The sequence below is a fragment of the Bos mutus genome, chromosome 12 (genome assembly GCF_027580195.1).
Source record: "Bos mutus isolate GX-2022 chromosome 12, NWIPB_WYAK_1.1, whole genome shotgun sequence".
Lineage (NCBI taxonomy): Eukaryota > Metazoa > Chordata > Mammalia > Artiodactyla > Bovidae > Bos > Bos mutus.
Genome location: NC_091628.1, coordinates 31,381,548 through 31,453,636, shown reverse-complemented (window position 1 = coordinate 31,453,636; position 72,089 = coordinate 31,381,548).

The following is a 72,089-nucleotide window of genomic DNA, read 5'->3' as shown; positions in this document are numbered from 1 at the left end:
ATAGAAAGTCCTCAAAGCACAAAACAGACATTCTCTATTTTAATCTTAACATCAATAAGGCATGATGATAAATTCAAAAACTGAGCAGTTCAAGGGATGAGTAGAGGTACCATAGAGGATTTTTAGGGCACTCAAGCTACTCTGAATGATACTATCGTGGTAGATACATGCCATTGTACATTCAACCAGACTTGTAAAATGTACAGCACCATGAGTGAACCTTAATGGAAACTCTGGACCTTAGTGTTGATGATCAACCATGTAAGCTCACTGATCATAACAAAGGTACCACGCTGGTGGGGTTGTTGTTACCAGGCGGGGGTGCGGAGGAGTCCCAGAAATCTTGTACATCTGCTCAGTTTTGCTGTGAAGCTAAAACTGATTTTAAAAATAGTCTATTTTAGAAAAGTGAGAGTTTAAATTTTGACGAGGAATAACATTTTCAAAAACCCCATCAAATGTTTGAAGAGTTTGTTGCAGAAGGTTAATGAGAGGCAGAGGTGTACCTCTCATGGGTTTGAAATGGAGTTTCCATTTCCTTCTCTACAGATGGTCATCAAAGGGAGGGTAGTGGAGAGCTGAATGGTAAGAGCACTACAGTTACTAAATGCGTGTTGCAGTACACAGTGTAATGTGTATAAAATAGCATGTAAATTACCTGTATGTGCAAATTATTTGTACATTCATAGTCAGCTGTTAGTATTCCCAGGCTACAAACAGTGGGACACGGTAGCAGGGGTAGCCAGTTAAATTCGGTTCAGTTCAGTCACTCAGTCATGTCTGACTCTTTGCCACCCCATGAATCGCAGAACGCCAGGCCTCCCTGTTCATCACCAACTCCCGGAGTCCACCCAAACTCATGTGCATCGAGTTGGTGATGCCATCCAGCCAACTCATCCTCTGTAATCCCCTTCTCCGCCTGCCCCTAATCCCTCCCAGCTTCAGGGTCTTTTCCAATGAGTCAACTCTTCGCATGAGGTGGCCAAAGTATTGGAGTTTCAGCCTCAGCATCAGTCCTTCCAATGAACGTCCAGGACTGGTCTCCTTTAGGATGGACTGGTTGGATCTCCTTGCAGTTCAAGGGACTCTCAAGAGTCTTCTCCAACACTGCAGTTCAAAAGCATCAATTCTTCGGTGCTCAGCTTTCTTCACAGTCCAATTCTCACATCCATACATGACCCCTGGAAAAACCAAGTGAGTCATGTCCGACTCTTTGCAGCCCCATGGACTGTAGCCTACCAGGCTCCTCTGTCCATGGGATTTTCCAGGCAATAGTACGGGAGTGGGTTGCCATTTCCTTCGCCAGCGGATCTTCCTGACCCAGGGATCGAACCCAAGTCTCCCGCATCATAGACAGACGCTTTACCGTCTGAGCCACCATGACCTTTGTTGGCAAAGTAATGCTTTTTAATATGCTATCTACGTTGGTCATAACTTTCCTTCCAAGGAGTAAGCGTCTTTTAATTTCATGGCTGCAGTCACCATCTGCAGTGATTTTGGAACCCAAAATAATAAAGTCTGACACTTTCCACTGTTTCCCCATCTATTTCCCATGAAGTGATGGGACCAGATGCCATGATCTTCGTCTTCTGAATGCTGAGCTTTAAGCCAACTTTTTCACTCTCCTCTTTCACTTTCATCAAGAGGCCTTTGAGTTCCTCTTCACTTTCTGCCATAAGGGTGGTGTCATCTGCATATCTGAGGTTATTGATTTCTTCCAGCAATCTTGATTCCAGCTTGTGCTTCTTAAAGCCTATCGTTTCTCATGATGTACTCTGCTTATAAGTTAAATAAGCTGGGTGACAATATACAGCCTTGACGTACTCCTTTTCCTATCAGTGGTGTCCAATTCTTATGCCACCACTTTTACTGTAGCCCACCAGGCTCCTCTGTCCATGGGATTCTCCAGGCAAGAATACTGGAGTGGGTTGCCATTTCTTACTCCAGGGGAGCTTCCCAACCCAGGGATCGAACCCATGTCTCTTACATCTCCTGCACAGGTTCTTTACCACTAGTGCCACCTGGGAAGCACAATTCAGTACAGAGGGAGAGGACTACCCCCAAATAGAAGTATTGAGTGGGTGAGGCATACTAGACTTTCTGTGGGCCTAACAACTGTTCAGATTTGTACATTTGGAGACCACCTGGCGACGCATCCCACTGCCCAGGCTTAGGAGCTTAGGGAGTCGGGGTACTCGGAAAACAAACCGAATTCTTCCAGGTGCCCCTTCCAGACAGAAGGGGAGCAGGAGGGCCAACAGCTGGCACTCGGGGTCCTGATAGCCCCAGCGGGAGGGTCACTGCTGAGACATCCAGCCCCATCTCATTGTTCCGCGCCGGAGTTTCCTCCTTGGGCAGAGGCCCGGAGCCGAGCCGGGAGCCGAGCGGGAAGGGGACGGACCGGGCGGGAGTGTGGGGTGTCTATTGCGGCCGCTCCTTCCCCTCTCCGGGAGCTCGGGTTTCCCGGGGTGTGTGCGGATTCTCAATAAAAAGGGAAAAGCACGATCCAAGTTAATTTTCCAGCGCCGAGAGGAAATGCTGTTTCCTGCATCGTACAAAACTGGTGCCAACAAGACTGACACAGGAGCCCATTGTCCCGCTAACAATGTAGTGATGGGGGGAGGACGCCTGAGAAAACAGACCTCGGGCCGCCGTGCGCGTTTGATCTTCCCCTGTAAGTGCGAGTGTGAGAGCGTGTGTGTGCGCGCGCGCAGTAGAAAGATACTTAGGTTGGTAGAGATGGGCCCTGCGCTTTTCCGTCCTATCTTCGTCTCCAACGATGCCAAGAGAGACCTAGCCCCCCAAAGCACCCAGGGCACAAAAAAAGAGAAAAAAACGATAGAAAGGAAAGGAGAAGGAAAAAGGCAAGATTCACCCCAAACTCACCCTACAGGCTCATCTCAAACCCTCCAAGGCCTGGGTCAAAGGCAGACCCGAAACTCCCAACTCAATTCCACCCCAGGCCAAGCGCGCTCCTCCCGCCAACTGAGCTTAGGATGATCCCACGCAGAGCGAAGCGGGGGCGGCCAGGCCGAGGGGCAGACTCTCACGTAAGATGTCCCTGGAGAGCCGAGCCCCTGGGCAGCGCTGACCCGCTGGCAGCGGGCTCCGGGCGCGCCCCAGGCGCTGCGCCTCTGGGTGGCCCCCGCTCGGCCCCCCCGGCTGGAGGGCGCGGCGGTGACTTGAAGACGCCCGCACTGTCTGGTTAGTTTCACCTGGGCGCCCCGGGGTCAGAGCCTCTGCCTGAGGACACGTTGCTACAGGCTCCAAAAGGACGCGGGTTCATCCCAGCGCCCAAATGTAACCTCCCCGCCCTTCGCCCGCTCACGTAGCCCGGGGTTTGGGGACGTGAAGTGCTGGCGAGGAGGCGGCTCCGGCCACCGCATGGGCTGGGCGATAAACAATCTCACAGGATACACAACACCCTGGACTGTCACAAGTCCCTCTCAGGAAAAGATAAATAACATCTGAGGAGCCGCGTCGCAGCTTCCCGGGGCCGAATAAAAACTCTGGGAGAAGTAAGTAAACAACAGAACGAAAAGAGTTTCCCCCAGCTTTGGCCACAGAGGAATCAGATGCACTGCCCTTCCCCCTGCACTCCCTGATGGGGGTTTCTTCTGGGGGTGGGGCGGGGGAAACAAAATAAACCCTACACGGTGCACTTTGTCCTTTAAACCGATTGGCAATTGTCACTTTCTGGGTAAGGAGCCTGTTTCCTGGGCACAGTAAGAAATCTTTCTAGAGCAGGGGTTGAGATGTCCTCGGTTTTCTAGAGGAGGAGGCCAAAGAAGAATTTCCTGAGGAAACGACTTTTTTTCCCCAAGGTTTGCTCCTCAGGATTGGAGCTGTCAGCTACAAAACCATCCTCGCATCTGTGGCTCCATCTTGATTTTTTGTAAACAGTTTGCCGAATCAGAGGTGAGGATATGACAGGGGGAAAATTGACATGGAGACAAAATCCAGGCCAGAGAATTATAAACGCTCAGTGGGTACAATTAAATGGCTGTTAAAAATGCACACCTATAGCAATCCCACTCCTGGATATGCCTGTATGCCTGAGTGCTCAGTGGTGTCCGACTCTTTACGACTCCGTGGACTGTAGCCCGCCAGCCTCCTCTGTCCTTGGGATTTTTCAGGCAAGAATACTGGAGTGGGTTGCCATTTCCTTCTCCAGGGGATCTTCCCAACCTGCATCTCCGCATTGGCAGGGGTATTCTTTACCACTGCACCACCTGCAAAGCACTTCTGGGCATATATCCAGAAAAAAACATGGTCTGGAAAGATACATGCAGCTCTATGTTTACAGCAGCACTATTGACAAATGCCAAGACAAGGAGGCAACCTAGATATCTATTAACACACGAGTGAATAAAGAACATGTGGTACATATATACAATGGAATACTTCTCAGCCATGAAAAGAATGAAACAACGCCATTTGCAGCAACATGGATAGGCCTAGAGATTAGAGTAACAGGCATATTTGGTCTTGGAGTATTAAAATGAAGCAGGTCAAAGGCTAACAGGGTTTTGCCAAGAGAATGTACTGCTCATAGCAAACACCCTCTTCCAACAACACAAGAGAAGACTCTACACCATCATCTGGACATCACCAGATGATCAATACTGAAATCAGACTGATTATACTCTTTGCAGCCAAAGATGGAGAAGCTCTACACAGTCAGCAAAAACAAGACCAGGAGCTGACTATGGTTCAGATCATGAACTCCTTATTGCCAAATTCAGACTTAAATTGAAGAAAGTAGGCAAAACCATTAGACCATTCAGTATGACCTAAATCAAATCCCTTACGATTATACAGTGGAAGTGACAAATAGATTCAAGGGATTAGATCTGATAGAGTGCCTGAAGAACTATGGATACAGGTTCGTAACATTGTACAAGAGGCAATGATCAAGACAATCCCCAAGAAAAAGAAATGGAAAAGGCAAAATAGTTGTCTGAGGAGGCCTTACAAATAGCTGAGAAAAGAAAAGACGTGAAAAGCACAGGAGAAAAGGAGAGATATACCCATTGAATGCAGAGTTTCAAAGAATAGCAAGGAGAGATAAGAAAGCCTTCCTCAGTGATCAGTGCACAGGAATAGAGGAAAACAATAGAATGGAAAAGACTAGAGATCTCTTCAAGAAAATTAGAGATACCAACGGAACATTTTATGCAAAGATGGGCACAATAAAGGACAGAAAGTGTATGGACCTAACAGAAGCAGAAGATTTTAAGAAGAGGTGACAAGAATACACAGAACTATACAGAAAAGATCTTCATGACCCAGATAACCACGACAGTGTGATTGCTCACCTAGAGCCAGACATCCTGGAATGTGAAGTCAAGTGGGCCTTAGAAAGCATCACTACGAACAAAGCTAGTGGAGGTGATGGAATTCCAGTTGAGCTATTTCAAATCCTAAAAGATGATGCTGTGAAAGTGCTGCACTCAATATGCCAGCAAGTTTGGAAAACTCAGCAGTGGCCACAGGACTGGAAAAGGTCAATTTTCATTCCAATTCCAAAGAAATGCAATGCCAAAGAATGCTCAAACTTCCACACAATCGCACTCATCTCACACACTAGCAAAGTAATGCTCAGAATTCTCCAAGCCAGGCTTCAACAGTATGTGAACTGTGAACTTCCAGATGTTCAAGCTGGATTTAGAAAAGGCAGAGGGACCAGAGATCAATTGCCAACATCCGTTGGATCATCGAAAAAGCAAGAGAGTTCCAGAAAAACATCTACTTCTGCTTTACTGACTAGGCCAAAGCCTTTAACCTTGTGGATCACAACAAACTGGAAAATTCTTCAAGAGATGGGAATACCAGACCACCTGATCTGCCTCCTGAGAAATCTGTATGTAGGTCAAGAAGCAACAGTTAGAACTGGACTTGGAACGACAGACTGGTTCCAAATAGGAAAAGGAGTACATCAGGGCTGTATATTGTCACCCTGCTTATTTAACTTATATGCAGAGTACATCATGAGAAATGCCTGACTGGATGAAGCACAAGCTGGAATCAAGATTGCTGCAAGAAATATCAATAACCTCAGATATGCAGATGACACCACCCTTAGGGCAGAAAGCAAAGAAGAACTAAAGAGCCTCCTGATGAAAGTGAAAGAGGAGAGTGAAAAAGTTGGGTTAAAATTCAACATTCAGAAAACTAAGATCATGGCATCTGGTCCCATCACTTCATGTTAACTAGATGGGGAAACAATGGAAACAGTAACAGACTTTATTTTTTTGGGCTCCAAAATCACTGCAAATGGTGACCTCAACCATGAAATTAAAAGACAGTTGCTCCTTGGAAGAAAAGTTATGACCAACCTAGACACCATATTAAAGAGCAGAGACATTACTTTGCCAACAAATGTCCATCTAGTCAAGGCTATAGTTTTTCCAGTAGTCATGTATGGATGTGAGCGTTGGACTATAAAGGAAGCTGAGCACCAAGGAATTGATGCCTTTGAACTGTGGTGTTGGAGAAGACTCTTGAGAGCCCCTTGGATTGCAGGGAGATCCAGCCAATCCATCCCAAAGGAAATCAGTCCTGAATATTCATTGGAAGGACTGATGCTGAAGCTGAAACTCCAATACTTTGGCCACCTGATGTGAAGGACTTACTCATTTGAAAAGACCCTGATGCTGGGCAAGATTGAAGGCAGCAGGAGAAGGGGACGACAGAGAATGAGATGGTTGGATGGCATCACTGACTGGATACACATGAGTCTGAGCAAGCTCCATGAGTTGGTGATGGACAGGGAGGCCTGGCGTTCTGCAGTCCATGGGCTCACAAAGAGTTGGACATGACTGAGCGACTGAACTGAACTGAACTGAACTGAGAGATTATCATACTAAGTGAAGTAAGTCAGAGAAAGACAAACATCATATAATATCACTTATATGTGTAATCTAAAAATATGAAAAAATGAACTTATTTACAAAAGAGAGACAGATTCACAGACGTGGAAAACAAACTTACAGTTACCAAAGGTGAAGGGATAAATTAGGAGCTTGGGATTAGCATATGCACACTACTATATGAAAACAGGTAACCAACAAGGGCCTACTGTACAGTACAGGGAACTCTCCTCAATACTCTGTAATAATCTATATGGGTCAAGAGTCTGAAAAAGAGTGAATATATATGCATTGTAACTGAATGTGTATGTAACTGAAGCCCTTTGCTGTACCCCTGAAACTAATACAACATTGTAAATCAACTCTACTCTGACAGAATAAAATAAATAATTCAATAAGTTTTTTTTTTTTTTTTAAACACACACCTAAAGGGTTTACCATTCTCCCACCTGGAATTTGAGTACCCAAAACAGTCTATTGTCCTCTGTGAGGGAGCCAGGTCCGGGCCTCTGAAAGTCAGTGCTAAGGCACTGGGCCTCTTCTGGGCTTCTTGCTGCAAAAACTCAGGTAGCACCTAGATAGCCAGTCTCCACAGCCCAAGCAGAACCTCTTAAGTCCAGCCCCAGACCCATATTTCCATCATTCTCTTTGTTGTTGTTCAGTCAAGTCGAACTCTTTGCAGCCCCACGGACTGCAGCATGCCAGGCCTCCCTGTCCTCCACTATCTCCTGGAGTTTGCTCAGATTCATGTCCAGAGTCAGTGATGCCATCCAACCATCTCATCCTCCATTGCCCCCTTCTCTTCCTGCCCTCAATCTTTCACAGTATGGGGATCTTTTCCAATGAGTTAGCTCTTCACATCAGGTGGCCAAAGTGTTGGAGGTTCAGATTCAGCATCAGTCCTTATATTGAAGACCCTATCGTTCTGCCTTTTCCAAATGTCAAGTAAATCACACAGTATGAGGCTTTTGTGTCTGGCTTCTTTCATTTAGCAAACGCTTTTGAAATTCATCCATATTGTTGCCCTTTTTAGCAATTCATTCCTTTTTATTACTGAGTAGTATTCCATTTCTGGAAGTATCACAGCTTATTTACCCATTCACTAGGTGATGGACATTTGGGTGGGTTCCAGCTTTCAGCATTATGAAAAAAAACTGCTACAAACATTTGCATATGGGTCTTCGTATGGGCATAAATTTTCATTTCTCTTGGATTAATACTTAGGAGTGGGATTGTCATTTGCTGCTGCTGCTGCTGCTGCTAAGTCGCTTCAGTCGAGTCCGACTCTGTGTGACCCCATAGACGGCAGCCCACCAGGCTCCCCCGTCCCTGGGATTCTCCAGGCAAGAACACTGGAGTGGGTTGTCATTTCCTTTGGAGACCAGCAATTAACAAGAAACTGCCCCACTGTTTTCTGAAATGCTGTACCTGTTTGCATTCCTACCAGCAATATACACAGGTTTGAGTTGTTCTGCGCCCCTGCTGGCCAGATAAAGCTTTTCACAGATAGCAACATCTTAATTACTTCAAACCTGTTACATTCACGATCATTATATCATTAGTAATGTGTGACTATATCTTAAACTTCTCACTCTATAAGCTGAAATTGGATTTTAGGTCTAGTCCTTATTCCAAAGTAGTAAATCTCATGTAATACAATTTGGGCAGTGCCTAGAGTTGACTCATTGGAAAAGACTCTGATGCTGGGAGGGATTGGGGGCAGGAGGAGAAGGGGACAACAGAGGATGAGATGGCTGGATGGCATCACCGACTCGATGGACGTGAGTCTGAGTGGACTCCGGGAGTTGGTGATGGACAGGGAGGCCTGGCGTGCTGCGATTCATGGGGTCGCAAAGAGTTGGACACGACTGAGCGACTGAACTGAACTGAACTGAACTAAGGGACTGGGAGTTGGATCATAAAGAAGGCTGAACATGGAAGAATTGATGCTTTTGAATTGTGGTGCTGGAGAAGACTCTCGAGAGTCCCTTGGACAGCAAGGAGATCAAACCAGTCAATCCTAAAGGAAATCAACCCTGACTATTCATTGGAAGGACTGATGCTGAAGCAGAAGCTCCAATACTTTGGCCACCTGATGTGAAGAGCCAACTGATTGGAAAAGAACCTGATGCTGGGAAAGATTGAGGACAGGAGGAGAAGGGGGCGACAGAGGATGAGATGGTTAAATGGCATCACCAACTCAATGAACATGAATTTGTGCAGGCTCCAGGAATTAGTGAAGGACAGGGAAGTCTGGTGCACCACAGTCTACTGGGTCACCAAGAATCAGACACAATTTAGCAAATGAACAACAACAAAATAGGGACAAAATTCAGATTAATGGTTGCCAGGTCCTGGTGGTGAGGGGAGGGTTTTTCTACAAAGGGGCACAAGACAACTCTTTGAGATGATAGAAATATCCTGGATCTTGATTGTGGTGATTATGCAATATACATTTGTCAACTCATAGAACTGTACGCCTGGAAAGGTAAATTTTATTGTATATAAATTATACCTCAATAAAATGGGCTCAGAAAAAGCTCTGTCCTCATTTTTAATACTTATTTTCAAGTGACTTGCAGGGAGATAAAAGAAAGTAAAAGTGTGAAAAGTGTTAGTGGCTCATTTGTATCCAACTCTTTGTGACTCCATGGATGGTAGCCCACCAGGCTCCTCTGTCCATGGGATTTTCCAGGCAAGAATACTGGAGTGGGTTGCCATTTCCTTCTCTAGCAGATCTTCCTAACCCAGGGAACGAACCCAGTTCTCCTGCATTGCAGGCAGATTCTTCACCATCTAAGCCATGAGCAGGGGCTAGTGCAGGGAGATGGCATTCAGTAGACATTTGTTGAATGAATGAATGAGTCTCTATGGAAGTTCTGCCTTTTGATGAAGTTATATTGTACAGTTCCCTTGTGGCTCAGCTGGTAAAGAATCTGCCCGCAATGCAGGAGACCTGGGTTCGATCCCTGGGTTGGGAAGATCCCCTGGAGAAGGGCATGGCTACCCACTCCAATATTCTGGCCTGGAGAATTCCATGGACTGTATAGTCCATGGGGTCATAAAGAATCGGACACGACTGAGTGACTTTCGTTTTACACTGTATATTGTACAGAAATGAAAGTAGAAAAGAGTAGGTGCTCTGGTTCCCTCTGGTGCCCTGCTCTCTGCCTGAGGAACCTGCCTGCTCTGCAACCCTCTGGAGGAAGCAGTGCCCGGAGGATGAAGTCAGCTTTCCGAGGAAGTCTTACTCGTCTGGAGTTGGAACATTCATCTGGCAAACACCCAGTACTGAAATAAGCAGATGTTGTTTGGAGGATCCGAGTGTACAAGGCTGCGCTGGGCATGCCCCACACAGGAGAACTTCCCATTGCAGGGCAGGAGAGGATTCTAAAAATGCGAGTGTCACCCCCAAGGATCGAGATTTCCTTCTACGTTTCTAATCTAGCAACTGTCTTTCAAAATTTATTACAGAATAGGTAATAAAACAACCCTTAATTTAAATATTAATAATATACTACTACTAAGTACTGTGCGGGTACAGCTGACTTTAGGAAAATAGGAGAATATGCCCATTTGTATTTCTAGACCAGTTACTTTGTAGCCCTTTTTTGGCTTAAAGCTCAACATTCAGAAGACGAAGATCATGGCATCTGGTCCCATCACTTCATGGGAAATAGAGGGGGAAACAGTGTCAGACTTTATTTTTTTGGGCTCCAAAATCACTGCAGACGGTCACTGCAGCCATGAAATTAAAAGATGCTCACTCCTTGGAAGGAAAGTTATGACCAACCTAGATAGCATATTCAAAAGCAGAGACATTACTTTGCCAACAAAGGTCCATCTAGTCAAGGCTATGGTTTTTCCTGTGGTCATGTATGGATGTGAGAGTTGGACTGTGAAGAAGGCTGAGCGCCGAAGAATTGATGCTTTTGAACTGTGGTGTTGGAGAAGACTTTTGAGAGTCCCTTGGACTGCAAGGAGATCCAACCAGTCCATTCTGAAGGAGATCAGCCCTGGGATTTCTTTGGAAGGAATGATGCTAAAGCTGAAACTCCAGCACTTTGGCCACCTCATGTGAAGAGTTGACTCATTGGAAAAGACTCTGATGCTGGGAGTGGGGGCAGGAGGAGAAGGGGACGACAGAGGATGAGATGGCTGGATGGCATCACTGACTCAATGGACGTGAGTCTGGGTGAACTCCGAGAGTTGATGATGGACAGGGAGGCCTGGAGTGCTGCGATTCATGGGGTTGCAAAGAGTCGGACACGACTGAGCAACTGAACTGAACTGAACTTTCTCTACAAATATCATCAGTTCAGTTCAGTCGCTCAGTGGTGTCCAAATCTTTGCAACCTCATGGACTGCAGCACACCAAGCTTCCCTGTCCATCCTTTTTCAGAAAAAATATTTATTTATTTATTTACTTGGCTATACTAGGTCCTAGCGGCACACAGAATCTTGAATCTTAGTTGTGAAGTCTTAAGCACCGGACCTGGAGAAGGAAATGGCAACCCACTCCAGTATTCTTGCCTGGAAAATCCCATGAACAGAGGTGGGCTACAGTCCATAGTGTTGCAAAAGAGCTGGACACAACTTAGCCACTAAAGAACAACCACTGGACCACCAGGTAAGTCCACTCTGCTCACTTTTAAATCAGGTTGTTTTTGTTGTTGAGTTTGTAGATGTTTTTTATATATTCTGGGTGGTGGTGTTCAGTCACTCAGTTGTGCCCGACTCTTTGCAACCCCATGGAGTGCAGCATGCCAGGCTTCTCTGTCCTTTGCTATCTCCCAGAGTTTGCTCATTGAGTAGGTGATGCCATCCAACCATCTCATCCTCTGTTGTCCCCTTCTCCTGCCCTCAATCTTCCTTAGATCAGGGTCTTTTCCAGTGAGTCAGTTCTTCACATCGGTTGGCCAAAGTATCGGAGCTTCAGCTTCAGCATTAGTCCTTCCGGTGAATATTCAGGGTTGATTTCCTTTAAGATTGACTGGTTTGATCTCCTTGCTGTCCAAAGGACTCTCAAGAGTCTTCTCTAGCACCACATTCTGGATATTAACCCCTTATTAGATATATGATTTTTAATGTTCTGTGTTTTATTCATCTCATTTTAAAAGGAGACTGGACCTACCCTGCTTCAAAGAGGACAATTCTGTGCTGGCATTCTAGTTTCAGAGCATTAGTGGGGTGAGGCTGAGGGGGACTTCAGCTGAAAGCACAGCTTTTCTTAGCCTCCCCTCTTCCCTCACCCCTAAACCTCCCCCTGCCCAGGGTCTTCCCCCAAGACAGCACTTATACCAGAATGCCCATCTCAGCTCTGCTTGCAGATAGCAGACCCACAACTTCAGGCTTAACTGATACTTGTGAAGGGGAGAAAGCTTGGAAAGACCGCCCACACACCAGCGAGACCCTGGCCCCTGAAAGAACGTGAGCTGTCTGCACAGAGAGTCTCTGCCAATGACCACTGTCCCCAGGGTGCTCAACCAAAGCCATTTCGCAAGAGATCAATGAAGAGACAGTATAGAAATGTTACTTTATCAACCAGACAGGAAATGCAAGATATTGCTTAACCTTTTTTTTTAAGATTTTTTTTTTTTTGGCATGGACCATTTTAAAAGTCTTTTTTGAATTAATTGCAATACTGTCTGTTTTATGTCTTGGTTTTTTGGCCGAGAGGCATATGGGGGTCTTAGCTCCTGGACTAAGGATCGAACCTGCACCCTCTGCATTGGAAGACGAAGTCTTAACCACTGGACTGCCAGGGAGGTCCCTGATTTACTTTTAAAGAGAGACGATTTGCTGACTGTTTGCCTGTCAACCCATGTTACTCTATTAGACCCTCTTCTTGCGGGGCTCTTTTAGGACGAGAGGTGTGTGTGTCAGGGATAAGCCCTGAAAGATGAGATGCAGTCAGCAGAAGATGGACAAGAACTTGTCCCTGGACAGAGGAGAGAGACTGTTCAAGGGCCCTGAGGCAAAACTAAACCCCCCCAAGCATCCAACACTAACCAGAAAAGCAGAGTGCCTCGGAGACCCAGGGAAGCCAGTGTGCTTGGTGCTTGTGGAGTCCCAGATAAAGGAGGATGGGGTAAAGCTGAGAGGAAAGTAAAGCCCAGATCACACAGGGCCTCGTTGGAAAGGCATATGGATCTTATCTGAGATGTAATGTGAAGGTTTTAGGGATCATGATAACACAATCTGTTTTCCATTTTTATAAGGTTATTTGATTCCGGGATTTCTTGTGTTAATAGGGAAGCTTCTGCAAGTTCAAAAGAAAAATGATTGACAACTGCAAGGGTAAGAGATGCACTTTTCCATGTATCTTTGACATTGTTAAACCTATTTAGGTACTTCCTTGGTGGGCTACAGTCCATGAGGTCACAAAGAGTCAAACAGGACTGAGTGATTCAGCGCGCGCGCACACACACACACACACACACACTGGTGGTCCAGTGGTTGAGAATCTGCCTTGCAATACAGGGGATGTGGATTCAGTCCCTGGCTGGGACTAACAACTAAGCCCATGCTGCAATGAAAAATCCTGTGTGACACAATTAAGATCTTGGGCCACATCTAAGACCCGATGCAGCCAAATAAATGAATATTAGATTTTTGTTTAAAAAACTATTTAAATTTCCAGGCTAGTACCGGAAGGGCTAAGGAGAGTAGCTGGTCTGATTTTAAAAGTAAACTGATCCAAGTCCATAGATATATGAAGCCATTCGAAGATTTCAATTTTCTCTTTGTACTCTAGGCGAAAGACGAACATTAGTTGAACAATGTTTATTTGATTAGAGAATTTCAGGCAGATCTTAACATTCAGGAGGCTTATTTTGATAGATAATATGCAAAAGGCTTCGGTGATCTTTGGCAAAAATACCATTAAGCTTTGAATTTGGAAATTCTGCTTGCATGTATTGCCGTTTTTAAAATGACAGCTACTATTTCAAAGCCTAAATGAATATAACAGAAATCATTCTTTAAATGAAAGATAAAAGGGTGACTATGCAAATTCTATCCATTTAAAAGATGAGTAATTTCCATCAAACTAATTTCCATCAAAGTTTTCTGTTATACTTTCCTTCTTGAAATCTTATTTAAACTCGTTCATTTCTCTGCAATTGAAAATGTTGTATGGGTAACTTATTTGCCATAATCTTTTTGCAACTGACAGTTTCAATAGTGAAATAATTGTTTTTCCATGTATCCCTAAAGCTGTTAAAAGGCATTTTAATCACCAGCATTTTCTTTCTTACAAGTCTTACTCTGGCTGTTCTGTGGAGAATATTTTAAGCACAGGTGGCAGTGGAAATGAGACCAGTAAGAAGGTCACTGGGCACATACAGGCGAGACTTGGGGGTGGCTCAGAACATGTTACGGAGAGAGGCAGGGGCTGAGATGAGGGAATCCTGGATGGTGGCCATGTTTCTGGCTTGAGCAGATAGCTAAACAGTACCACCAGGTACCAAGATGGGGAAACTGGGAGAGGCACTGGTTTGCCAGGGCAAAGGAATCCAGAGCTGCCCTACAACATGTCACCTTTAAAACAGAGCCTCCATCCAATCAGGGTCCTCAAGTAGGCAGGGCGATGGAGGAGTCAGGAAGCTGGAGAGGTTTGAAGGACAAACCTAGACAGTGTATTAAAAAAAGCAAAGATATCTATCATCTTGTCGACAAAGATCCATATAGTCAAGTCTATGGTCTTTCCAGTAGTCATGTACAGATGTGAGAGCTGGACCATAAAGAAGGCAGAGCACTGAAGAATTAATGCTTTCAAACCGTGTTGCTGAAGAAAACTCTTGAGAGTCCCTTGGACTGCAAGATCAAATCAGTCAGTCCTAAAGGAAATCAGCCCCGAACATTCATTGGAAGGACTGATGCTGAAGATATAATATTTTGGCCACTTGATGTGAAGAGCTGACTCCTTGGAAAAGACCCTGATGCTGGGAAAGATTGAGGGCAGGAGGAGAAGGGGACAACAGAGGATGAGACGGTTGGATGGCATCACCAATTTAATGGACAGGAACTTGGGCAAACTCCAGGAGATGGTGAGGGACAGGAAGGCCTGGTGTCCTGCAGTCCACGGGGTCGCAAAGAGTCGGACATGACTTTGCAGCTGAACAACAACAATAGAGTATGTAAGTCACAAGACAAGAGGAGGTCACATGGAGAGAAAGGACAGAGGAGAGGGCAGAGCCTAGGACAGCACTGGAAGCCAACCTTTAGAAGTCGTGTATGAGTCTAAGCGGGGAGGGAGAAGCCTGTAATAGATTCTGCAAAAGAACTGCCAGAGAAGCAGGAGAAAAACGGGAAAGTGCAGCCTCAGAGGAACTGGGAGAAGAGCCTGCTTGAAGATGAGGATGTGGGTCGGGAAGATGGATGCACAGACAAAGTGAGACGAGAACAGAGAGAGTGTCAGCTGGATTGGGAGTCAAGAGGAGTCCGGCAACTCTGACAAGGACAGAAGTGAGGTTGGAGTGGGTGTGAGGAGTGAGTGAGTGAGAGGTACTTCTTGAGAAGTTTTGCTCAAAGGAGAGCAGAAGCCGGAGGAGAACAGAGAATCTCATGTCACTGGTGGTAGGAGGGTGCTGGGGAAGCCAGTGATGAGCTGGGAAGTGCTTAACAACCCCCACCTTTGGAAACCAAAATCTTCACTCGGTATAAATACCCTATCTGGGCTTCCCAGGTGGTGCTAGTGGTAAAGAACCTGCCTGCCAGTGCAGGAGATGCCTGAGACAAGGGTTTGATCCCCGAATCGGGAAGATCCCCTGGAGGAGGGCATGGTAACCCAGTCCAGCATTCTTGCCTGGAGAATCCCACGGACAGAGGAGCCTGGCGGGCTGCAGTCCATGGCATTGCGAAAGAGCTGGTGACGACTGAGTGACTGAGCACACAGACACAATACTCTGTGTGTGACCAATTCCAAGCCACCAACACGATGTCAAAGATGCAATCGTGATGTCAACACGATTGAAAATACCTGAAAATTTAATAACTGGCTCTGAGGAGCCAGGGCAACCCATCTCCTAAGGAGAGAGACAGAGTGTTGTTTCAGGACAAAGGAAGCATAACCGAGGGAGGTGAAATGGGGGTGGGAGAATAGGGGGTGGGGGAGTGGGGACAAGGTTCCCATCAGGATGGAGTCCTTGCCAAGTAAGCGCACGCCGGGGATGCTGGTGCTGGCAGAACAGAAGTGGTGTTGGAACAGCTGCAGCAGGGAGGGCTAGTGGGAGACAGGGGTGTGGGGTTACAGTCCGGGGTGGACAGGGTGATCCGGTCCAGGAGTGAGCGGCTGCCCCCCAGAATGTTGAGGAATCAGAGTCTGAGAGGCCAGCGAGGCAAATGTGTCATCTCCACTGACATTGAAAGAGGCCAAAAATGGTACACGAGTTGAGTGACCAAGCATGTCAGCAGTGGGCAGCTAAAGCCTTCAGGATGTGAGGCAAATGTGTGAGTGTATGTGGTGGGTGGTGGGGTGGTTCTCTGGAAGTCTGTACATGACCGCCATCAGCCGGGGAGGAGGAGGAGGAGGAGGAGGAGAAGGAGGAGGAGGAGGAGGAGGAGGGGGTTTGTGCAATAGAGAGGGAGAGATGTGGTCTGCGCGTGGCCATGGTGACCCAGGAAAACCCAGCTTTGGCTTGTTGTCCTGAGCTCCCAGAGGTGAGACAGCAAAACAGCCCCCATTTCCAGGACAGCCATGGAACATTCTTGGGGTGAGCTGGGTGCTCCTGAAGGAATGGGATAGGACTGCGGGGTTTGCCGATGGCAAAGTGGAGTGTCCTTGGAGTGGGGAAGGGGTAGAAGGATGGAGGGGAGGTGGGGCTGGGATTGGGTCTGACTAGGGTGGCACAGAGCAGTCAGGGGTGTGCTTCTGGGTGAGCAGAGCCTTGGGTTTCTGGCAGTGGCTGTGTTAAGAATGAATTTGAGACATGTGCCCTCATTTGAGTACAACAAATTCCACACCAGTATGCCTCCAACATCATCAACAAGATGCCAGACTTGAGATCCCCTGAGACGTTGCCTGATTTAACCTCTAAGCAGGCTGACAGGCTCTCAAGCATCATTCAGCATCCCCCACTCATGGAGCGCTTAATTCCTTCACTTTGGACCTCCGGGGCTCTTGCCCAGGTTTCTGGCATACAGTTTAGATTTCTTGGCCCAGCACTCCTGCCTTAGAGAGTTTTTCCTTCTGAAATTTAACTTCAAATATCTTTTGTGTTCCTCTTTAGTGTTCTTCTGCTAACCCTATCCATTTGTGATGTGTTAAAACTGTTTCTCTGATGGGATTCCTTTTCTCTCAGTTGACAGATTAACTCAAATCATACTTCTTCCAAGGGGATTTTGTTTGATTCCTCAAACTGTTCTTTTGAACAAAAGGGAGGTTTAAAAACAATAACCAGATGGAACCTTCCTACACTGTTGGTGAGAATGTAAATGTGTACAATCACTAGGGAGAACAGTAATGGAGTTTCCTTTAAAAAAAACGAAAATAGAACTACCATATGATCTAACAGTCCTGCTCCTGGGCATATATCTAAAGGAAGACATAATTTGAAAAGATACATGAACCCTAATGTTCATGGCAACACTATTTACAATAGCTGAGACATGGAGACAACCTAAATGTCCATCAACAGAGGAATGGATAAGAAAAATGTGATTCACATACACGATGGAATAGTACTCAGCCCTATAAAGAACAATATAATGCCAATTGCAGCAGCATAGATGGACCTAGAGATTACCACAGTAAGTCAGATAGAGACAAGTATCATATGACATCACTTACATGCGGACTCTAAAAATACACTAAAAAGACAAGTGATACGAATGCACTTATTTACAACAGAGAAATAGACTCACAGACATAGAAAACAAACTACAGTTACCAAAGGGGAAGTGGGGGGGGTAGAATAAATTAGGAAATTGGGATGAACACACACGCACTGCTGCATACAAAATAGATAATCAACAAGGGGCTACTGGATAGCACAGGGAACTATACTCAGTATTCTGTAATAACCTAAATAGCAAAAGAATCTGAAAAAGAATAGATAGATGTACTGGTTCCAAATAGGAAAAGGAGTACATCAAGGCTGTATATTGTCACCCTGTTTATTTAACTTCTATGCAGAGTACATCATGAGAAATGCTGGGCTGGAAGAAGCACAAGCTGGAATCAAGATTGCCGGGAGAAATATCAATAACCTCAGATATGCAGATGATACCACCCTTATGGCAGAAAGTGAAGAGGAACTAAAAAGCCTCTTGATGAAGGTGAAAGAGGAGAGTGAAAAAGTTGGCTTAAAACTCAACATTCAGAAAACTAAGATCATGGCATCTGGTCCCATCACTTCATGGGAAATAGAGGGGGAAACAGCGTCAGACTTTATTTTTTTGGGCTCCAGAATCACTGCAGATGGTGATTGCAGCCATGAAATTAAAAGACATTTACTCCTTGGAAGGAAAGTTATGACCAACCTAGATAGCATATTCAAAAGCAGAGACATTACTTTGCCAACGAAGGTCCATCTAGTCAAGGCTATGGTTTTTCCAGTAGTCATGTATGGATGTGAGAGTTGGACTGTGAAGAAAGCTGAGCGCCGAAGAATTGATGCTTTTGAACTGTGGTGTTGGAGAAGACTCTTGAGAGTCCCTTGGACTGCAAGGAGATCCAACCAGTCCATTCTAAAGGAGATCTGGGTGTTCTTTGGAAGGAATGATGCTAAAGCTGAAACTCCAGTATTTTGGCCATCTCATGTGAAGAGTTGACTCATTGGAAAAGACTCTGATGCTGGGAAGGATTGGGGGCAGGAGGAGAAGGGGACAACAGAGGATGATTTGGCTGGATGGCATCACCAACTCGATGCACATGAGTTTGGATGAACTCCGGGAGTTGGTGATGGACGGGGAGGCCTGGCGTGCTGCAATTCATGGGGTTGCAAAGAGTCGGACACGACTGAGCGACTGAATTGAACTGAACTGACATGTATAACTGAATCACTTTGCTATACACCTGAAAGTAACACAACATTTTTAAATAAACTCTAGAATAAAATTAAACTATAGATTAAAAGTAAATTAAACCCAAAATCCAAAAATAAAATTAAATATAAAATAGAATAAAATCACGTACTGGTATTATTAGGGATATATACAGCAGTAGTCCTGCTGTTTCTATATGTCCTTTAAAAGAGTACCAGAGGGAATTCATCCATCACAAGTATTTTTCTAGGACTTAGAAGTTTTGTTTTGTTATTTTGGTGGCACCATGCAGCTTGTGGTATCGTTCCCTGACCAGGGATTGAACCCAGGCCTTCAGCTGTGAGAGCACTGAGTCTTAACCACCAGACCGCCAGGGAATTCTAGGACTTCGAAGACCCTTAGTAGTCAACCAAATATGATAATGCAATCTGTTTGTTGCACTAGTGTAATTGGTAACACAGCTGCCAACTCCTATTTCAGAGGGAAAAGTATCACATTGTGACGAAGATAGCATTTCAAACACTCAATTTTATAACCTGGAATTTTCCATCTTAAAACCCAGCCTCGAGAAACAAGAGAAATGCTATGTTGGGTTCCTGTTTTCCAGGGTGACGGCATTCAGTGGAGTAACAGTATAAATGAGAAATTCAACAAGGTTACAGGAACTGCTAATAGAAAGTTACAGGAACTGCTGATAGAAAGAAACTGCTGAGTCAGAGTCAATTCATGTGGGTGTCACCAGCATTAACTTTTAGTTTTACATTCCTTCACCACAGAGTGTCCTCTGATGAAATTCTCCATGTGCTTTCGAATTTGTTTTTTTAAAAAAGGAAACCAGGTTCCCCAACCATTCTGTAGAAGGTGTCCAACCATCAGAGAATAATCATTTTAAATAAAGCGACTTCCTGACCCCACTTGACCATATTCAGAAATCTCAGCCTGAGAGATAAAGTATTTCTGTCTGGAGTAGACTGATTCCTTTGTTTTGATAGTGTTTGAGGTCTACAACCTAAGCCTGTTTTTGTTTTTGTTTTTAATTATTTTTTTGGCTGCACTGGGTCTTAGTTGCAGCATATGGGATCTAGTTCCCTGACCAAGGATTGAACCCAGTCCCTCTGCATTGGGAGCCTACAGTCTTAACCACTGGACCACCAGGGAAGTCCCTAAGCTTGTTTTGATGATCCATTTTGCTGTTTATATTTATTGTCTACACCATCAATGTTTTAGGGGAATCCATGTAAATAAATTATAAGTAGTTGCAAAGGTCCATCTAGTCAAGGCTATGGTTTTTCCAGTGGTCATGTATTGTTGTGAGAGTTGGACTGTGAAGAGGGCTGAGCGCCGAAGAGTTGATACTTTTGAACTGTGGTATTGGAGAAGACTCTTGAGGGTCCCTTGGACTGCAAGGAGATCCAACCAGTTAATTCTGAAGGAGATCAGCCCTGGGATTTCTTTGGAGGGAATGATGCTAAAGCTGAAACTCCAGTACTTTTGGCCACCTCATGCGAAGAGTTGACTCATTGGAAAAGACTCTGATGCTGGGAGGGATTGGGTGCAGGAGGAGAAGGGGACGACGGAGGATGAGATGGCTGGATGGCATCACTGACTCTATGGACCTGAGTCTGAGCGAACTCCAGGAGTTGGTGATGGACTGGGAGGCCCGGCGTGCCGCGATTCATGGGCTCACAAAGAGTTGGACACGACTGAGCAACTGAACTGAACTGAACTGAACTGAATGCAAGATGCATGTGATAAGATATAAGGAAGACCCCAAACAGTGTGGGGAGTTACAGAAAGGAGCACTTTTGTTTGATATTGGAGTGTAACAATGTGGTGTTAGTTTCAGAGGTACAGCCAAGTGATTCAGTTATACATATACATGTATCTAGGCATGCGTGCCCAGTCAGGCAGTCGTGTCTGACTCTTTGCAACCCGATTGACTGCAACCTGCCAGGCTCTTCTGGCTTTTCCAGGCAAGAATACTGGAGAGGGTTGCTGTGCCCTCCTCCAGGGGGTCTTCCTGACTCAGAGATCGAACCCGTGTCTCTTATGCCTCCTGCCTTGGCAGGTGGGTTCTCTTTACCACTAGCACCACCCAGGAAGCTCCCCATACATCTATCTATTCTTTTTCAAATTCTTTTCTCATTTAGGTTATTACACTGTGTTGCGCAGAGTTCCCTGTGCTATACACTGAGTCCTTGTTATCTATTTTATTTTTTTAAAAGCTTTTTTGATGTGGATCATTTTTAGAGTCCTTATTGAATTTGTTACCATATTGCTTCTGTTTTATTTTTTGGTTTCTTGGCCCCAGGGCATGTGGGATCTTAAATCCCCAAGCAGGGATCAAATCTGCACTCCCTGCATTAACCGCTAGACCACCAGGGAAGTCTCAGTTAGCTATTTGAAATATAGCAATATATATGTGACAGTCTCCAAAAAGGTGGTGGGAAGAGCAGCGAAGGCAGAGGAATTAGTGAAAACAAAGATGTGTGGCATGTTTGGGAAACACCAAGTAGATTTGCCTTGGGAAGAACACGGGATGCAGAAAGAATAAAGACTAGTTTACAGCCAGACTCGTGTGGATACCAGGCTAAGCAATATGGTCTCTGTGAGAAAGGCGATGCGGACCAGTTTTAAGTTGAAGGTATACGATGCTCTCAGAGGTCAAATCCCCCAGTGTGTGTCAGATGGTCTGAAGTGGTGCAGGGCCGTCAGCTGACACGGCATGTGTCTCATGTGTAAGATCTTTTCTATTGTTATTTCACTGTAATTATTAATATCATTATCATCATCTTTCACAGTCATTTATTATATGCCCACATGTGCCAGGAACACTTGTCAAACCTTGAGGGTCAAGACAGAATGTAAGAGAGTGGATAATCTCATTGGAGTCATCAGATAATAAGCAAGAGTGAGGAGGGAGATTTTCATATGAATAAATTGTACTATGAAAATCAAAGGACTTCCCTGGTGATCCAGTGGTTAAAAATCTGCCTTCCAATGCAGGGGACATGGGTTCGAGCCTTGGTCAGGGAATTAAGATCCCATATCATTGGAAAAGACTGATGCTGGGAAAGATTGAGAGAGAAGAGGGCGACAGAGGATGAGAGAGTTGGATGGCATCACCAACTCAATGGACATGAGTTTGAGCAAACTCCGGGAGACAGTGAAGGACAGGGAAGCTTGGTGTGCTGCAGTCCATGGGGTTGCAAAGAGTCGGACCCAACTGAGTGACTGAACAACAAAATTCAGGGGGAAGGGAGGGGTGCAGCTAAGCCCATGAAGGCAACTACTGAGGCCACGTGCTCTGGAGCTTGCTTGACACACTAGAGAGAATCCCCTGTGGCTTGATGAAGACTGGACATAGCCAAGAATATCCTTCCCTTTCGGGAACAGGGTTGGTTAGGCTATGGATAACACCATGGATAACAGCTAAAACTGCTGAGTCAAGTATTGGGTTGGCCAAAAAAGTTCTTTAGGGTTTTTTCCATGTGATCTTACAGATCAATGCATTTTTTTAAAAACCCAGTACATTAAAAAAAAAAAAAAAAAAAGCTCAGATACCCTAGAAGGAATTTTCTAGGTTGAACTCTATAAGAAAGTGGAGCTTGAAGAAATTCAGAGACTCTCACAGCTGCTGTTGCCAAAAAACAAAGGCAAACCAGAAGAACTTGAATTTGGGATTTGAGGGCCTAGGGCATAGAAGGGAACATCTTAGTTTCTCAAATTGGTGTCCTCCTCACACCAAGTGGGAATTAGGATATGAGTCAGTGTAAGTGGAAGGTTCAACCACCAGTAAGCCTTCCCACACCCCTGTCTGAGACCTCATCTCTACCCAAACCCCTAGAGGACTCAGTCCCTTTTCAAACATGCAATTAACTTTTTCTAGAAAGTTCTTCTGAACCTTGAAGATCAGAAAGACTATCTGAAGTGAACTACCAAGTTTCAGTTATTCAAATTCTCGGATCTATTCAGAGTGCTTTGTGGGTAGGGAAACTGAGCAGGACCTTGGAGTGCTCCTGGGCACAAAAGTCTTTCTGTGCCCAGAGCGCTCCACCCCCCACACAATTTTTTTGATTGCAGGAAATAGGCTTCATTCCACCTCTGTGACCTTCCCTGGGTTCCAAAGGGCGGGTTCAAACAGTTGCTAATCAGGGGAGGGAGGGGCTTTGAGGAGCAATCAAAAGACAATAGTGTAGCCTTTGGGTAGGGTCCTGGTTCCCCCTCAAGGGATAGACATAACAATATCTTTGAGCTGCTTTACAGATACTAAAACTCCCTCGAGGTGAAAGAAGGTTAACTGCGTGCTGCCCACAAGCACGCAGACCCCAGACAGGCTGGAACCAGGTTGATGACGCCTACTCCCACTAGTAGTAGTATTAGACACTCAGTCATGTCCAGTTTTTTGAGCCTGTAGCCCGCCAGGCTCCTCTGTCCATGGGATTCTCTAAGCAAAAATACCTATTTCCTCCTCCAAGGGACCTTCCCAATGATACATAAAGGAGACTTCATCAATGTGCATTAGAGGATACCCCAGGTTAACTTGTTATAAAAAAGTATCTCTTGAGTCTTTAAATTCTATACCTCTGGTGGGCAGATTGTTTGTTTCTTTATTTAGGTTTTAAGGTGAATGACCTGGGGCTATTTGTTTCCATCAACCTGACTGTGACTCTAAAGGCGCAGTTGAAATGCCTATTTTTCTTGCCATCCTCAGAAGAGATTGCTGCACATCTACTCTATGATTCTCATTCTTTTCAGCTTACAATACAAATAACTTATTATTGTTTTGCAACCGATGTCTTATAATAAAGCAGTGCTGAAAAATTAAATAGAAGAAAGTTCAGTTGCCATATAGGCTATGAAAATGATTTGCTGGTGGTGATTTTAAAGCTTGGTTCCAAATAGATTTACGAAGAAGGGCACTTGGAAGACGTGGTTCAAATTTTCCTATTTAACGTATCTTGAAATTACAGGCTTGTTAGGGGAAGCACACTGACTGCAACTGCCCACCCTGGCCAGGCACCATAGTAACCATTTGCATGAGCTGTTTTATGACAGGAGGTCCTGGTAAGGAACACGGGACTAATAGGCCACCACCAACGAGAAGATTTTGGCAAAGGTCAAAAGGAGATACCACATGTCTGAACACCTTCCAGAATCCTTCTTGCTGGCATCCATATTGTCTGAACAAGGCATGTACCACCAGGAAGGACTCTGAGTGAGAATGATTGGCTAAAGACAATCCAGAAACTAATCCCATCACCATAAAACCTGAGACTTGTGGCAGAGCTGTTATCTACTACTCTCCACCCGGGCACCCTTGCCCAATAAAATCTCTTGCTTTGTCAGCACATGTGTCTCCTCGGACAATTTATTTCTGAGTGTTAGACAAGAGCCCAGTTTTGGGCTCTGGAAGGGGTCCCCCTTCCTGCACAGGCTCACTTTCCCTAAAATTTCAAAAAGCATAGAGCTTAGGCTCTCAAGGTTATAGCAGTGATAAAAGCTTTCATAGTCATTTCTAAAAAGCAGCGCTTCATAGTTTTCTCTCTCCAGTGGTTCTCTAATATACTTGCAGAAGGAAGGCAATGGAAAACCAAGAATAAAAATAGTTGAGCTCTCCACAATTAGGTTTTCTGTCTACTTTACCTGTTCAAAGAAAAGAGGAGACACCATCTTGCAAAAGAGGCTTCATAGACAACGGGGCTTCTCCAGTGACTCCCATTACCCCACCACCAAACAGCCAGAAGAATATCCACAAGCTGATCATGCTCTGCTCTTCAAAACCAGGACTGTAAAATTCTTCACTACCCCCTCTTCCTGTCGGGACAAAAAGTTTTGAAGGAATTAGCCCACTGTGGCCCCCTTTGCCTGGTGAAGCAATTAAGCTATTCTTTTCTACTTCACCCCAAACTCTGTCTCTGAGATTCAGTTAGGTACCTGGGTACAGAGGCTGAATTGCAGCTACAATAGGCAGGAGAAAACTCCACTGGAGACAATTGGAGGGCATGGCAACCCACTCCAGTATTCTTGCCTGGAGAATGCCCTGGACAGAGCAGCCTGGTGGGCTACAGTCCACAGGGTCGCAGAGTTGGACACAACTGAAGTGACTTAGCATGCTCTCCTGTAATGAGTAACAGACTTTATTTTCTTGGGCTCCAGAATGACTGTGAACGGTGACTGAAGCTGTGAATTAAAAGACGCTTGCTTCTTGGAAGGAAAGCTATGACAGACCTAGACAACATATTCAAAAGCAGAGACATCTTTGCTGACAAAGGTCCATATAGTCAAAGCTATGGCTTTTCCAGTAGTCATGTATGGATGTGAGAGCTGAACCATAAAGAAGGCTGAGCACCAAAGAACTGATGCTTTTGAATCCAAGTGCTGGAGAAGACTCTTAAGAGTCTCTTGGACTGCAAGGAGATCAAACCAGTCAATCCTAAAGGAAATCAACCCTGAATATTCATTAGAGGGACTGATGCTGAAGTTGAAGCTCCATCATTTTGGCCACCTGATACAGAGTTGACTCATGGAAAAAGACCCTGATGCTGGGAAAGATTGAGGGCAGGAGGAAAAGGGGGTGGCTGAGAATGAGATGGTGGGATGGCATCAGTGACTCAGTGGACATGGGTTTGAGCAAACTGCAGGAGATAGAGAAGGACAGGGAAGTCTAGTGGGCTACAGTCCACGGGGTCACAAAGAGTCAGACAAGATTTAGCAACTAAACATCACACCAGCATGTAACCTTAGAAGACCTACTCTATCCTAACAAGTACAAAACCAAACACACTGAAAAATCAAGCACTCTTCTTAAATCTGAAGGAGAAGTGAGAACTCAGGGAAACTGCTAACCTCCCCAAAGTGGAAAGATACACAAGCAGACACAGAGAATCACAACTCATGAGAGCAGAACTCCCTTGTCACCCTAGATTTCCTTGGGAACCAGTGCTGGGGTGGAAATCACAGAACATCCCAGCCATGACAAGACATGGGAGAAGAGGGAGTCAGGCAGAAGACGAAAATGGAAAATATCCTTAGGGCCATACTTCACTTGGTACCGGTCCAGCTGGGAGAAAATTACTGCTGAACTTGACCAGTGCCCCCAACCCTCCCTGACTCTGCACACCAGTCAGAGGAGTGAATAATGGTGTATCTTCAGAACCCTTTCTAAGTAGGCCGCTCCCATGGATAAAGGAAAAGACCACATGAAAGCATCTTCTTCAGACTGCCTCCCAGAGTAGCCGCCTCTGGCAGAGTAACTGACCAGAGAGGTCAGGGCCATCAGTCTCCACCCCTTTGCCTGATCTTGTCTCCTCTGCAGCAACCTCAGTTGGAACTAAGAAACACAGCAGTGGCCTTGATCTCTGAAAACACCTGAAGCCTCTGTTTCTATTCTTCTCTCCATAGCTGGGCTCCCTTCATGCTCAGACCCCAGCCATTGCCACCCAGGCAGGTTAGACACTCTGCCTCAACATAGTTCACGACATGGGAACTTGATCTAGACCAACACATGATCTCCAGCCAGTAGGGTTTTGGCCAGATCCCAAGAGAGAAAGAAACTCATATTCTAAGCTGAGGCTAATTGTTCCCATATTATTTTGCACTTCCCTGTGACATCAGCCTAGTGCATGCTTGAGGCAGGATAAGGCTGAGTTAGAGAGACTGTTAAAACAAAGCCGGCCTCTGCCATTTACAAGAAAGATGAAAGCCAAGGTCTGCAGAGCAGAAAGGTGGGGGATCGGTCATCAAGCTATTTTCTGGTTCTGAGAAGGGTGAACCCTAGTGATGCTGCTCCCTGAGAAATTTGTTGTTGTTCATTGGCTAAGTTGGCTCTTTGCGACCTCATGGACTGCAGCATGCCAGGCTTCCTTGTCTTCTACTATCTCCCAGAGTTTGCTCAAACTCAAGTCCATTGAGTCAATGATGTCATCCAACCATCTCATCCTCTGTCACCCCCTTCTCCTCAATCTTTCCCAGCATCAGGGTCTTTTCCAGTGAACTGGCTCTTCACATCAGGTGGCTAAAGTATCGGAGCTTCAGCTTCAGCATCAGTCCTGTTAATGAATATTCAGGGTTGATTTCCTTTAGGATTTACTGGCTTGATTTCTCTGCTGTCCAAGGTATTCTCAAGAGTCTTCTCCAGCACCACAGTTTGAAACCTTAAGTTCTTTATTGTCCAACTCTCACATCTGTACATGAATACTGGAAAAACCATAGCTTTGACTATACGGACCTTGGTGGCAAAAGGAGAAATTAATGCTTTCTTTTCTTCATGCTCACAGTTCAGCCTTGTGAAAAGTCAACTAATGTCAACGCTTTTCTGTTAGAGGCAAATTTTCAAATTCCCAGGAAAAATATTTGAGGATGTTAAAATCTTTGGGAAATATACAGAAAGAGTGAGGGAAGGGTGAGCCAAAAATGCCACCCACTCCTAAGAGTTTTTAAACAAGATTCAGGAAGAGATTTCAATGTACAGTGTTTAAAACATATGGTTCTTATTTGAAACATAATTAGAAATGTATCTTAGTATATAAGGCATTTTGAAAGCCGAGAGGAAGGACATTTCTGGGTGCCCAAATGTATGATGTCAGAATCATGGCATGAAGAGGAATACCAAAGACACTTTGGCAATATTTTGAGAGGTTTGCTTTTTCATGTTGTTTCACTTTTTTAAAGTGAAAAGTTGTTAGCTGGTGATGCCATCCAACCATCTCATCCTCTGCCACCCCCTTCTCCTCCTGCCCTCAATCTTTCCCAGCATCAGGGTCTTTTCCAATGAATCAACTCTTCACATAAGGCAGCCAAAGTATTGAAGTATTTGGGTATTTGATTAGAGAACAACAAAAGGAAATAAATGGTCACTGTTTGGCTCTTGGTCCAAGCTCACTTACCTGGCGGTCCGTGGCCAACTTGTAAAGTCCTGGCATCTAGACCTATTTTGTTAGAAACCCTGGGGGCCAGACCGAGGGATCAGTGTGATGCTAATTGTGCAGCCAAGGTTGGGAACCACTGTCATCAAGTCTGCAACATCAGGAGGGAGAGAAACCGCACCCACCATCCCCCCCTCCCCCCCCACCCCACCCCCTCGCCCCAGTGACAAAGTATTTCCCAGGCTTTTGTACTCACAGACCAGGAGTAACATCTCAAAGTGCACTTGGGGCAGCCAAGTATAGTTTGGTTTTTCGAGATAGTAAAAACAACAATGATCATTGCTTATCAGAGTCATTTCCTGAAACATGGGACATTTTAATATCAAAATAGCAGACAGGAGGGGACTTCCCCGGTGGTCCAGTGGTAAACAATCTGCCTTGCAGTGCAGGGAAATGGGTTTGATCCCTGGTTGGGAACTAAGGTGCCTCAGAGAAACTAAGCCCTTGAGCCACCACAAAAGATTCCTCGTGACTCAACAAAGATCCTGAGTGCCACAACTAAGACCTGACTCTGTCAAATTAAAAAAAAAAAAAGTAGAAAGGACATTAACATCAGAGTATTAAAAATCTGATTACATGTGTATACATACACACATACCTATATATCTGCTTATGTGTGTATGTTTACATGTAGATTTCACCACACAGGTGAGAAGAGTTTCACTAAGAATTCTCACTAAGGAACTGAGAAGAGTTAAGAGGAGTTCTCTGAATGCCGGGCTTGGGTATCAGCTCAGGTCCTGTGTGCAACACATCTACAGGAAGCTGACACCACGTGCGTATGTACTACACACCAAGCCCTGGTCTACTTGGTTTACACGTATTAAATAATTTCATTCTCACCACCCTAAAACAATAGGCACTGTTCTTAAATTCATTTTTCAGGTAAGAAAGTCATCATATCAGGTGAAGCAATTTGCTCTGGGTTGCACAGTAAGTGATGGAGTCTGACTCTGAACTCAGGTACTCAGATTTCAGAGCTCCACGTTCTCAATCACTTTACTCCACACGTTGCTGTCTCTTCGTGTATTGTACTATCAGGCAAACATTTATTAAGCAACGACTACATGCTTGGCACCATGAGGACTTCCAGGTATACAGAGAATAAGGGGAGGATTAAAATCTAGGTGCTTGGTACCTAGGTGTGCAGATGTACTGTGCTCAGTCGTGCCAGACTCTTTGCAACCCCATGGGCTGTAGCCTGCCAGGCTCCTCTGTCCATGGGGTTCTCCAGGCAAGAATACTGGAGTGGGTTGCCATTTCCTTCTCCAGGGGACCTTACTGGCCCAGGGATCAAACCCAGGTGTCCTGCATTGGCCGGCAGATTCTTTACGGTCGGGCCACAGGTGTGTTGGGGACACACTTATTTCTGTTCTTCACATTTACCCAGAAGGGAGGGGCTTCCCCCTACACTTTCCAGGAAGGAGATGAAGGAAGAGGCCTGTTTGACTTCTCTCCATCCCCCTACCCATTGCAGGGAAGGAGTGGCTGGAGGTGGTTTATCAGATTGTCGGTGATTTGGAAGGAGAAACCTGGTTGGGCAAGCAGCGGGTTTTCCAGGCCAGGCTCTCCTCCCAGAGAGGGCAAGGTCCGCATTGTTCAAAGGGGCAATCTGACTCAGTCACTACCCTCCTGGAAGCCCGAGTGGCCCCTCGGCTCCTGGGGAGCCTGGCCCCATGCCTGATCTCAACCGCAGCTGGGCTTCTGGGCACTGGAAAGAACATCTCGGGGTGATTAAGGTTCTATCTCCCTGGATGGTCATCAAGTAGAACTTAGTTTGTATTAGAGGATCTGCACTGAAATTTCAGGACCAGGCATCAGTGCCAACATCCTCACACCCCCAAGGGTTGCCAAAGGCCAGAAATCTCGTGTGTAACACGTGAGTACCTGGAAAGGTAAACCAGGAGGCTGGGGAGCCCAAGCAGGGTTCCGAACCTAGACTGGGGGATAGGGTGCATGAGCTGAGTCCTGAAGGACCACAGGCGTTTTAGACTTTGAGCAGCGGGGTGGGGGTGGTAGGACACGCCACACAGGGTGAGAGCCAATGCACAGGCAGGAGAGGATGGAAGACCATCCAGAATGACCAGAGCACAGAGCATTCACAGCAGAGAGGTAGGGAGTGAGCCTGGACGGGGAGGCAGGGACAGAGTCGTGCAAAGCCTGGAACGCCTGGAAGTGCCTTGTGTCTTTCAGCCTGAAGGCAGAGAGGAGGCTTGCAGAGGGTTTGAAGCAGGAAGTGAAATGATCCCTTCGACATTTGGAAAAGATGGCTCCAGCAAGAGTGTGGCGAGCTGCTCCCAGCACTGGACCTGCTGGGAGGCTGGAACAATGCCCTGGCCAAAAATGATGAGGTCTGGAAAGAAGGGAGATGGCTGTGAGGACGCAGATGGAGATTCAAAGAGGTGCCCATGGGTCGTCATGACTGATCAGCTATGGAGATCTGGGGGAAAGGAGACTTAGAGACTGAGGGTATGCAGGTACAATCCTCAAGACGGGGAATCCAAGGACATCGGGAAGAGGGTGGCAGTCATCTGCAGCCAAGTGCATTCTAGAAAGTGCAAGTGTTGGGTGCTCAGTTGTGTCACTCTTTGCAACCCCATGGGCTGTAGCCTGCCAGGCTCCTCTGTCCATGGGGTTCTCCAGGCAAGAATATTGGCATGGGTTGCCATTTCCTTAAATGGGAACTTACTGGCCCAGGGATCAAACCCAGGTCTCCTGCACTGGCTGAAATATTCTTTACCGTCAGGCCACAGGTGTGTTGAGGACACACTTAGTTCTGTTCTTCACATTTCACCGGAAGGGAGGGCCTTCTCCCTCCACTTTCCAGGGAGGAGATGAAGGAAGAGGCCTGTTTGACTTCTCTCCATCCCCCTACCCATTGCTCAGAAGGAGTGGCATGAGGTAGTTTACCAAATTGTAGGTGATTTGGATGGAGAAGGCGATAGCACCCCACTCCAGTACTCTTGCCTGGAGAATCCCATGGATGGAGGAGCCTGGTATGCTACAGTCCATGGGGTTGTGAAGTCGGACATGACCTTGTGACTTAACTTCCACTTTTCACTTTCATGCATTGGAGAAGGAAATGGCAACCCACTCCAGTGTTCTTGCCTGGAGAATCCCAGGGATAGGGGAGCCTGGTGGGCTGCCATCTATGGGGTCACACAGAGTCGGACATGACTGACGCGACTTAGCAGCAGCAGCAGCAGGTGATTTGGAAGGAGAAACCTGGTTGGGCAAGCAGCGGGTTTCCCAGGCCAGGCTCTCCTCCCAGAAAGGGCAAGGTCCACATTGTTCCAAGGGGCAATCTGACTCAGTCACTGCCATCCTGCAAGCCCGAGTGGCCTCTCGGCTTCTGGGGAGCCTGGCCCCATGCCTGGTCTCTGTTGCAGCTGGGCTTTCGGGCACTGGCAGCAACACCTGGTGGTGATTAAGGGTCCGTCTCCCTAGATGGTCATCAAGTAGAACTTAGTTGGTACTGGGGGTCTGCACTGAAAACACAGGACCAGGCATCGGTGCCAACATCCTCATACCCACAAGGGTTGCCAGGAATCTCGTGTGTAACACGTGAGTACCTGGAAAGGCAAACCAGGAGGCTGGGGAGCCCGGAGCAGAGGTTCCCAACCTAAACTGGGGGATAGGGTGCATGAGCTGAGTCCTGAAGGACCATAGGCGTTTTAGACTTTGAGCAGCGGGGTAGGGGTGGTAGGACATGCCACACAGGGTGAGAGCCAATGCACAGGCAGGAGAGGATGGAAGACCATCCAGAATGAGCAGAGCACAGAGCATTCACAGCAGAGAGGTAGGGGGTGAGCCTGGACGGGGAGGCAGGGACAGAGTCATGCAACGCTTGGAAGCGCCTTGTGTTTTTCACCCTGAAGGCAGAGAGGAGGCTTGCAGAGGGTTTGAAGCAGGAAGTGAAATGATCCCTTTGACATTTGGACAAGATGGCTCCAGCAAGAGTGTGGTGAGCTGCTTCCAGGACTGGACCTGCTGGGAGGCTGGAACAAACCCCGGGAAAAAAATTATGAGATCTGGAAAGAAGGGAGATGGCTATGAGGATGCAGACGGAGATTCAAAGAGGTGCCATGGGTCATCATGACTGATCAGCTATGGAGATCTGGGGGAAAGGAGACTTAGAGACTGAGGGTATGCAGGTACAATCCTCAAGACAGGGAATCCAAGGACATCAGGAAGAGAATGGCAGTCAACTGCACCCAGATTCTATCTAGAAAGTGCAAGTGTTGGGTAATCAGTTGTGTCAGACTCTTTGCAACCCCATGGGCTGTGGCCTGCCAGGCTCCTCTGTTCATGGGGTTCCCCAGGCAAGAACACCTGTGTGGGTTGCCATTTCCTTCTCCAGGGGACCTTACTGGCCCAGGGATCAAACCGAGGGATCCTGAAATGGCCGGCAAATTTTTTAGGGTTTGGGCCACAGCTGGGTTGGAGACACACTTAGTGCTGTTCTTCACATTTTGCTGGAAGGGAGGGCCTTCGCCCTCCACTTTCCAGGGAGGAGATGAAGAAAGAGGCCCATTTGACTTCTCTCCATTCCCCTCCTCATTGCTGGGAAGGAGTTAACTTGTGGTTAACTAGATTGTCGGTGATTTGGAAGGAGAAACCTGGTTGGGCAAGCAGTGGATTTTCCAGGCCAAGCTCTCCTCCCAGAGAGGGCAAGGTCTGCATTGTTCGAAGGGGCAATCTGACTCAGTCACTGGCCTCCTGGAAGCCTGAGTGGCCTCTCGGCTCCCGGGGAGCCTGGCCCCATCCCTGGTCTCTGCCACAGCTGGGCTTGTGGGCACTGACGGTAATACCTGGGGGTGATTAAGGGTCTGTCTCCCTGGATGGTCATCAAGTAGAACTTAGTTGGTACTGGGGGTCTGCACTGAAAACACAGGACCAGGCGTCAGTGCCAAGATCCTCACACCCACAGGATTGCCAAAGGCCAGGAATCTCACGTGTAACACGTGAGTACCTGGAAAAGTAAACCAGGAGGCTGGGGAGCCCGGAGCAGGGGTTCCCAACCTAGACTGCAGGATAGGGTGCATGAGCTGAGTACTGAGGGACCACAGGCGTTTTAGACTTTGAGCAGCGGGGTGGGGGTGGTAGGACACGCCACACAGGGTGAGAGCCAATGCAGAGGCAGGAGAGGATGGAAGACCATCCAGAATGACCAGAGCACAGAGCATTCAAGGACAATGCAGATAGTGGAGTGCAGTTTATTACACCGGCGGGCCCAAGGCAGAGTCTCCTCTTAGCCAAGGATCCCAACCAGCATTTGTAAAATCTTTTATACCCCATGTGTATGTGTCTGAACCCACCACTCCAAATTCCTTGAGACTTACATCAACCAAGGAAAATACAATCCCAATAACCCCATCATTCACGTGCTATGTGCTCATGTGCTCAAACAGTCAAACAGTTAGCCAATAATCAATAAACCCGAGGTTACACTCCAATAGATATAGAAAAATTTATGGCCTGTCTGGAGGAAGGGGTGATTAGTGAATGTTTTCTCTTAGGCAGTGAGTAACCTAGATAGGATCTTCAAGGTTCCCCTGTCTGCAGGGGGTCTTATCCTTCTGTTGTTGTTTTCATAGGCACTAAACAGAGAGTTCAGAGTCCACTGGAAAGGTGGCCAAGCATGATCAGCATGAACAGGCCTAAGATGGAGTTCAGGCCCTATGAATTCCTTCTTCATTCCCCCCTCTTGATGCTCTTAAGTCATATTATGAGCATCATTCATAGGGATATATTGCACCCTGGCTCTCCAACTGCCAATTTGGGAGAATGACTACAACCTTCGGGTTACAAAGTTTATAATACATTGTAAAATTCAGGGTCCACAAAGCAGAACTATCAAGGCAACTATAACCAAACTATCAAGGCAACTATAAACATAGTTTTTATACCAAATCGCCCTTCACCCAAGATAGGACCGAAGTCCAGAAACGAATGTTTTCATTTGACATTGCTTTTACCTGGTTTTTCATGTCATCTAAAGCAGTCGATACATTACCAGATAAGTCAGGAATGTATACGCAACATTCAACCTTAATTATAGCACAGGTCCCTCCTTGAGCAGCTGTGAGTATGTCCAAAGCCATTCTATTATGAATTACTGCTTTTCTCATTTGGATTTGCTCTTCATTTAAGGCTTGGATGGCTTTTGTTCTATCTAGGAGGGCCTGTTTTGTGAAATTAGTAAGGTCTCTACTTTAATCATGATATCTGTTGTCCCTATAGAGGATACGAATAAGGCAGCAATATACTCATACCATTGAAACACGGATCTTGTCCATCTAGCATGTAAATAAGGTAGATTTACTGGGGCTACCGGGGTAGATTTACAACAAGTAGGTTAGGCTTTGTTACACGGGCATTTATATCAAATGTAACCCCACGACCCGAGTCTACTGACTGCAGGTCTTACACCAAGAGAGCAAGGAGAGGTTGTGATTGACAAGAGAGGAAAGTCCCTTTTTGTCATCCCAGCAAAGAGCAGGGTGGTTTAAAATCTCCTTGGCAGAGCAGTGATACCTACCAAGGAAGTCCATCCATCACTGACAGAGGCATAGCCCCACATATCCAGCAGCTGGAGGTGTTTTGGAAGTCTGCATAGAAATGTGCCCATGAGATGAAAACATTGTCCTGAGTTGAAATGGAAGTTAAATTCAAAATCACGTTGATGAGGCCAAGCAGCAGGAGTTGATTGTGCGGCCTCATCCTGAAGGGGCTCATCCAGGATCTTTTTTCCTTCTTCTTAAGGATGGTCTTAGTCTCTCGAGGGTCAGCGGGGTCCCTCTGTGCAGCCCACTCAGCGTTTTTTGGGTCTGCGTGGTAGTTCTCGTCACCCTCGTGTGATGGATCCAAGGGGCAATACCTGCAACTTTAACTGCAGTAGGGGTAGTTAGAATAACATAAGGGCCTTTCACCAAGGGGCTAGCAAATCATGTTTCCAATCTTTGACCCATACTTGGTCACCAAGTATAAACTCATGAATCTGTTCCCCAAGGGGGAACAGCACCTTTTCTTGTACAAACTTAGTTACCTGATTTATTACCATACCCAGTTCCATCTGCTGTGAAATCGTATTCCCCCTTACTGAGGCAAATTTCTTGACACCTGTTTTATTATGGGAGGGAGCCTCCCATTCACAATTTCGTATGGAGAATAGCCTTGGAACTCTGGGGTCATCCTGAGTCTGAGCAGAGCCGTCAGAAGCAAGTCCACCCAGGAGCAGTCAGTCTCTATGATCCACTTGGAGAGTCTCTTTAATGTCCAGTTGGTTCATTCCACCATCTCAGAACTCTGGGCCTATATGCAGTGTGCAGTTTCCATTTGATGTTTAAAGTTTTGCTTACTTGTTGTACTAAATCAGCTACAAAAGCTGGGTCATTGTCTGAACCAATGCTGGTAGAAAGTCCAGATCTGGGAACTATTTCCCAAAGCAGGCACTGGGCTACTTCTGATGCTCTTTCAGTCCAGGTAGGAAAAGCTTCTACCCATCCCGAGAACGTACATACCATGACCAGCAGGTAACGGTAGTGTCGGTGAGGTTTCATTTCGGTGAAGTCCACTCCCAGGTGTTCAAAGGGCAGCGTGCCTTTCTGCTGAATACCCAGAGGTTTCTGTCTGATACCTGAGAGGCAGCATTAACCTGTGGGCAGGCAGCATGGCCTAGGTGGGTCGCTTGGTGTGTTTGGCTTACCAGATGGTGTGCCAGCTCCTCTGGTACCAATAATTTGCCACTTGGCAATTCCCACCATCCCTTTTCAGTCTTGATGGCCCCTTCCGCTTTGGCTAACCTGACAGCCGTTGTCCTTGTTTTATGAGGCTAGTGCCATCAGTATATAGGACCCAACTAGGGTCTGGAACCTTGTGTCCTTCTTTAAAACAAACCCCAGATACCTTACCTCCTCCTTGCAGATCTGTGCCTTCTTCTTCAACACCCGGTAACCTGCTTCCATCAGCAGCTGGAGCAGTCCTTTTGTTCCTTTCCAGCATTTTTCCTTGGTCTCGGCAGCCAGCAGCAGGTCATCCCCGTATTGTAGGAGCCAACATCCATACTCTTCCTGATGGAATGAGTTCAGGTCAGAAGCCACGGCTTCCCCAAAGATGGCTGGGGAGTTCTTAAACCCTTGTTGGGGAGTCCAGATGTGCTGTTGCTTGGCGCCCCCGACTGGATCTTCCCATACAAAGGCAAAGATGGGCTGTGACGCAGGGGTGAGGCATACGCAGAAGGCATCCTTGAGATCTAGGCAAGTGTAAACTTTAGTCCTCGGTGGGAGGAGGCTAAGTAAGGTATACGGGTTTGGAACAGTGGGGTGTAAAGTCAAAGTAGCCTGGTTGACTCGTCTGAGATCCTGTACAGGCCTATAGTCCTGTCCTCCTTCCTTTTTGACTGGCAAGATCGGCGTATTCCAAGCCAACTGGCACTCTACGAGAATGCCCGCTTGTTTCAATCTATTGATGTGGGGCAGTATGCCGGCCCAGGCCTCTATCGGTAGCGGGTACTGGAGCTTTCTAACCGGGATGGTGCCTGGTTTGAGTTCTATTATCACTGGGGCTTGATGTTTAGCCAGCCTGGGGGAGGAGGGGTGGTTGTCTTCCGCCCAGACCTCAGGGAATAATTGAGTTAGCTCTCTCTCATGCTCTTCCGGCCCACCTGGTTCTGCCTTCGGAGGCTCATGCAACCTCCACTCATCTTGGGGGGGTTCTTGAGAGAGAGAGCAAATAAGTCATAGTGTCCATCTGGAAGGTGGGCCTCTCCTCGGGAGAAAGTCACTTGTGCTCCTAGTTTGGAGAGCAAGTCTCTTCCCAACAGGGGTACTGGGCACTCCGGAATGTGGTGCCCCATCTGATCACTTGGTGCATCTTCATTTTCTGGGCTGGCAAAATGATTTAATCATCTCTTCTCCCGATACCCCAGTTACAGCGGTAGTCTTTTTGGACAGTGGTGCCACAGGTTTTGTTACTACCGACAGTTCTGTTCCTGTATCCACCATGAAGTCAGTGTTTTGGTCCCCACTTTTAAGGTTACCATGGGCTCTCGGGGACCTGATATCTCTGAGCCCCAGCAGCCCTATTTACTTTCCAAGTCAGCAAGCCCCACAACTGCGGGAGCTTCCCCTTCCTTCCTTGCCTTAGGGCATTCATTCTTCCAGTGGCCAAAAGCTCGGCACCAGGCACACTGGTTTGGCTGTAACGGGGCCTGAGGCCTCTGTTGGGACCTGCTGAAGGACTGTCCTGTCAGTGGGGCAGAGGAGGTTTTCAGGAGGGCCCGAGATGGACTTTCTCAGAGCAGCAGCTAGCATTGCAAATCTCTTTGTTCTCTTTCGTTCCCTCTGGCTCTCTGGCAGAGCACAGTTTCTGCTTAATTCCCACGTCTCCCTCCCTTTCTTGTCAGTACTCACCAGGAGAGGCGGGTATAGCTTGGGTAGTTCGGCTGGAGCCGGATCCTGGAAGTGTTAGCCAGAGGCTTCTGTCACCGGGATCGGAGCCTGCCGAGGTGGCGGCTCTACGACCCTGGGGAGAGCTGGTGGAGGAGCAGCGGCTGCTGCAGGACTTCACCTAGCCCTGGATTGGGCATTAAGGTGGCCTCCGGTCCTGGTGGAGCATTGGGAGGCAGAAGCATCATTATCCAGTATGGGGGAGGAGTCAGGTCATCCCCGTCCAAATCCTGTAGAATTTCCTTTTTTATCAACAGTCACTTTTTGTGCCATTAATATTTTCCCCTTTCCCTTCTGGATACAGAACCTTGTCCAAGTAGGAGGGTCTTGAGCTAACCCTAGCCATGAGTCCATATATGGATATTGATCCAGGTGTCCCGGCTCTCCTACTGTATAGACTGCTTCCACTATTTGTAAGCTCATGGTGTTTTCTGGTGGCCATCCTACTCCCAGAGGGGCCATTCGACCTCACAGAGTGTGTGGAGGCGGTTAGGCTTCATCTTCACCCCATAGTCTCCTCTGAATCCCTTCTTAAAATTTTTAATCATGCACTCCAATACAGTTGCCTTAGATTAACTTCCTCCCATCTCGCTTACCTTCTCGGACCTTCTTCTACTTTTCCTTTTCGTTCTGTCTACAAAGTTCTCAGTACCCTATGTACTTCTGATATTTCCACTCAATGACACTTAAATTGCCATTCTGCCTCCTTCCCAACTGGGATGAGAAGAGCCTTACCTGACAGATCCCAGAGGGAGAAGGGGGATGGGCGTGCGTTCACCTGCCGGTCAGCACAGCCAAACCAGAAACCACGTGGTCCAAGACTGTTTCTCGGACTTTAAGGTGCAGTTTCTCCCTTAAAGTCCGTTCTGGGCTTGATCAGGTGCGGATGAAAACACAGATGGGTTAAATATCCCATGTCCCAGGCCATCTCTGGGAAAGCCAATTCATACTCACTTATGTATCCCCTTCCTTCTAGCCCAGCAATTCTGAGGGAGTCAAGAATTTCACAGCAGACGGGACACCTCCTGGGGGAGGGCAGAATATGAGCATACAAGGACCAGTTTCCTATCCTAAAAATCCCCTGGTGATCGCTGGTAATAATTTTCCCTGAGACGGCGTGGACACACCTCCTAAATGACCTTCACAAATTTCCTTCCTAAACCGTAGCACGCTTGTCGACCTGTATACCAAGCAATCGCTGCTGCCTGCCTATTCCAGGCCCCCATGGGTCCATGCCCCTTCTAATCCCTCCCAGGGGGGTGATCAGGCCCCCTCTTCCACCCTACCGGGTGGGTTCCTCCTCACCTGAGTGCTCGGTTCCCTTGCTGCCGCTCGCTACCTGCCAAAGCGAAGAAACTGGGCATTAAAAGGCTGAATTCTTCCAGAGGGGCAAGGTGCTTTCCCCCCTCTAGGAGATTCAAACCACAAAGCCGCGGGGTGGCCTCAAATGAGACCTGTCTCCTCAAAGTGAGGAGTTTCCCAGCCAATGCACCAAATGTTGTAGCCACACGTTCCAGGAAACAAACTCACTCAGAAGGAGAATGCAGATAGTGGAGTGCAGTTTATTACACTGGCGGGCCCAAGGCAGAGTCTCCTCTTAGCCAAGGACCCCGACCAGCATTTGTGAAAATCTTTTATACCCCATGTGTATGTGTCTGAACCCACCACTCCAAATTCCTTGAGACTTACATAAACCAAGGAAAATACAATCCCAATAACCCCATCATTCACGTGCTATGTGCTCATGTGCTCAGTCAAACAATTAGCCAATAATCAAAAAACCCGAGGTTACACTCTGATAGACACAGAACAATTTATGGCCTGTCTGGAGGAAGGGGTGATTAGTGTATGTTTTCTCTTAGGCGATGAGTAACCTAGATACGATCTTCAAGGTTCCCCTGTCTTGAGGGGGTCTTATGCTTCTGTTGTTGTTTTCATAGGCACTAAACACAGAGTTCAGAGTCCACTGGAAAGGTGGCCGAGCATGATCAGTATGAACAGGCCTAAGATGGAGCCCAGGCCCTGTGAATTCCTTCTTCACCTTGTGTATTTTACCCTGAAGGCAGAGAGGAGGCTTGCAGAGGGTTTGAAGCAGGAAGTGAAATGATCCCTTCGACATTTGGAAAAGATGGCTCCAGCAAGAGTGTGGCGAGCTGCTCCCAGCACTGGACCTGCTGGGAGGCTGGAACAATGCCCTGGCCAAAAATGATGAGGTCTGGAAAGGAGGGAGATGGCTGTGAGGACGCAGATGGAGATTCAAAGAGGTGCCCATGGGTCGTCATGACTGATCAGCTATGGAGATCTGGGGGAAAGGAGACTTAGAGACTGAGGGTATGCAGGTACAATCCTCAAGACAGAGAATCCAAGGAGATCGGGAAGAAGATGGCAGTCAACTGCAGCCAGGTGCATTCTAGAAAGTACAAGTGTAGGGTAGTCAGTTGTATCAGACTCTTTGCAACCCCATGGGCTGTAGCCTGCCAGGCTCCTCTTTCCATGGGGTTTTCTAGGCAAGAGTACTGGAGTGGGTTGCCATTTCCTACTCCAGGGGATCTTCCTGACCTTGGGATCGAACCTGCATCTCCTGCATTGCAGGCATATTCTTTACCATCTGAGCCACTAGGGAAGCCCAGGTGGGTTCTAAGGTGCCCAGGATGGGAGCTGGGAGCCATGCTCTGTGGTTGGCCACTCCCATGGGTCACTTCACTGGATGCAATTCTGCCAGCATGCCACCAGATTCTCCCACAACTACCCTAGATACCTGTGAGACTGTGGTTGCTGTCCTGTCTTCTGGACTGGAAACATCTTCTTCTGCTTGTTGTGGGCATTGGTTAGAGCCTCCCTATGGTTCCAGGTGTGGTTCTCGTCCCCAGGAGACACCAGAGCGCCCCCCACCCCCGCCCGGTGACACTCACTCTCCCTCTGCCTTAGGGAGCAGGGTCCTCCTTCCTGCCACCTCTGCAGTAACTGGTTCTACCGGTTTTCCAGAGCATTTTTCCTTCCTCCATGCCTGGTGAAAGCTTTCTTGATCAAATCCCTTGGCCTCAGGGCAAATACAAACAAGTCCTTCCCTTCCTCCTACAAACCACCCCATCCTAGCCAAGAAGCCACCATCCTGCTATCGGCTCCGACAGTAAAGAATCTGCCTGCAAATGCAGGAGACCCAGGTTCAATCCCCAGGTCAGGAAGATCCCCTGGAGAAGGGAATGGCTACCCACTCCAGTATTCTTGCCTGAAGAATCCAATGGACAGAGGAGCCTGGTGGGCTACAGTCCATGGGGTCACAAGGCAGACACAATTTAGCAACTAAGCACACAGGGCTAACCTGGGGTCAGCAGAAGGGCTTGGGGTTTCACCAACGTGGAGTTAGAGCAACACCAAGAATCTCCCCAGTGCCTCGGCCCAGACCCAGCTTTGACCAAGAAAGAGTCATCTGGTTTGTCCATTCCCCTCACTACCCTCTGGGACTGGGCTGAGCTTGGGAGAAGATGGATGGATTCTGGGTTCATCTGAAGATCACAGAAGCAGCTAATTTTAGTAGACAATAGAGAAGTTAAGTTCAGGACTGCACTAAGTCTTGAATTTCCCTCTGAACCGTGCAGCTCAGGGGACCTGCCTTCCAAATGCGGTTGATTGACTTCAGCAGGGCCCGCCTGGAGGGCGTCACAGCCTCAGGACTGTCTCCTGGGCGTCTGGCTTCCCAGCGCTGTCTTCTCTAACCTCCTACATTTCCATCCAGGAGGCTTCATTTTGGCATCACAGAGGAGCCTGGCGGGCTACAGTCCATAGGGTCACAAAGAGTTGGACACGATGGAAGCACTTAGCACCCACACGCATGGCTCAGTTACAGACAGAGCTCTGCACATGAAATGGAATTGTTACACGAAAGCTGTCACACACAACCCAGGTGAAGGCAAGTGGTCCTACTGCCAAAATGCAAAACATCACTCTATCCTCACTACTGCTCTGATGAGGCCAAGCTGCCCCAGAGTAATAACTTTCAACTTCAATCCCTCTTTTCTTTCACCCACTCTGGGTGTGTGACCTCATGGGAAAGTGAAAGTCACTCAGTCGTGTCCGACTTTTTGTGACCCCAAGGACTATATGTAGCCCACCTGGCTCCTCTGTCCATGTCATGGAGGGGTTCCAGAATAGGAACCAGGACATTTCCTGGGTCCCTGTTTTTTTTTTTTTTTAAATAATGATTTTAAGTACTCACAATTTGGTAGATACATCTGAGCTATCCTCATTTCCAGATTTTGCCTTTTTTTTTTTTCTGAACCAAACCAATCTAGTGAAAAAAAAGTCCTTTTTGGTTGAATTATATCTGTATCGAAAAAGCTGAAATAAAAATAAACTTTCCCAACCAGATAAAATGTATCAGATTTCTCAAAATGCTTTAGATAACATGCATAAAAATGATGTGTGTGAAGGAATGAAATGCATACAACCCAGAGAAAACAGTGGAACAAAACAATGCAGATTTGAAGTAGATACTTTGTGCTATGAGAGAGCCTTTAAACTACATGATTATGTCATATCACTTCTGTTTTCTGCTGCTCTGTGCCAAACCACACCTGGGTCCTTGTTCTTATTCTGTCACTTATCACAGGGTCCCTCTGGCCGGCCGCTTAACTTCTTTGGGCTTCAGTTTCCTCATCTAAAAATATTAGCTTAAAAAAAGAAATCAAAGGAGATTAAATGAACAAACACACGTGGAAACCCTAGCATTCAGTACAAAGCAGTAAAACTAGAATTTTCTGTAAAGGTTGCTTCAAAGTACTGGTCATCTTTCATATACTAATTTAAATGTTTCCTTTTGATTAACAAGTCTGAGCAAACTCTGGGAGACGATGAAGGCCAGGGAAGCCTGGTCTGCTGGGGTCACAAAGAGTCGGACACAACTCAGCAACTGAACATCAACAACAACAACAGGCGTTCATCAACAGGCAGCTTTCAACATCATCACGGTGTGAAGGGGGTCATTTTGTTGAATGGGTTTGTTTGTGCTTTTATTCCTCTGGTATTTTCTGTGACCACCCCCCAATCCGATCAGACAATAGTAAGAGGCTCTGTTCTTACTGTCCTTGGACTCAATGGGGTTAAAGCAGAAATATAGAGAGAACAAAGAAAACCATACTCAGCTTTTGGATTTCAAAATAGATCTTGAGTCTCACAGCAGAGATAAAAGTTCTTTGAGTCTCAAAAGAGCAAGGTCTTGAAGGATTTAGGCATATAGCATTTGTGCCCTAAGTGACACAGGTGAATGAGTGAGCAGATAAGAATGGGTTTTTGCACTCCACAGGAGTCAGGCAGACCAATCAGGGAGGGCAAGGGAGAAGTCATCATGGGGAGGGGAGGGGGGATGAAAGAATCGCTAGGAATGTCAGGTGACTGTAGACACAGATATGCTACCATATCAAGGATATCAGGTTTAGGGTGAAGCTCTCTCATGCTTCCCTGGTAGCTCAGTTGGTAAAGAATCTGCCTGCAATGCAGTAACTGGAGAAGGGAAAGGCTACCCACTCCAGCATTCTTGGGCTTCCTCTGTGACTCAGCTGGTAAAAAATCTGGCTGCAATGCAGGAGACCCTGGTTTGATCCCTGGGTTGGGAAGATCCCCTGGAGAAGGGAAAGGCTACCCACTCCAGTATTCTGGCCTGGAGAATTCCAGGGACTCTATAGTCCATGGGGTTGAAAAGAGTCAGACATGACTGAGCGACTTTCACTTCACTTCTCTCATGCTGATGGCATGAGATACAACTCAGGTAAAACTGGCAGCCTGGCCAACATGCATGGAGAAGGCCTAAGACAGCCCCACCAAGGGTCCTCCTCTGTCCCCAGTATGTAGCATCCAAATATTTGCCATCTCTCCTTCCTGGAGGCATGAGGAGATAATTGAAAGAGTCAGTAAACCTGCAGGTGAGGGCTAAGCATGACCCATATGGACCAACAGACCAGAAGAAATATGATCATCTTAGCTAAAGTCAACCTTGGGAGATGACAGCAACCAGGGACCTGGAAGAAGAGGGAGCATCTTGGCAGATGCCAGGATGGGAGATGAAGATCACCAGGGTCTGACTCCTTGAGGGGGTGGCATTGGCACCCTAGCACTCAGACCTAATCCCAGGTCCATGGGCAGGTGGGGGGAAACTGAATCAGTCAAGGAAATCCTGATTCAGCTTACTCTGGAGTGATGATATTTTTGCCACCCATAGAATAGGGGTTCAAAAACAAAAGTAAATGCAGTCTAAAAAATTTAAGTTATACATACAGATTTTGTATCTCTGAGTTTTATGAATCAAAACTCCCATTCAATGGTCAGGTAATGCTCTTAAGATGCCTCGTGATCTTAAGAAAACTGAAGGTTAGATGAGCTTAAATGAGCCCTAAGGCCAGTGCTTATTTAACTTCTATGCAGAGCACATCATGAGAAATGCTGGGGAGGATGAAGCACAAGATGGAATCAAGATAGCCGGAGAAATATCAATAACTTCAGATACACAGATGACACCACCCTTATGGCAGAAGCCAAAGAGGAAACAAAGAGCATTTTAGTTCCTCTTTAGTGAAAGAGGAGAGTGAAAAAGCTGACTTAAAACTCAACATTCAAAAAACAAAGATCATGGTATCTGGTCCCATCACTTCATGGCAAATAAATGGAGAAACAATGGAAACAGTGACAGACTTTACTTTCTTGGGCTCCAAAATCACTGCAGATGGTGACTGTAGCCATGAAATTAAAAGACACTTGCTCCTTGGAAGAAAAGCTATGACCAACCTAGACAGTGTATTAAAAACCAGAGACATTATTTTGCTGACAAAGGTCCATCTAGTCAAAGCTATGGTTCTTCCCGTAGTCATGTATGAATGTGAGAGTTGGACCATAAAGAAGGCTGAGTGCTAAAGAATTGATGCTTTTGAACCGTGGTGTTGGAGAAGACTCTTGAGAGTCCCTTGGACTGAAAGGTGATCAAACCAGTCAATCCTAAAGGAAATCAGTTCTGAATATTCATTGGAAGAAATGATGATGAAGCTGAAGCTCCAATACTTTGGCCACCTGATGCGAAGAGCCAACTCATTTGAAAAGACCCTGATGCTGGGAAAGATTGAAGGCAGGAGGAGAAGGGGACGACAGAGGATGAGATGGTTGGATGGGATCACCGACTCAATGGACATGAGTTCAAGCAAGCTCTGGGAGATGGTGAAGAACAAGAAAGCCTGGCATGCTGCAGTCCATAGGGTTGCAAAGAGACACGACTGAGTGACCGAACAGCAATGAGGCTAGTGTTGGAGCAGCCACTGGGCTCCCCTGGCCAGGTTCCCAAGGCCAGAGTCAGGGTTCAGCTTTCCCGGCGTCCCCTCCTCCCAGACCCCCTCTCACCCCACCCTCCACACACATACTCTCAGCATCCTGTTCTCATCTCACATTAAGGGTCTAAACAGAAAATTGAGAGAGAACCATATGAGATAGATAAAAGTCCAGGACCTGAGAACAGGGAGAGGGGAGGGATGGAAATGGAAAAAACAAAAAGAAAGAAAATAGAGCGATAACATTTAAACTCTACATGAATGCCCCTGCAATGATTATAAGGCAGTGATTACCTTTTCCCAAGAGGACTCATTCCCCTTCTGGTGGAAAGGTTGAAAATCTAAAATAATGAAATGTAAAATAATAATAATGACCGATACCTTGACTGAGTAATGATTGCTCTGCACTATGCATACACACACATATGTATGCGTTCAAGAGAAATGTGGATAAACATATGCATTATAAAGTTCAACAACTGCAAAGTAAAGATTCTTAATGTCTTAAGAGACAATGTCAACCAAAGAAAAATATTCTTGTTGGGGGTAAAGAGGTATTTCCTCACGGGTGCGTGCGCGCGCATACACACACACACACACACACACACACACAGAAAGTATATGTATATGTTGTAGTGTGTATTAGAGTAATTCACTTGCTGGGATAATTTGAAAGTAAACACACACATACTAAATATGCACACATGTCATATTGTGTATTGGGCTTCCCAGGCAGCACTAATGGTAAAGAATCTGCCTGCCAGTGCAGGAGACATAGGAGGTGCAGGTTTGATCCCCAGTCAGGAAGATCCCCTGGAGGAGGGCACAGCAATCCATTCCAGTATTCTTGCCTGGAGAATCCCATGGACACAGGAGTCTGGTGGGCTATAGTCCATGGGGTCACAAAGAGTCTAAGTGACTGAAGTGACTTAGCATGCGCACATTGTGTATTAAAGTCATTTACTTGTTTGGATAATTTGAAAGTAACCCTGTGACACTTCCTGAGATAAAATGCAAAATCCGAGCCGAGAACGAGTGGAAATCTGGAACCATTTCTTTATGGGGGCTTCAGCACAGTAAATTTTACTGCTTTCTAAAGATAATGAGTCTCTAAAGATAGGCCCCTCCCCAACAGAGGCTAGAGCCTCTGACTCTGTTCCTCCTAGTCAGTCCCCCTGCTCCGGGTTTACCTGCGTCGTGATGCCCCACGGGTTGCCAGCTCCTCTTCTTTCTATCTGTGTCCCTCCCTGACCCTGCACGGGGAGACCTTGGATGTCAGAAGGGTTCCATAAATACTGCTTGGTTGGTCGACTGCCAGCTGGGCCTGGCCATTTCCTTCAAAACCAAGAGGATGACTTGTCTTGGCAGCTTATACCTTGAGGATAAAAGACAAGCCAGAGACTGATTTAAAATGTAGGTCCAACTGTCAGAGCCCATTGAGGTGGGGTGGAATGTGCTGGACTGGGCCCAAGGGTCCAACCGCATGGTCAAACAGCCATGAGGGCCCCCCACCCCACTCCCGGCCTTGATTCCTTGATTCATGAAGGCCTGGCCATGTCCTCCTTTGAAAAGAGAACAGAGCCACTGCTGAGGGTGTGAAAGTCAGATGTGATTTTCCAGTCAAATCAGTCACCAGTTTCCTGTACTCCTCTCTGTGTCTCCTTCTTTTTCTCTGTGTCTCTTTCTGTCTCTTTCTCTGTCTGTCTTTTGCAATCTACTACATTGAGTTCGTTTGGGGCAGGTAAAAAGGAAGAAAAGATTTGGCACTTCCTATGAGAATACAGTTATTTTATTCCAAAGAGGAGCAATGCTTGTTTTTATTTATTTATGGCTGCACTGGGTCTTAGTTGAGGCAAGCGGGATCTTCCCTTGTGGCACACGGGCTTTCTCTCTAGTGGAGGCACACTGGCTTAGTTGCCGTTGGCACGTGGAATCTTAGTTCCCCAACCAGGGTTGGAACCCATGCTCCGTGCACTGGGAGCTCGGAGCCTTAACCACTGGGATGCCAGGGAAGTCCTTGGAATTCTTAAAAATGAGCTCATTCTAATCTAGACTGAAGATCGATTCTATCATCAACACAGACATCCTTTACTCCCAGAAGGTCCTTGATATGGTGTAACACTTTAAGTGGTGTCTTTTTTAAGCATCTTTTCACCAATTAAATGTTGCCTCAGGACGCGCTTGAATGGTGACCACTGAGGGGTTCCCCTTTCCTGGCTCACCAGACAGGTGGGGAGCTCACCCTTTGAAAGTCAGGGTGCCTTGTTCTGCCCCTGCACAGACAAAACCCTCAGGGCCCCTACCCAGGACTGACTGTTGTTTGGGGGACCTGGTGCAAAATAAACATGACAGGCCCCTGTTTCCAAATTGCAAGGAGATGACAGCAGAGCATGGAATCAAGTGCAGGCCCTTGGAAGTGCGGGACTCGGGGCAAATGAATTCGCTTGCCTATGAAGCCAGCCGTGCCCCTACCCGGATAGAGACGCACCTTGGAGAGGCACTGGCCACGTTCTCCTCCTAACTCCACGCCCTCAGCTCTGCAGCGCTGCTGCTCTTTCCTGGGCTCTGGCTCCATTCGCCTTGGCATCTTCTGTTTGAGCCATGTCCTTCTCTTAGCCCCTCTCTCTCAGGCTCTCTTTCTTTCTGACTCCAGCATTTTCATCCTTCTAGATGTGGCCTAGCCACTCTCTAGATTCAAATCCAAGGCTGTTCTAGCCTCAGATATATATGTGTCTTTCAAATCTCCCCCATTACCCAACAATCCTGCTCCTGGGCATATACCCTAAGCCGTAATTCAAAAAGACACATGTACCCCCATGTTCACTGCAGTACTATTTACAAATAGCCAGGACACGGAAGCAACCTAAAGGCTCATCACCAGAGGAATGGAAAAGCAGATGTGGCACATACATACAATGGAATACTACTCAGCCATAAAAAGGAATGAAACTGGGTCATTTGTAGAGACTATGGTACAGAGTGACATTAAATCAGAAAGAAAAAAAAAAAAACATGTTTTGGACTGTTGTACAGAGTGAAGTAAGTCAGAAAGATAAAAACATATTGTATATTAACACACGTATTTGGAATCTAGAAAAATGGTACAGATGATCTTATTGGCAAAACAGAAATATAGACACAGATGTAGAGGACAAATATATGGACACCAAAGGGTTGGGGGGAAGGGGTAGTGGAAGGAATTGGGAGACTGGGATTGACATGTCTACACTACTGATACGAGGTGTGAAATAGATAACTGTGAGAACCTATTGTATAGCAAGGGAACTCTCCTCAGGCTCTGCAGTAACCTAAATGGGAAGGAAATCTAAACAATATATGTAGAGCTGATTCACTTTGCCATACAGCAGAAACTAAGACAACATTATAAAGCAACTATACTCCAATAAAAATTAATTTAAAAAAACTTCCCTGTTATGACGAGGTTCCTCTCTTTGGTGCCAAACCAGATTTAATGACCAAGCCCCAGTGTGTCAAGCACGGGTGGGGAGGTGGCAGGGGTAAGTCTGGGCCTCATTGCAGGGCCGAGAGAGAATCCAGGAATGAAAGGATGCTCCAGTGTGCTCCTGGACCACACAGTGAAGGGAACCACAGGATGAAGGTGCCCCAGTGGGGCCGGGAACAAGGGTTCCCCCACCGCGTCGCACACACCAGGGCCATGAACTTCCTCTGACACATGTTCTAGAGGAAGAGGAAGTGCTGGGCGCATCTCCCGGATTGCCTTTGTGGAAATTGCTTTTTGGTGATTGTCATCTGGCCACATGACTCACAAAAGCTTCGCTATTCATTGCCCGTTTCTTCAGAGTGCTCCATGACGTGACTCATGCCTCTACTTACTAGGTTTGATTGAGAAGGTTGGGTGAAATCCTTTCCCCTGGGAACAGGAAGTTTTTGATGGTTCTTCTACAGATTAAACCCCGCAGGGGACATGGCGGCACATGCCCTGTTGCCCGGCCTGCTTCCTACCAGGGATGCTGCGTCCTATCCAGGAGGCACAGGCATGGATCTGGGGGAGGCAGAGTGGCTCTCAAAGCACAGGCAGCACGGGCACGCTCTCAACGATCTGAATGCATGGGAGATAAGGCCCAACAAAATATTTCCTGTTTGGAACATTCAGAAGAGGGACTGAGAGTAAGGAAGGGCGGCGGGGAGCCGAAGGACTTCCCAGGTGGTGCGGTGGAAAAGAATCCCCCTGCCAGGGCCGGAGATGCAGGGTCAACCCCTAGATGGGGAAGATCCCATGGAGGAGGAAATGGCAACCCACTCCAGGATTCTTGTTTAGAGAGTCCCACAGAGAGAGGAGCCTGGCGGGCCACAGTCCATGGGGTTGCAAAGAGACAGACATGACTGGGCATCTGAGCACAGCACAGCCTCTACCATATGGGCCTTAAGCAAGGGTTGAGAATAATCATGTTAATTGAGAATAAATGGGAAAAATTCTGCCATCCCCAATAGTGCACCCTGAGGGCACTCAGTATGGAAAAGAACAGGATACTGGCCCCAGAGAGCAAATGATCAAAGGAATGATTTCCATGAGCCTTTGCAGAAGGCTCCGTGACTCAGTTTTGGGAATCGAAATCCTTGATCTGGCCAACAGAGGACATTCGGGTGCCTGCAGTCACATTCAGGTGCCTGCAGTCAATGCAAACTTGGTCAGACTTGGGGAGGCTGAGGCAGTCGGAGGCACCATTAGGACCTCTGCCTGTGACAAAATGGCAGGGCAGGAATTCACCAGCCACAGACTTCAGACCCAGAGTTCCTTCAACTTTACTTATAGAATGGGCTTCACTGGTGGCTCAGCTGGTAAAGAATCTGCCTGCAATGTGGGAGACCTGGGTTTGATCCCTGGGTTGGGAAGATCCCCTGGAGAAGGGAAAGGCTACTCACTCCAGTATTCTGGCCTGGAGAATTCCATGGACTCTATAGTCCACGGGGTCGCAAAGAGTCGAACACGACTGAGCAACTTTCACTCACTCACAGAACACCAATTCAAAGACAAAGTTCTTAAGGATGTCCAGACAGTCACTGATGCTGCTAAGTAGCTTCAGTCGTGGCCGACTCTGTGCGACCCCATAGACGGAAGCCCACGAGGCTCCCCTGTCCCTGGGATTCTCCAGGCAAGAACAACGGAGTAGGTTGCCATTTCCTTCTCCAATGCATGAAAGTGAAAAGTGAAAGTAAAGCCACTCAGTCGTGTCCGACTCCCAGCGACCCCATGGACTGCAGCCTACCAGGCAGTCACTGCAGAGCATTAAAACTCAACCCTCCAAGTACATACCTGTGCATCCGTCCTGAGCACACCTGTCTGTGATTTCAGCTGTGCCTCTTCCTTCCCCTCCTTAAAATCCTTCAGGGGCTCCCATCATTTCTTTAGGGGAAAAATAAAAAACACCCAAATGTTTTCGCCTGGCTTTTACCCACAGGCCTTCAGACACACCATTCACACTGAGCAGAGCACATTCACCCCCTCCCCGCGTCCCTTGGCTTAACTATTCTCATCAATGGGGTCTTGGTTACCCATTCTGCCACAAACTTTCCACGACTCACTTGGTTTTTTGTTTGTTTGGTTGTTTATTTTTTGTTTTTAATTATGTTGTTGGCTGTGTCATATGCTATGTGGGATGCTAGTTCCCCAACCAGGGATTGAACCCACACCCCCTGTATTGGAATCGTGGAGTCTTAGTCCCTGGATGCCAGGGAAGTCCCTCATGAGGCTCTTGTTCCAGCACCTTATTTATCTGACCCCATGACATCACGATCAAACAGAGAAGGAATCTCACACAGAAAGGCCAGCCACAAGACCCCACCCAGAATGAGGGCTGCAGTGAGCACACAGCCTGGGCACTGGATCATCAGCCATCCCCCTTAATGGGTGGCCCGGACTTTGTGGGGCCCGGGTTTGAGGCATTTGTGACCCTGCCTTTATTAACCTGTCCCTCTCCTGAGGCTGCACTGATCACGAGGGGGTGTGATTGCCTATGGGCACACATTTCTGCTACTCGCTGCCTGTGTGCCCACTGTGGTGGCTGGGATTTACCCTCATTGCCTAACATGGTACTTGCTACATGCTAAGTGCTCAGGAAATATTTACTGACTATATCAATGAATGAATGGGTTGACATCAATCAATGAATGGACAGAGTTGCATGCTCTATTCACAACATTCTAAGAGTGCAGAGCATGCATCTTAATACCAGCATTTCCCCTGATAATGCAACCAGCCTCCAAAGGAGAGGATCTTAACTGGAGGTCCACCAGAATTCCAAGATATCCATGGATTAGGTTGAGTGAAAGGACTGCTGCTGCTAAGTCACTTCAGTCGAGTCTAACTCTGTGTGATCCCCTAGACGGCAGCCCACCAGGCTTTCCCGTCCCTGGGATTCTCCAGGCAAGAACACTGGAGTGGGTTGCCATTTCCTTCTCCAATGCATGAAAGTGAAAAGTGAAAGTGAAGTCACTCAGTCGTGTCCGACTCTTAGCGACCCCATGGACTGCAGCCCACCAGGCTCCTCTGTCCATGGGATTTTCCAGGCAAGAGTACTGGAGGGGGTGCCATTGCCTTCTCCGGAGTGGAAGGACTACAAAGTCTCAAAATTGAATGTAAAATTGTATGGGTAAGTGTAGTTTGGGGAGGGAGATGCTTAAGAGTTTTCATCAGAAACTCAAGAGGTATCCCGAGTCCCCAGGGTTAACAAATCTATGCCCTGAAACAAGGGTCTGTGAAGGGAAAGCATCTTCAGCATGATTTGGAAACTTTATTACAAATGCACATTCTCAGGTCCCTCCCCCCACAAAACTGCTAAGTCGGAAACTCTGGGCAAGGAGCCCATCGTGTATGTTGGGAAGGTTTCTTGGACATACGGTGCACATTCAAGGTCAAGAACCACTCAAGAACTAGACATAGTATGGTGTATTTCCATATCCGTAGAGGCAAAAATAAAAATCAGGGACAGCTGATATATAAACTCTCACATTTATAGTCAAATGATTTTGGACAAGGTGTCAAGACCATTTCATGGTGAAAGGACAGTCTTTTCAACAAATGGTGCTGGGAGAACTGGATGTCCATATACAAAAGAATGAAATTGAAGCCTTCTCTAACTCAATATATAAAATTAACTCAAGGTGAAAAAACAATAACTCAAGACAAATCAAGGACCTAAAACTCATAGAGGAAAACAGATCAAAAGCTTCTCAGACTTCCCTGGTGGCAATCCCCCTGCCAACTCAGGGGACACAGGTTTGATCCCTAATCTGGGAAGACCCACATGCCTCAAGGCAACTAAGCCTGAGCGCCCCAACTACCAAGCCTGCGCTCTGGAGCCCAGGAGCCAAAATTACTGAAGACCACGTACCCTAAAGCCCGTGCTCCACAACAAGAGAAGCCAGTGCAATGAGAAGCCCGGGAACCACAACTAGAGAAAGCCTGGTCTCATTAACAAAGACGAAGATGCAGTGCAGCCAAAAATAATGAAAAAAAAAAATCTACTAGACAATGGGTTTTGGCAATGATTTCTTGGTGATGACACCAAAGACCCGGGTAACAAAAGTGTCAAAGTGACTGACCCCTAGTGAGAACCCAGGACACCAAGACTGCTGTGAGCTTCCCTGGTTAGTGACAAACTGTTACACACTGTGAGCAGGACTGCGATACCACAGGCTTTCTGCCCCTCTCCACGGAGCCTCGTGGTTTGGGCGTGTGGGCCTGATTTTTATGTTACCCCCAGGTCAGCTTGTCAGCAATTACTATCCCATAAAATTAATTCCTTTTTAATATATGACTACTCATCAAAGGCACCTACTTTACTCTAAGACGTTTTTATATGGCCTCAAATTAGTAAGCCTTTTTTTTTTTTTTTGGATGGCTTCACCCTCAAGAAGCAAGAGAACTGGAGAAAGGTCAAGAGGCCACTCGTTACAGAGCACAAGATAAGAAGCAGGATATGCAAACTGAGAGTCCCATGGAGCCCGGAAAATACAGGGACAGACCCTCTGTGATCAGACAGAGTCATCAGCTGGGGCTGAAAAAATGGACTCAGAAGTTGACATCGCTTTGATAATGGGAAGAACGCATTTGACCTAAGAGCAGGGGAGAAATGTCCCCAGGGGACTTTGAAGTCCTGTCTCTTTCCGGGGCTGAAAGGAGCTGGAATTTCTCCAGCAACTCAAAGGGATGGGCAGACAGCAAGCGGATGGGAGATTAACATGCGGAGGATGGAGCTGTTTGAAGTCCAGACTTCACGTTCGATGATGCTGGGTAATCGTTCAATTTCTTGGAGGCTAAATTTGTTTGTCTTGAACAGGAGAATGATAGAGTCACCTCCCCCAGTCCCTCCACCCAGTTAGGGTGAGGACATGAGGAGACACAGGAAGAGTCAGGGGGTGAAATAAGAACTTAAAAACTTCCCCTTCACCCCAGCACTGACTCACATGGATTCCAACTCGTTTTGTATTTCCAGGTCTCTAGCAAATGTGTCTAGTGTGACATTCACTGAATTTCACTAGGAAAAAAAAAAAGTACCTCTCCTTGGCCTGAAGTTGTCCTCTCCTTGGAATCCTCTGAATCTAAAACATCAGAAATGTTTATGTGTCCGCTCCCCTCTCTGTACCATCCTGGGATGTCCTGGGTCTTGTTTTCTCTCCCGCTTTCCCGTCAGCGGTTCAGATGTTCTCTCAATATTTGTGTTTGCAAAGCTCCATCCCTGGGCCTGAGCTCCCTCCAAAGGTTCCATGGCCCAGATCCAAATAGCCTGCAAGTATGTCCCCTCACCTCACCTAACACTCCATGCTTGTTTTGCCAGCAAATATACCCGGAATGCTGCTAAGTGCCAAAGCCTGTGCCAGGACTGGGGTTTTCAACTAAATTAGAAACAGTTCAACCCTTAAGGAGCTCCTGTGCTGGGGGGAGCCGTATTATAGAAGGATGGGGGTACATCCCAGTGTCCAGGAGATGCAGTCGGCCAGGCGCTGCCTGAGGACAGAGGAAGAGCCATCCAGGCCCGAGGAAACGTGCATCGCCCAAGCTGCAAGGGCCTGGCCACGTCAGAAGGCCTGCCTGAGCGGGGGCTCCATCGGGAATCCCTGGGAGGGCTGTCCACTCTGCAGACAGAAAGGGGAGCCGGAAGGGACAGTAGAGAGCCTTCGTCAGGGCCCTGCTGCCAGAGCTCTAGCCTCACCGATGCCCTGCGCTCAGCTCAGCGGACGTGGGAACCACGATGCAGAATCCTGGCACTGAAAGACCTCCCAGGCTCATTTGGGAAAAGATAGAAAGCGTGTTGTGTGGGCTGATGCTCTGCAAGGATTCTCAGTTAAGAGAACAGCAGCGTGGACTTCTTGGTGGTTCAGATGGTAAAGAATCCACCTGCCAATACAGGAGATTTGGGTTCGATACCTGGGTCGGGAAGATCCCCTGGAGGAGGGCGAGGCAAACCGCTCCAGTGTTCTTGCCTGGAGAATCCCATGGACAGAGGAGCCTGGTGGGCTATAACCCCATGGGGTCATAAAGAGTGACTAACACTTTCATTTCACTTCGGCATGGATTCAGCGTGGGGGCAGCAGCCCTGGGCTCAGATTGCCCACCAGGCAACCTGCAGGAACGGGACACTGAGACTCAGCAACATCGCAGAAACCAAATCGCTGGGGAGAATTCCTAAAAGGATGAACGGAATGGACGTGTGAATAAACAGCTGTAACACAGGCGCAGCGTCGCTCAGAAATTGCCACGTGGACGGTCCCTCGGCAATGGGAGGTGGTGAGGAAGACACAATCTGGGGCAGACCTGGCGGACTCAGTCCTAGCTTGCACGTGTTGTAGCAGGGAGGCTGGGGCCTCAGCGTCCTGCACCTGGGGCTGCAGGACGATTTGTGTAGACTTGATGTATGGAAGGTGAAGTGCCTGGTGTGCATCAAAGATTCAATAAAGGGTCCTTGCAATGGTTTTTATTCCTGAGAGCTGAGTTCAGCGAGTCCTGCTGTCTCCTTGGTCTTCTCGTTCTGCATTGGGTCCCCAGACAAGTCCTGGGTCAGCCCTCCCATCTGTGCTCCTGTCCCTGGTCATCTCACAGGCCTCCCTCCAGCCTCCAGTGCGAGGCTCGGCCTCCGTGGCGCTGGGCCTCCTCTGTTCACCTCCTCACAGCCCGCTGCTCGGGACCTGCCTCCACGTCCGCAGAACTGGTCCTCCCCAATCAGCTTACGGGGCCTCTCCTGCTGCTGTCGTTTACATTCTGCCTGCCACCTTGGTGTCCTGGCCCCGAGTCCATCCTCACTCAGGCACAGGACTGAGGCTCCCGGTCAGTCGACACCCAGCGGACAGCCCAGCCTCTGAAGGGCTTGCTCTGTGCTAAATGTCACTATGAAACCCTGCTCGTGTTAAATGTGTTCAGAAATGAATGGAAATACTTTTCCTTACACAGTTCCTTATACTAACCCACCAAGAGTAGGATGAGTAAAGGTTTGTTGCTGTTGTTGTTCAGTCGCTAAGTTGCGTTCAACTCCTTGCGACCCCATGGACTGCAGCACGCCAGGCCTCCCTGTCCACCACCAACTCCTGGAGTTTACTCAAACTCACGTCCATTGAGTCAGCGATGCCATCCAACCATCTTATCCTCTGTTGTCCCCTTCTCCTCATGCCTTCAATCTTTCCTAGCATCAGGAGTCACTTTTCCAATGAGTCAGCTCATTGCATCAGGAGGTCCAAGTATTGGAGTTTCAGCTTGAGCATCAGTACTTCCAGTGAATATTCAGGATGGATTTCCTTTAGGATTGACTGGTTTGATCTCCTTGCAGTCCAAGGGACTCTCAAGAGTCTTCTCTAGCACTCGGATTCAAAAGCATCAATTCTTTTGTGCTCAGCCTTCTTTATGATCCAATTCTCTCATCATGCATCACTACTGGAAAAACCATAGCCTTGACTGTACAGATATCTGTTAGGAAAGTGATGTCTTTGGAAACTATCTGAGCCAGTTTCCCATGGACCGTAATCCTCAAACGGCATGCGTTTAGCACCTGAGTGTCTGTGTCACTCTTGAAAGCAGGCCACCAAAACCACATCTTGTGGTCTCTTATTTTCTGGAATTTACGATATAAAACAGAACCTGATGCCGCATTCCAGGACAATCACAAGTCAAATCCCAACCCTGTGAACTCTGAGAGATCATAAAATACATAATAACAAAGATTACTTCTAATATGACAGTCTGGTTGGCTAGGGTTTCAAAATCTCTTGGTTTGTCAAGATAGACACTCTTATAATTTCATTTTCCTTGTGGCATTACCAGCCAACCTTGTAAACACCGAGTACGCTGTTGGCAGGGAAGAGGGGTGGAATTGTTAGAAGTGCCGCGAGGAGGAAAACATGCTAGAGATTAAGGGAAAATGGACAGAGGAAATGAGGACAGAATAGGCAAAGTGGGGCATCAGATGGGGTTTGGTCAGCACAGTGTGCTATTTGGAGCCTGAGTTTCTTCTTCTTCTTAGTATTTCTTTCCCCCGGTTTGGACAGACCCTGAAGATGAGAGAGTCTGCTGAGAAATCCGGAAAGCAGGGCAGGCTGGCTGGGGAAACATTCGTGGACTATCCCTTAGGTGGTGGTGACTTAGTTGTTAAGTCATGTCTGACTCTTTGCGACCTCCTGGACTGTAGCCCACCAGGCTCCTCTGTCCAAGGGATTTTTCCAGCAAGAATACCAGAATGAGTTGCCACTTCCTTCTCCAGGGGATCTTCCCAACCCAGGGATCGAACCCGAGTCTTTACCAACTGAGCCACCAGGGAAGCCCATATCAGGTATTTCTTATTCTAAAGAATTTGAAAAAGGTAGGACCTGCGTATACAAAGGATGAATAATGGAAAAGGGTTGTCTTTTCTTGCCAAATTTCTGCTAATCGAAATTTCAACTAATGATCGGCACACAGTAGTTTCTCAATAAAAGACTTTTGACTTCACTGATTTTGTGTGTGCTGGCTGGTGGCTTCAGTTTGATTCCTGCCATGGGACATGGTATTTTGTACATTTGAGGGCAAGGTTAGTTTCACTTTCAAGATGGTTCTGAAATCTTCAGCTCCATGGGATCTGAACAACTTTGCCGTTTTTTTAAAAAAAAAAAATATATATATATATATATATTTATTTGGCTGCTCTGGGTCTTAGTTGCAGCACACGGGATCTTTCATCCTCACTGTGGCATGCAAGATCTTCAGTTGTGGCATACGAGATCAAGTTCCCTGACTAGAGATTGAACCCAGGCCCCTCTGCATTGGGAACACGGAGTCTTAGCCTCTGGACTGCTAGGGAAGTGAAGTCCCTGAAGAGCTTTGTGATGGAGGGACTCCATCAGGTCCCTGTGTCTCTCTTCCAGATGTCCAGCTACGTGTCTGCTAAAAGAGAAATATGAGCAGACAAAGCATAGCTCATTTTACCTTTAAAAAAAAAAAAAGCCACTATGCCCCAGGGCACAAGTGACAGATGCTAAAACAGCAAATACCAATGAAGTGTTGGAATTGGGTTTTTATTGGGCCATGGATGGAAACACATTTACACCTAATAAACAGGGGCTGATGGGCTGGATTCTATAGGAAATGACAAGTAAGAGGAGGGGACGGATGGTGGAGGGTGAGTACTATCTGTGTTTTTAAATGACTCTTGTGGTTGAGGAAAGATCGTTTAATGACAAGTCTAGCATTCTGGAGCTCTGGTCCTGCTTTGCAGACGCACCCCAGCAAATCTGACAACAAGCCTAAAATAGCTGGCTGTAGTAGGCGTGTTAACAGCATAGCGAGGACAAGGATTTATGCAGGCATGCTGCCATTCTTGGCACGTGTTAGACCTCAGCCTCGTCACGGCACACGTTCTTAATAAAACATTCATGTCGAGCATTCGTGTCGCCCTGTTTATGAAGCACTGACGACTCTTGCTCCATGCCTCCTGAAGGGAACCACGTTTAGCCTGAGATGCTGCCCCCGAGGTGTTCTCACGCAGCTGGAAAGGCCACAGTCCCTCGGCACACAAGGTCCCACCTTGCCGATGCCACCAGGTTTTCTGCCCTGGAAAGGCCCCCGCTGAGCGCCCAGGGGTTCCCTGAGACACTGGTGAGAGCTTGGGGAGCTGGGGACATCAGAATCCTACCAGAAAGCTTCTCTCCTGGGCCGGGGCAGCTCGTTTCCTTGAGTTCCTCCCGCCTGGCACCTTCTAACTCATCTCTTTGCCTCTTCTGTGACACTCTAGACACAGAGCAGAACCAGAAAACATGAATACAGGTTACAAAGGAAGCAGGCCAGGGAGAGGTTTGGGATGTAAGCCCTGGGCTAGGTGGGGGAGGTCAAGGTCATTTGGTCCAGAAGAGGGATGGCTCAGGGGGGACTCAAAACAGGGCAGTGGGAGGGCTGTCCACGGCGGGGGGATGAGAGAGAGATTTATATCCTGGGAGGAGTTAGACTGGGCCAAGAAAAGGTTTACCTGTCTTGCCGGAGGTTTTGACAAGAGATGGGCAAAGGGTTTCAGAAATCATCCTACACAGGGAGGCTGTCTCACCAGGGTGAGGACGTTCATGTCTGTTGTATTTATTGGAGAAGCATTTTGTCAAAAATTAGCATTTGGAGATGGAGGGTGATGTCCTCTCCTATCCCGTCTCACACACACACACACACACAAACCAGAACATCCCTCACCAGGAACCTCTCTCCATAGATCTGGCCACTATTGCACACTGGCCTTATGAAAACCCAAAGGAAGATGGCTTTATGGAAAACAGTAGATAAAATAGTTAATAATAATTTTTGAAATAAAATTCGACTGCATGTTATTTCATCATTATCCCTTCATTCCTTGGGATCTTTAAGAGTTACTATTTTAAATTTTAAATATCTTGGGTCAGTGGCAGAGGGTAGTCCCTAAGCCTGTCAGTAAGTAAACAGAGCCTGTTCTTTTAGATTGTCCTGGGAATCTTTTTTAAAAGATATCAACTAATTAATTTTTTTCTGGTTGTGCTGGGTCTTCGTTGCTGCACCCGGGCTTTCTCTAGTTGCGGACAGAGGGGCTCCTCTGCGTTGCAGGATTCTCATCACTGTGGCCTCTTTCATGGAGCCCGGGCTCCAGGCCTGTGGGCTTTGGTACCTGCAGAGCAAGGGCTTAGTAGTTGCGGTACACGGGCTTAGTTGCCCTGTGGCATGTGGGGTCTTACTGGGGGAAGGATGGAACCTGTGTCTCCTGCATTTGCTGGCAGATTCTTAACTACTTGGACCACCAGCAAAGCCCTGTTCTGGGAAACTTTAGTTCTGAATTATTTTGATGCTTCAGATGCCCTGGCCCGACCTGGTGTTGTCCAGGGAGCCAGGCCTCCTAGACTGGGACTTAAGTGTCACCGAGGTAAACATTCCCTTCTGGCTGGCTGAGGTTCTGGGACATAAGCCTAACTAGAGATTTATATGGCCTCAGGAACAAAATGAAAACTAGAAGGCAAGCAATAGATCGAGGAAATATTTGCAATTTGTGACAAAGGTTAATTGCCTTAACACATTTTTCACTGGAGAAGTATCAATGCGTTTTTAGAGAGTAATACAATTAACATCATCATGTGAAGTTGTTAGAGCTTAAAATTGATCAAGGATTTATTATGCAACTTATGATTGCCGCTATCATTCGCATTTTGCTCCATTAGGTTTTTGTTCCAACTTTGTATACATTATAAACGCAAGTTTATTACCATAAAATTTTCAAAAATGATGTATCAAAAAATTTTGAGTGAAGAAGAAATTTTTGGTAAATTTTGTGCAGATACTTTCTCTGATTGTCTGAGTTAAACACACACACACACACACACACACACACACACAGAAGATGTTAGTCCTTCAGAAGATAATTGATTCAGATGATGTAAATATTAGACCAACCTTAGTGATTGATTCTGATATAGAAATCGAAAATGAAGCACAGTGCTGGAGAAGACTTCACAGGTGTATCAGGCATACCTGTTGGATGCAATAACCTGCAGAGTGTTAGTAAAATAACAGAAATAATTTTTAGCTGGCCAAAATAAAAATCACTGACCACAGGAGATAGTTTCTGCAAAAATCTCCCAGGTCAAAAAAAATGACTCTTGTAAATCAATAAAAGATGAACACCACAGTAGAAAATCAATAAAAGCAATGAACTCCGCCCTCCCAGCACACACACAAATAGGGCAACAATTCATCAGGGAAGAAATATAACATGATAAAAAGCAAAGGAAACCAGTTTAAACTCACCAGTAACTAAATAAATGCAAACTAAAGCAACAATGGGATACGTTTTCACTGATCAAATGAGCATTTTGTTTATTTTATTAATGATAAATTTGGTATTGGAAACTGTTCAGAATAAATGGATCTCTTTTATACCATTTGTAGAAATGTAAATTGCCACAGTCTTTCTGGAGGGAAATTTGAGATATTTATCAATGGCCCTTTAACCCAGAATTTCTCAATATGTGTACCACAGGGAATTGGTTAAATAAACTATCGTATATCCACATCATCATGAAAAATGATGCTATAAAAGAAACATTTAAGTGTCATTGATTTAAAAAAAAAAGCAGATTACAAATTGACCTGCTCAGCACAAATATAGTTTTTAATTAAAAAAACATATATAGGCCTGAAGAATCATATTCTTTGGGATATAAAATTATTAAGTTTGAAATGTATTTTGCTTCCAAGAATGAGACTACTGAAAAGTCTAACAATTTCCTCAACAATAATTAGCTTATCCTCCTCTGAGCCAGGCATTACCCTAGATGAGAGATACAGAAGACAAAATTCTAGTCTTTATGTCCCTTTTGGCAGGGAACATAAATGATAAGTAAAATATACTTATGAAATCATCATTCAATAAGAGAGTGATCATTTCAAAAAGAAAATAGAATAGTTGACTGTGACAGAGACTGTCAACAGGTCATGCTATATATGATGAAATTATATTTGAGCTGAGAGCAGACTCAAGAGAAGGCTTGAGCCAGGGGAGAAGCATTCCAGCCTGGAGGCAGAGCACATGCAAAGGCCCTGGGGTGGGAACAATTCTGGAATGACTGAGGAGCAGAAGTTGATTATCAGTTCAGTGGTGAGAGTCTGTGTATGAAAGTGAGCAAAAGGGTGCTAAGGAACGAGGCCAGAGACTCAGGTGGGGGCCAAATTGCATATACTCTTAGGTCAGGTGAGGAGTTAAATGTTATTCTCAGGCAATGGACAGTCATTGGAGGACTTTGTTGATAATCTGATAAAATTTATTTTTTAATGATAAATATAAAATTTAAACTTTTGGTTATACATTGTGGATAAATTAACTTCACACATAAAATTTCATTTAATAAAACAATTCTATGGTGCAGGTATTGTTTACTTTCCTTATAGACAGCGAGTGACTCATCCATGGCCATGTGGCTAGTAGGTGGCATGACGAGAATGAGAAACTGGGTAAATCTCTAGAAATGAAAATAAAAAACAGCCTTGTAAAATACATAAGTCACAGAGATGTAACATGTAGCATAGGGAACGTAGTAAAATTGTAATAACTCTGTATGGTGATGATTTTGAAATGTATATAAATATTGAATCACACCAGTTAATCCTAAAGGAAATCAATCCTAAATATTGACTGGAAGGACTGAAGCTGAAGCTCCAATACTGTGGCTACCTGATGCAAAGAGCCAACTCATTAGAAAAGACCCTGATGCTGGGAAAGATTGAAGGCAGGAGGAGAAGGGGCAACAGAGGATGAGATGGTTGGATGGCATCAACGACTCAATGGACATGAGTTTGAGCAAGCTCCAGGAGATAATGAAGGACAGGAAAGCCTGGAGTGCTACCGTCCACAGGGCCACAAAGAGTTGGACACAACTGAGTGACCGAACAACAATGATGTACCAAGATGATACTGTGTGGAAACATCCTTCAATAAAAAGGGAAAAACCAGTCTGCAACACTGAATGTTAGTCATTTGGCACGGTGGCGAACATTCATATGTTAGTATTCCCATATGAGTACAATGAATGAACAAACGCACTCTCCTCTCACACCTCCCCCTACAACAGGCTCTTAAGGAAGGAACCAAGGGGCTCAGCCTGTGCCTCCCAGGGGACTGCACCAGAACTACAAAACCTGAGACTCTGGTTGCAGCAACTGGCGCCTGCTCTTCAGATCGTCAACCTTTGAAAGACTGGCCCAAGTGAGCTGGATGCAGCCTCTCTTCTGGAAGGGCCACCCAGCCCCGCCTTCTTGGGCACCAGCTGTAGCAGGACTGGGCACATATTCCAAACCAAAGGGACTGCCTCGAGCCCGGCCATCAGGCCCCAGCAACGCATCCCGTTCTGAGTCAGGACGGGGAGACACATTCGTCTTGGACTTGGACCTGCTCTTTCATCACTGGGCCTTTGTGAAGGGAGAGACAGAGCCCTCTCGGTTGAGCCTTTTACAGCCACTGCCGAAGCCATCCTGCATCTCTCTGCTCCTTAAGGGTGTCCCAGGAGCCACTGGCCTGTGCTTCTCTGCGTGGGGCACTGGACTCTTACTCCTCTCCCAGTCCTCCCTTGGCTTTCCCTGTCTCACTGTTGCAGCAGCTGTAAGCGGAGAGCATCCTGTTTACTCGGTGGTCTCTGCTTTATCCCTGGATTCCCAAAATGCTGCTCTAGGTTAGCTGGACGTCTCCTCCTCTAGGTCTTGCCGGTCTGTGCTCACATGTCTTCCATGCAGCCTAGCTGGTCTTCCGTAGGACCCTTCACACATATCTCTCTCTGGAATCTGAGTTCCGCCTTTTAAAAGAAGAAAATGTGGTGTCTAGAGAAATCGAATTCATAGAGATAGGAAGTGGAATGCTGGTTGCCAGGGGCGGGTGCAGAGGGAGGTGGAGGGCTGGTATTTAATGAGCATGAGGTTCAGTTTTGCTTGCATGAGGTTCAGATTGGCTGCACACCAGTGTGAATGCACTTAACACTCCTAAACTGTACACTTTAAGATGGTTAGGATGGCAACTTTTATTTTTTTTAAAACCACAATTTTAAAAAGTGAAAGACAATTGGATATTACATTCCTCCTGAGGAGGAGGGCTTCCCTGGTGGCTCAGACGATAAAGAATCTGCCTGCAATGCGGGAGACTTGGGCTAGGTCCCTGGGTTGGGAAGATCCCCTGGAGAAGGGAACAGCTACCCACTCCAGTATTCTGACCTGGAGAATGCCATGGACAGAGGAGCCTGGAGGGCTAGAGTCCATGGGGTTGCAAAGAGTCGGACATGACTGAGAGACTTTCACTCCACTCCTGAGGAGGAATATACCATTACCTATGAAATAGTCTTGCCAGAAAATCAAATCAATTTAAATCCAATCAACCCTCTGGATTTAACTCTCAGTTTACAGAGAATACAGGAATATATTAAACAGTGTCACATGGAAGCAATCAGCAAAATCCAGACTGTGGGAAACTCTACAGGAAAAACAATGGTTTCTTCAATAAATAAATTACAGAGAAAGAAAAAGTAGTAGGAGGAGGAAACCATAGATTAAAAGAGTCTTAAAAGACAAAACCCAACAGCAATGCATGGAGTTATTCGGATGTCAATTCACATAAACCATAAAAATGTATGAGACAATCAGGGAATGTTTGTGAACATTCAGGAATCTAGTGGTTATTTTGAAGCCCTTATCTTCTGGAGATAGATACTAAAATATTCTTGGGTGACAGAGTATAATAGCTGGGGCTTGCTTCAAAATAATTGGGGAGGGGATGTTGGAGGGTATAGAAGAAATAAGATTGGCTATGAGTTTATAGCTATTGAAGCTGGTTGACAGGAGATACTACTCTATTCTATTCTGTTCTACCTTTATATCTGACATTTTCCAGACACACACACACAAATACTAACCTTTGGACTTCCCTTGCAGTCCAGTGGTTACGATTCTCTGCCTCCACCGAGAGGGGAGAGGTTCAGTCTCTGGTTGGGGAACTAAGATCCCACATGCTTCATGGTATGGCCAAAAAAAAATTTAATAAATTTAAAACAATAAAAACGGTAACTTATAGTCTTCTCAAAGTGTTCCTCCTCGACCTGCAGCAGTACAATGAAGGGGATGGGACATGGTCTGCAAACTCTCCCTCCTCTCCCTCTCCCCTGCACCTGGCCTGCTGGGTCCAGGCAGGGGTGGAGCATGCTGGACAGGGCAGCCCCCTCCCACACAGCCTGGCCATTTGTGTGGCAGGGGCCGCCCGCCAGGCCTCCTGGAACACATCCGTGGGTTCTCCAGACGAGCCTTCAGCTGGCCCTTCCCCAGCAGGCAGGTCAGGCTCCAGCTTAAGCGTGTCTTCTCCCCAGCCACAGTCTCCACCACAGCAACCCTGGGTGAGATTCCTAAAGAAAGCTTATGTTCAGACAGCTACTGAACTGCCTACATACCCATGTAATCCAGGGTCCTTTCTATATCAAATGGAGTAAACACAGCTGCCCAAGTGGCACAACCACTCCTGGCCATCTCTCCTGCTATTTTCTCCATATCCAGATGGCATCAGACAACATCTGGGAAACCTGTAGACAGAAGACAGAATGGGGGCTGGGGTCAGGTTGGGCATATCCACTCTTTGCCATTTATTACCTTGACGTTCCTCTCCTTTGTTTCCTGAATGAATGAACACATGATAAAAAGCTCCGTGTAAGATATGGCCAAATTGAGTCTGCAATTAAGTTCCACCAGCCCAAGGATTCCAAGTAGTCTGGATTTCATGTGATGTGTAAAGCTGGCAACTGGAATAAACTTGATTATTTTTTTAATGACTATGTTCTATGAAAGAATCTCTAATTCTTAAATATTTCAATGTGGGAGGCATATTTTACAGGTATGAAGAGCTGTAATAGCACCCAGGAGCATGAAGTTAGTATCAGATCATCACTTCAGTTCAGTTCAGTTGCTCAGTTGTGTCTGACTCTTTGCGACCTCATGAACCACAGCACGCCAGGCTTTCCTTCCATCACCAACTCCCAGAGTCCACCCAAACCCATGTCCATTGAGTCGGTGATGCCATCCAACCATCTCATACTCTGTCGTCCTCTTCTCCTCATATCTTTCCCAGCATCAGGGTCTTTTCAAATGAGTCAGCTCTTCGCATGAGGTGGCCAAAGTATTGGAGTTTCAACTTCAACATCAGTCCTTCCAATGAATACCCAGGGCTGATCTCCTTTAGAATGGACTGGTTGGATCTCCTTGCAGTCCAAGGGACTCTCAAGAGTCTTCTCCATTCTGAAGGCTGTCTTTTCACCTTACTAATAGTTTCCTTTGATGTGCAGAAGCTTTTAAGTTTAATTAGGTCCCATTTGTTTATTTTTGCTTTTATTTCCAATATTCTGGGAGGTGGGTCATAGAGGATCCTGCTGTGATGTATGTCAGAGAGTGTTTTGCCTATGTTCTCCTCTAGGAGTTTTATAGTTTCTGGTCTTACGTTGAGATCTTTAATCCATTTTGAGTTTATTTTTATACATGGTGTTAGAAAGTGTTCTAGTTTCATTCTTTTACAAGTGGTTGACCAGATTTCCCAGCACCACTTGTTAAAGAGATTGTCTTTAATCCATTGTATATTTTTGCCTCCTTTGTCAAAGATAAGGTGTCCATATGTGCGTGGATTTATCTCTGGGCTTTCTATTTTGTTCCATTGATCTATATTTCTGTCTTTGTGCCAGTACCATACTGTCTTGATAACTGTGGCTTTGTAGTAGAGCCTGAAGCAACCGACAAACAACTAATCTCAAAAATATACAAGCAACTCCTACAGCTCAACTCCAGAAAAATAAATGACCCAATCGAAAAATGGGCCAAAGATCTAAATAGACATTTCTCCAAAGAAGACATACAGATGGCTAACAAACACATGAAAAGATGCTCAACATCACTCATTATCAGAGAAATGCAAATCAAAACCACTATGAGATATCATTTCACACCAGTCAGAATGGCTGCGATCCAAAAGTCTACAAATAATAAATGCTGGAGAGGGTGTGGAGAAAAGGGAACCCTCTTACACTGTTGGTGGGAATGCAAACTAGTACAGCCACTATGGAGAACAGTGTGGAGATTCCTTAAAAAACTGGAAATAGAACTGCCTTATGGAGCTGCGAGCTGGAGACGCCGCTGGTGCTTGCTGGGGGTTGCTGCGATCGGCCCGCGTGGAGAAGGTCGGGGGCCTAGACGCCCGCCCGCTTAGAATTTAAAAAAAGAAAAAAAAAAAAAGAACTGCCTTATGATCCAGCAATCCCACTGCTGGGCATACACACTGAGGAAACCAGAAGGGAAAGAGACACGTGTACCCCAGTGTTCATCGCAGCACTGTTTATAATAGCCAGGACATGGAAGCAACCTAGATGTCCATCAGCAGATGAATGGATAAGAAAGCTGTGGTACCTATACACAATGGAGTATTACTCAGCCATTAAAAAGAATACATTTGAATCAGTTCTAATGACGTGGATGAAACTGGAGCCTATTATACAGAGTGAAGTAAGCCAGAAGGAAAAACACCAATACAGTATACTAACGCATATATATGGAATTTAGAAAGATGGTAACGATAACCCTGTATACGAGACAGCAAAAGAGACACTGATGTATAGAACAGGCTTATGGACTCTGTGGGAGAGGGAGAGGGTGGGAAGATTTGGGAGAATGGCATTGAAACATGTGAAATGTCATGTATGAAACGAGATGCCAGTCCAGGTTCAATGCACGATGCTGGATGCTTGGGGCTGGTGCACTGGGACGACCCAGAGGGACGGTATGGGGAGGGAGGAGGGAGGAGGGTTCAGGATGGGGAACACATGTATACCTGTGGTGGAAAAAAAAATTTAAAAAGCAAAAAAAAACAAACAAAAAAAAAAGAAAAAAAAATAAAAGATGAAAAAGCAGTATAAGTTAGAATTAGGTAAGATAACAGAACTTAGGACAAACAACAACAACAACAACAACAAAAAAAAAGAGTCTTCTCCAACACCACAGTTCAAAAGCATCAATTCTTCGGCACTCAGCTTTCTTCACAGTCCAACTCTCACATCCATACATGACTACTGAAAAAACCACAGCCTTAACTAGGCAGATCTTTGTTGACAAAGTAATGTGTCTGCTTTTTAACATGTTGTCTAGGTTGGTCATAACTTTCCTTCCAAGGAGTAAGCGTCTTTTAATTTTATGGCTGCAATCACTATCTGCAGTGATTTTGGAGCCCAAAAAAATAAAGTCTGACACTGTTTCCACTGTTTCCCCATCTATTTCTCATGAAGTGATGGGACCAGATGCCATGATCTTCGTCTTCTGAACGCTGAGCTTTAAGCCAACTTTTTCACTCTCCTCTTTCACTTTCATCAAGGGGCTCTTCAAGTTCTTCACTTTCTGTCATAAGGGTGGTGTCATCTGCATATCTGAGGTTATTGATAATTCTCCCAACAATCTTGATTCCAGCTTATGCTTCTTCCAGCCCAACGTTTCTCATGATGTACTCTGCATAGAAGTTAAATAAGCAGGGTGACAATATACAGCCTTGACATACTCCTTTTCCTATTTGGAACCAGTTTGTTGTTCCATGTCCAGTTCTAACTGTTGCTTCCTGACCTGCATACAGATTTCTCAAGAGGCAGGTCAGGTGGTCTGGTATTCCCATCTCTTTCAGAATTTTCCACAGTTTATTGTGATCCACACAGTCAAAGGCTTTGACATAGTCAATCATCAGAGTAATACTTAAATATATTTCTTACTATGAAAGCATCTTTCCTAGCAGAAAACAAGTGCACGTGGAAGAGTCAAAAAACCTAATAACCAGCAAAGAAGAGAACAGCCAATACCACTGGTTAGCATAGGTACAAGGCTTCCCTGGTGGCTCAGAAGGTGAAGAATCTGCCTGTGATGCAGGAGACCCAGTTCCTTTTTTTTTTTTCTTTCTTTTTTTTTTTTTTAGGAGACCCAGTTTCGATCCCTGAGTTGGGAAGATCCCCTGGAGAAGGAAATGGCAACCCACTCCAGTATTCTTGCCTGGAGAATCCCCATGGACTGAAGCCCACTGGGCTCCTCTGTCCATGGGGTCTCAAAGAGTTGGACACGACTGAGCGACTGACATTTTCACTTTCAAAGGTAAGTACTTTGTAGATGTTATCACACGTAATCCCCATAACAATCTCATAGGCTCTGCATCATTGTCTCCACAGAGAGGCAACCAGAGCTCAGAGAAGTTACCTTAGTAAATGAAGGAACCAGGATTCAACTCCAGCTCCATTTGACTCTAAAAGTTGAGTTCTTAATCTCCATTTGCAACTTATAATAAAATACTAAAAGTATTTGTCAGGTTAGGAGAATGTATATGCCTATGGTATAGATATGCATGTATATATATGATAAAGATAGATATAAGCATAGATGTAGATTATATATATTAATATTCAAGTTAAAATTTATTGCCCTTCTAAGATACAGGATTGGTGAAAAGCTTAGTCTACAAGTTACTCTTTACATGCTTTAAAAAAAAAGTTTTATAGGAGTATAGTTGACCACTAAGTCCTTACATATTTAACACTGCTTCTAATCTATCCAAGGAGTTGCTTTCCAAAAATATGTGAATCCCAGCTGAATTGAAGAGTATTTGGGAAACGTCACAATGTTGTTTATATAAGTCTACTGGAGATCCCTGTGGGATTTGCTTTTATGGAATTTGAAACAATAGAACAAGCAGCAAATTATTTAGGTAAGCCTAGATCCTAAAAAGAAAAACAAAAAACAAAAAAATTAGCCAGTGTTATAAATAGTAACAAGTTTTTGGGAACCATTTTAGTTTCTTAACAAAACACCTGAGGAAGCAGAAGAAAACCTGGTATATTCCCTTAGACAGTGACAAGAAGCCCATTCCTGTCCTAAGAGTAGCTGGTGAGTTATTTACTTACTATTTAAGTAGACATTGTTGTTGTTTAGTCACTAAGTCATGTCTGATTCTTTGCAACCCCATGGACTGTAGCCTGCCAGGCTCCTCTGTCCATGGGATTTCCCAGGAAAGAATGCTGGAATGGGTTGCCATTTCTTTCTCCAGTGAAATAGGATGGATGGGAGCTCTGTTACAGAAGAAAAGAAAAGTTCTATGTCAGAGCCAAAGAATCCAATAAGGAAGTATCCAGAGCTTTGTAAAACAAGCCCCTGGGGCTCTGACCTGGAGATGGCTGAACCTCAGAAAGCACCCCCAAAAGAAAACAGGACAAAGCTGAAGTACCCAGGTTCTCTGAAGTCAGGGGAAAGAGAAAGAGAAACAGCTCTGAAGATGCAAAATGTATCTTCAGGTCAAAAGCAAAGGGCTCAGGAAAAAAAAAAAAAAAAAAAAAAATGAAGCTTTAGAAACTTCCAAAGAAAACACAGGTATGGCTACTTTAAAGTTGGGATTAGACAAATAAGGTTACATTTCATCCATTACTGAGCAACAAAAATCTTAACTGGATTTTTAATTTCTCAAGATTTAGAAGTCTCTACAAAAGAGGAAAAAGGATACTGGAGGTATGAAAGGCAGATTTCTCTCAAAAGTAAAAAAGAAGCATAAGAAAAAAAAGAAAGAAAGAAGGACTTCCCTGATAGTTCAGGGGCTACGACTCCAGGCTCCCAATGCAGGGGGCCTGGGTTCGATCCCTGGGCAGGGAACTAGATCCCACACATGCTGCAGCTAAGAGTTTAAGTAACTAAACAATCCAGCATGTCACAACTAAGACCCAGCACAGCCAAACAAATTAATAAGTATTTTTAAAAACAGAGGAACATAAAAGAGGGGTAGAGGTTGTACCATTAACAACACGATCAAACGAAGTCTATCAAAATAAGTCTATTGTTGGCAATTGACATGCCCTCCAAGGTGAGACTATGTTTTAATAACTATGACAGTACTTGAAGAGTTCAGATGACTTAGATGAATCTTGTTGCAGGTAAAGAAGATGAAACTATTTGGAAATTGAGGCGTATTTGAAAGTCAAAGTTTTTAATATCTAGGTAATGCTATGATTCTGAAGGCCATTTGCATATATGTATATGCATCTCCTGACACTGTAAAAGAGGGTAGAGGCAGGTGGAAGGGAAAGCAGTGCCGCACTGTGCTGCCTCAATCCCCGGTGACACAACGCTATTTACTGAGAGCACAGCATGTACCAAGAAGTACAGTAGGATGTAGGGGGATTCCCAGGGGAATCTCCACCAGCCATATTTATATCCAGGATTTGCTTGAAGAAAATTTAGAAGTCCCTATCGACACATTGTTCAGCTAAATGCCTTAGCTCCCTATAATTTCTAAAACATTTTAAAAATAAATATTTGTTGCATAAAAACCAAAGATTTGTTACTTTCATTTGTTAGAGGGAACATACATTTCATGATGCTAGACACGTTTCACACAAGATGTAAAAATTGATTATTCTTTATTTCAATTATCCTTTATGTAAAAGGCAAATTATATTTCACCTTTTAGGAAAGAAAATAGATTTGGTATCTAAGACAAATACATTTAAATATTTTATGTAATCAAAATATCATGGAGATGAATTCAGACTTTTTATCTCTTTTCTAGATAAAACTAGTGTTAGTCACTAAGTTGTGTCCAACTCTTTGAGACCCCATGGACTGTAGCCCTCCAGGCTCCTCTATCCATAGGATTCTCCAGGCAAGAATAGTGGACTGGGTTGCCATGCCTTCCTCCAGGGGATATTCCTGACCCAGGGATCAAACCCAAGTCTCTAGTATTGCAGGCAAATCCTTTACTGTCTAGTAGGTAATTGTATTAGTTACCTACTGCTGTATTGCAAATGATCCCAAGTTCAGTGACTTAAAACAGCAAAGAACATTTATTATCTCATACTTGTTGTCGGTCAGGAATTTGGGAAAGGCTTCACTGGTGGTTCTTGCTCAGGGTCTCTATCTCTCAAATCTATTTGCTATTTTAAAGTGAAAATGAGCTAAAATATGTAAGTGATCATTAAATTTTACATGCAGCATGAATGAATTTAGACCTTCAAGAATTTGAAAATCCAAAGGTGAAACCATCAGGAGAGGTCAAAAGAGTTGTTACTGCTCCCCCTCAATGTCCTCCTGCCCCTCATCTCTCCACTTTCCCAAGAGGTGCTTGAGAGGCAAGTGGAGGCGGGAGGAAGAGACATGATGGATGATAGAAATAGCCTCACCAGAAATAAAATACACTCCATATACATGTCCTGACAGTGTTCTCAGTTGCTAATCAGGAAGCAGAAGTCGTTGCATTGTGGCCTTAACAGAATCTTTCCTAAAACTCTTTTCACACACCTGGACTCTCCCTGGGTCCACTGCTATAGGCTGCAAAACAACATGTCAAGCCCAGTGGTGTGCAGAGATAGGACTCTTTAAAGGCTTCCTAGTCCACACATAATACCCCATGTCTCTCCCCAGAGCAATCCATTCTTGCGATCATAAAGAAAAGAACTGAGCCCTAATTATGTTCTTATGATCCATATGACTTCTTTCCATGAAAATACTACTTTGAACCATCATATAGAAAAAAAGTACAATGTCTATACATGTTTCATTATACCCGCTATCTTTCTTGTACCTATATAAAACTATAACACTCATCATCAGAAGGTTATCTATTTGAAATTAATTTTCTAGTATAAGAGATGGATTTTCACTGCCACCCTCTCTCTCTCCCCTGTGATCAGCATATACATTTAGAGGGAGGTCTGAGGCTATGTTTTCTAAGTAAGTAAGGCGAGTAATAACACCTGCTCTAGATGCTTAGGGCAGCCATAAGAACCAAGAAATTCAAACAGACATGGACCACCCACTGCAACTAGAGAGTAACCCCTGCTTGCCACAACTAGAGAAAGCCCATGTGCAGTAACAAAGACACAGTGCAGCCCAAAATAAATTAATTTAAAAAAGAAAACAGACATGGATTTGCATATTGATTCCAGAACTTATGGCTTGATTTTATTTTTTTTAGTTTTTTAAAAATTAATTAATTTTAATTGGAGGCTAATTACTTTACAATATTGTAGTGCTTTTTGCCATACATTGACATGAATCAGCCATGGGTGTATGGTTTGATTTTAGATGTACTGTTTAGCCTCTCTTCATGCACGTGTGCATGCTCAGTCGTGTCCAACTCTTTGCGACACCATGGACTGTAGCCTGCCAGGTTCCTCTGTCAATGGGATTCTCCAGGCAAGAATATTGGAGAGTTGCTATATCCTCCCCTATTCCAGGGGATCTTCTGGACACGGGGATCGAACCCGTGTCTCTGGTGTCTCCTGCAGTGGTAGGTAGATTCTTTACACTGTGCTTCCTGGGAAGCCCTTAGCCTCTCTGAGCCTCATCTAAAGAATGAGGACAATGATATATTTCCTATGGGGTTCAGGTGAAAATCCCTAAGACGCTATGTTTAAACTACCAAACACAGGGCAGGGGACATAAAAATAAATGTTGGGGTCACTCAACTTTCCTTTTCCTTCCTTTAGTTAACTTCGGAGCTAAAGGCATCACTTGAGTTCTGATGT